Source organism: Haplochromis burtoni, unplaced genomic scaffold (genome assembly GCF_018398535.1).
Source record: "Haplochromis burtoni strain Fernald_Lab_line unplaced genomic scaffold, NCSU_Asbu1 Contig_21, whole genome shotgun sequence".
Taxonomy (NCBI): Eukaryota; Metazoa; Chordata; class Actinopteri; order Cichliformes; family Cichlidae; genus Haplochromis; species Haplochromis burtoni.
The window spans coordinates 21,449-79,620 of record NW_024582382.1 but is presented as its reverse complement, the minus strand read 5'-3'; the positions used below and the strand labels follow the sequence as shown (position 1 = coordinate 79,620).

General features: G+C 39.5%; 2 protein-coding genes and 1 non-coding gene across 7 annotated transcripts in view; 2 read left to right on the top strand and 1 right to left on the bottom strand.

Moving 5' to 3' along the window:
• The window catches only part of eftud2 (elongation factor Tu GTP binding domain containing 2), a 16,967-nt gene extending 10,558 nt beyond the window's left edge, over window positions 1–6,409 (top strand). The window contains exons 22-28 of the mRNA XM_005920406.3: window positions 1,396–1,522; window positions 2,718–2,805; window positions 2,991–3,109; window positions 3,419–3,513; window positions 3,628–3,781; window positions 5,825–5,932; window positions 6,037–6,409. Of these exons, the coding sequence (XP_005920468.1) occupies window positions 1,396–1,522; window positions 2,718–2,805; window positions 2,991–3,109; window positions 3,419–3,513; window positions 3,628–3,781; window positions 5,825–5,932; window positions 6,037–6,132 (787 nt within the window). The 3' untranslated portion in view covers window positions 6,133–6,409. The remainder of the gene's footprint in view (window positions 1–1,395; window positions 1,523–2,717; window positions 2,806–2,990; window positions 3,110–3,418; window positions 3,514–3,627; window positions 3,782–5,824; window positions 5,933–6,036) is intronic.
• A 5,134-nt stretch (window positions 6,410–11,543) lies between these two features.
• Window positions 11,544–56,260, top strand: gjc1 (gap junction protein gamma 1). Of its 5 annotated transcripts, none has more exons than XM_005920409.3 (3): window positions 11,544–12,432; window positions 38,232–38,329; window positions 53,354–56,260. In XM_005920409.3, the coding sequence occupies exon 3, from the start codon at window positions 53,408–53,410 to the stop codon at window positions 54,863–54,865; it is 1,458 nt and encodes a 485-aa protein (XP_005920471.1). In that variant the 5' UTR covers window positions 11,544–12,432; window positions 38,232–38,329; window positions 53,354–53,407; the 3' UTR covers window positions 54,866–56,260. The 5 variants fall into 5 exon arrangements, with proteins under 5 accessions (XP_005920471.1, XP_005920472.1, XP_005920470.1 ...); XM_005920408.3 differs by lacking the exon at window positions 11,544–12,432 and adding an exon at window positions 34,046–35,665; XM_005920410.3 differs by lacking the exon at window positions 38,232–38,329 and having other exon boundaries at window positions 11,545–12,432.
• Window positions 41,474–41,545, bottom strand: trnac-gca. The gene has a single exon. It is a non-coding gene; the product is annotated as a tRNA-Cys (tRNA).
• Window positions 56,261–58,172: the final 1,912 nt, after the last annotated feature.

Here is a 58,172-nt window from a genome sequence, read left to right as displayed (position 1 = left end):
CCTTTTGTTTTACATTCAGATAGTGACGAAATGAACTCGGTGGCTTGACAGTGTATATATCATGCAGCATGTTTAACTTATTTACAAAGAATACATTAGGTACATATTATGAAGTTGAGGGTCAACCTGACATTGTACGATACATGGGAGATACACCAATTCAGGGCTGGTCTTACCTAAATTGAGGGCGGATGGGGGACACAAAGCTAATCCATTTATTCCATATTTTGTAGAATTTGTCTTTTCGAATTTTTAAAAAGAATGTCAATTTTTCCATTTCAAATATTTCAAAATACACATTAAACCAATCCTCAAGTGTTGGCGGAGTTGGATTTAACCACTTTCTGGTTATTGGTTTTTTGCTGGCCACTAATAGCGCTTGTAAGAGCTTTGTGTCCCCTCCCCGGACCGAGCCAGCAACCGAGCCCAAGTACAAATTTACAAATTTATCTTAAAAACCTCACACAGAGTTTTATGAATTCCCAGCCAGTAATTTTTTAAGTTAGGGCAGTCCCAAAAGATATAATAATGATGTGCCTCTTCTGATCCACATCTTCTCCAGCATTCCGCTGTCCCATTTTTATATTTAGAGAGTATGATTTTTCATTTATTTATCTATCTATTTATTTAGATTACTGAAGCCAAAACTAAAAGCACAAGGCCAGGAAAAGCATCTCAAGAGAGAGAACTATTTTTTTGTGCCAGACTTTATACAATCAATGCTGGTATTTTACATTAAGGTATTAAAAATAATCCATGCATTTAAAATTTGGACAAACATTTTACAGTTGGTTCTATTGGTTTGTCGATTTTTCTAGCGCTTGCACAAATGAAGGGACACTGTATTAACAAAAAAAACCTTCAATGGTCAATGAAAGTCTATATTTTAGTCACATCTTAATTGCCTCTTATGTTTCTTTTTCTTTAAAATGTATTACTGGTATTCAAGACTATTGGGTGAAGGAAATGTGAAATACAAAAGCAGCTACTGTCACCAATATATCTATTTAAAGTGTATATAAACAACTTTCTGTATTTTAACATTACATTAAGAACAAACGTCTGTGTATTATGAATGTATGTCTTCATTTTTTTTAAAAATCCTCCATGCTATATTGATCAAGTCACTTACAGTAATTGAATCATTCACTAAAAGCATGGATGAATTTCTTCCTCTCTCTGACATGATTACATGCATGAGTGTGTATGGTGCTCGAGAGAGGCTTCCAGTCAGTACATGTCTGAGCTCATTGGTACCCAGCAGAGCCAGCATGGGATACTCTTCCTCTTCCATTAACCCCTTTACCCCCCAGCGAGCCAATATCTTTAATGTTACACAGTGGCACAGTGGTGCAGCCCTCTTTTCAACTGGGCTCTGTTCTTTTCTCATGACAGGAAGAAGCTGGGAGAGTTTTTCCAGACCAAGTACGACTGGGATTTGCTGGCTGCCAGATCTATTTGGGCTTTCGGACCAGACACTACAGGACCAAACATTCTTGTAGACGACACACTGCCTTCTGAGGTGAGGTTTTAATTCAGCCATGCAGCTCAGTCACAACAGTGTGTGCGCCTGTTTGTCTATGCAAAGATTTAATGCTAGACGCTTTTTCCTACTTGAGCACAGACTCTTCAAAACAAAATAAAACTCTTTGACAGTTTAAAAAAGCATCCAAAAACATAACAGAAAATGGGGCTTTTAAAAGCACAAAATTCAAATTGTTTTTATGCAAAAGAATTTGTCATTTGAAAAGCTGAAACCCTGTGAGTATTTGGCAGTTTGACTTTTTTCAGTCTTGCCGAAATTCATGCATTAACAATAGAAACCCAGAGGAGCATACTTGCACCAAATCTCAAAATCCCCCATATTCATATGAACATCTGGATCTGAATTAGTTTGTGATACTTCAAGGTGATGACACTATTTCTTCACTTTTCAAATTAACATTTGTGTATATGAGACATATGGTCTCGTTTTTGCTCGATTCCAATCGGGAATTTCAATCACTTCTAAACTGGTCCAAGGTCCACATCTGGTTTAAAAAAAAATCATGCAAATGAGCAGTTTTTTGAGTAGCTTAGAGACCGACAAACTGAACCAATCAGAACTTGTTGGCAGTGCTCTTAAACCAGGGGTCTCAAACTCCAGTTCTCGAGGGCCGCTGTCCTGAAAACTTTTCCATGTGTCCCTGTTGCAACTCACCTGAATACAGTTAGCAGGTTATTAGCAAGACTCTATAGAACTTGACTGCATGCTGAGGTGGCAATTCAGCCATTTGATTCATGTTACAGCAGCTCATGAGTGAATGAACACGGTGCAATAAAAGAACTTTTGGAAGTACATTTTTCCAAACACTTACATTTACTTAAATTGACTTGAGTAGGGTTTGGGGTTGCCAGTTCAGCATGCAGTCAAGTTTTGTTCTCTCTATTCAGGTGTGTTGCAACAGGGACACATGGAAAACTTTCAGGACACTGGCCCTCGGGGACTGGAGTTTGAGATCCCTGCCTTAAACTATGCCGTTATATGAAATTTGTGACAGTAGTTTAGTTATCGATGATTCATTTTAATTTTTATTATATAAGATCAAAAAAATACATTTCAAAGAAACAAACGTTTAGAACATAGCTGTGCTTAGTTTCTACCCGTCAAATCATACAAGGATATTGAACTGTCAAGGTTTTAGCCAATCCTCCATCAACTTTTGTTTCACCTACAGGTGGACAAAGCACTGCTTGGTTCAGTCAAAGACAGCATTGTGCAGGGCTTCCAGTGGGGCACCAGGGAAGGACCTCTGTGTGATGAACGTAAGTTCTCTCTTTGATCCCCGCACCACTGAAACACGCTGCTTCTATGGAGAAAATCTTTGTTTTGTTTGGATTGCATCTGGTGCTGGAATTTCCTCCTAACCTTGTAGAAACTGTACTCTGTCAAAATGTGCCTTTCCTCATCAGTGTTATTTAACCATAACCGTGTGTTTTGCTGCCTTCAGCCATCAGAAATGTCAAGTTCAAGATCCTGGACGCGGTCATAGCTCAGGAGCCTCTCCACAGAGGAGGAGGTCAGGTCATCCCAACAGCAAGGAGAGTGGTGTACTCTGCTTTCCTCATGGTGAGCTCATTCTTCCCCCGATCCCCATTCTTCTCATCTGCCATTAGCTTCTCCAGTTTTTCCTTTCACCTGCACTTTCTTTAATGTTCCATTACCTTGATTAGAGTATGGATCTTTGCTGATGTGCGGTCTTTTTAATTGCAGTGTGATAACATTTCTCTTTCATGATGTTGGCTTCTTTCCTCATCTTCTTTGGCTTGTATGCTGCTGTTTTCATAAATCTGTCAGTCAGCTGTACATGCCATTGCCGTATTTTTTTTCTCCAGGCTTTTGTCCTTGCTTTAATGTGTACTGTCCCTTATGTCTCAGGCCACTCCGAGGTTGATGGAGCCATATTACTTTGTAGAGGTTCAGGCTCCAGCTGATTGTGTGTCTGCAGTTTACACAGTGCTGGCTCGAAGGAGGTTTGTCTGTTTTCTTTATATCGATGTAGGGTTTAGTGCAAAGCAGTGCAAATATTAGTAAATACAAATTCCTTCTGCTTTTTAATTATTGGTGTCGTGTTTGTCATTAATCAGGGGTCACGTCACCCAGGATGCACCAATTCCAGGCTCTCCTCTCTACACAATTAAGGCTTTCATCCCAGCCATCGACTCGTTCGGCTTTGAGACAGACCTTCGCACGCACACACAGGGTCAGGCCTTTGCTCTGTCTGTGTTCCACCACTGGCAGGTAAGATTTAAAGACATTAACTTGCTTTCCAGCTCATGTTTGTTCAGTAAAGTCAGTAACAACGTCAGTGAAAATCCAGGTGGAAATGCTAAGAAAACGCAGACATTCAAGGAGCTTTGGAGACGTCCAGAGGTGTCAGACTTACACATGGAGTTTGGTATGCGCTGTACTTTAATACAAGTAAAGAAAAAGCTTAGATTCATTGAGAATGAAATAATGGCCAACCCTCACCTGCTTGCACCTGAGGAGCGGAATAAGATTTTATCAAAACAGACAAAAAAAACACCCCAAAGATACGGTTAATTTGTGAATTTCATAGTGAATATTCACTAAACGACAGCGTGATTTTTGGTTCGTCTGCTGAAACCCATGCACTTACTTGCACTGACAAACTCTGACACCACATAAAATTATGGCAGCTTGTGCAGCAGAGTGACCCACGTCGTGCACATGTCTGCCACTCTGGTTAAAACGCTTTTGATGTGGAGTAGAGGGGAGTGTTGAGTCATTACGTTTTAAGTATAACGTGGCTGTCCGGGTATCTTTCTGCACATGTCTGACATGTGTTTGTGTCTGCACTCTGCAGAGCTGTGTCAGGGAAAATTAACTCTACTTAGTGTAGATTAATACTTTGCTGCTCTGAAATTAATCTGAAAGAAAAAAGGATTATCCTGGATGGAAATATTAAGTATTTTTATACTCCTAAGTTTTGTTTTATCCTCTTGAGGTGAAAATGAAAGTGTGACAAGAAGCTAGGCATGAATTATTTATTCATAAGCTTGTTGAAATACTGTAAAAAGATGTATTATAGGTACACTGATCCTTTGGGACATGAAAAATAAATGAAACCCACTGATGACAAATGCACACAGGGTTTTTTTTCCTCCCTCGTAACTTATTTCAGTCAACTTGTTAGGTTCCAAAGTATTGTGTGTAGTTTTTTTTTTTCCCTGAGAATATAAATTACCCTTCATGTTTTAGGGAAGTTACCAACTCAGATTTCCCCTGGGAAGATTCCTGATTTTATTTTCATTTTTAAAACTGCAGCAGAAATATTTTGATATTTTGCAATTATGTGAACCAGTGTGATGAATTATTTCCACCTAGCTCAGTTGTAGAGTGTTTGGAGAAAGCCTCCCTCAAAAAACAAGGATTTTCCCCCCCAGCAGACTTCCAAGATGAAGTACCAATCACCATGACCACCTATCCTTAAATGACTCTTCAAAAGGCAGCCTCTCTTTCTGTAACCGATACAATCAACAGTATGAATGTTCACTGCTGACTAGTCCTGCCAGCACATATAGATTCAGCTGTCCCAGATAATAAGAATATAGCACGTTGAGCTATGCTGTTTGCCACATTTAACTCAAGAGGCTATATTGTGCCTCCCTCATTAGTTTGATCATGTAGTGCCAGTATTGGCATGCTATCAGTGCGCTGCTGACTTATTCTTGTTCGAGGCTCCCATCCATCTGTTGATTAGGCTTCAGCCATGCTATTGATGATATTTTTTCCCCTTTTCCTCTACTTTTAATCTCTCCTCGAGGCTGAGAAAGTCTTAGTTACTTGCCTCACACTACTTACTTCAGTTTCAAGCTTTCCTCTTCCTCCTGGATTTAAGAACTTTATCACATCTCACTAAAAACTTTCAAAGGTTATCCAATGAGTTAGTGGATTTAATAAATTGTTTAAAAACCTTCAAACTAATTTCTTCTGACTCAACTTGTTAACAAGACGCTGATGCCATGTCGGTCACAGACGAAAAGAGTGACAGCACTTTCACGTTGCGCTTTCCATCATGTTGATGGACGCACCCCTGACTCAGTAACAAAAGGACAGACTTGCAACTGAATCAGATATTTAATGAAATGCCCACTCAGCTTGTTAATGCTCTGAGTTTGATGTGCTTTGTGTTGTCAGATTATTTCACAGATTGTGCACAGTTGAGTAAAAAGGGGAAGAATTGCCATGTTGACCAGTCACAGCTGCCATTTGCTCTTTCTCTCTTTATTTTTCACCATCACGATCGTGTTTGTCTTTCAGATTGTGCCCGGTGACCCTCTAGATAAGAGCATTGTGATCAGGCCCCTCGAGCCTCAGCCTGCCCCCCATCTAGCCAGAGAGTTCATGATCAAGACCCGAAGACGCAAAGTGAGCCTTTTGACCACTTGTTCATCGATACTTCTATAAAATGTGCTTGTAAATTGTCTTATTTTCTTTATGATATCTAAAAAAAAATTTTGGGTTCTCCGAAGGGCCTGAGCGAGGATGTGAGCATCAGCAAGTTCTTCGACGACCCTATGTTGTTGGAGCTGGCCAAACAAGACGTGGTGCTCAACTATCCCATGTGAGATCGCAGCATTCACTGCAAACTCCAGCAACACCACCAAGACCTCTGCTGCTCAATGAACAGAAAATCCTGCTTGTTTTAGAAGTTATGGGGTATAATGTTGCTACACCTTACCCATTGCAGAGCAGCTGTAGTTGTCAAACATCGCAGAAGTTTGTTGCTTCATCAATCTCTGTATTTTTATTTTTTATATGTACAAACTGTCATTGTTTTTGTAGAGGAAAAAGAGACATTTGGTGTTCGATCTAGCATATGTCTGAATAAAAGTTTGTAAGTCAGAGGTTGAGATGTCTGGTTCTTTCTAGTGCTGCAATCTTTTAACATAATTTTACATTTCAAAGGCGACGTATGGGTGTATTGGATTTGAAACACCTGGATGGGAATCTTCAGTGTTTGTGTCTGTGGGTGAAAATGTTGCTTAGTTGGACTTTTTGCTGATGGCTTGAGTGAGCGGTGCGTGTCTGTCTGGAACACAGTGTGGGCAGTGACTGATAGGTTGTGGGATGATTTGAGGCAGCCAGGAAGGAAGCAAAGGTTAGGGTCACGTGACCAAATAAAAGGGGGAACAAAGGAATGATGGAGCATATCAAAGGAGACAGATGTCATTGGATTAAATGTTTGGTCTTCCTTCATCTTGAGTGTGTGCTGTAAACTTAAAAGGCCTGGAAGTGACACAACCCAACAAATGACTTCTTCCTATGGATGTAGTTTCAATGGTGTGTAGAGAATGTGGAGTGGCTCAGGTAATTTCAGGTAATTAGACGAAGGGGTGGGGTTATCCAAATTGGTGTCAGGCTAATCAGCAGTACATTTTCAGTAAAATAAAATTGGCCCGCTGTGTAACTTTTCTGTAGCTGTGAAGTTGTGTGAATTCAAATTTAACAGGAAGGAGCTAAGAATGTAAAATGAACAATGCCAGGATTTTTTTTAAAGGTGTCAATAACTTATATAATGCTGTTATATAAAATCCACTTTAATGATGTGATTGGGTTTTTAAGGATGCTTCATAAATCCATATATAATAGTTTCTAAAGGCCTTGGTTATGAGTTTTCAGTTGCCCAAGTATATTAGGAGCTCATCTATAGGCAGGATAAATTTTGGCAAACAATACAAACTGCCTTCTCAACTGATGAGATCACCAGAAGTCAGTTTATGGGGGTTGTATGGGAATTGTTTTCAGAGTTCCAAAAGTTTGGTGGTGCAGTATCCCAAATAACTCCTGAAAAATCCAATAAAAGCATGAAGAACTGCCTGCAACTCAGCATTTAGGAGACCGTCTTTTTGAGCAGTTTAAAGTTACACAATGAGTGATCCTCCAGCCAAATCAGCAGCAGAGAAGTGGATAATGCTGCAGGAGCAGTTTGAGAGGCACCATCTGCTGTGAAACTTGATTTCAAACTGACCACAGCCACTGCTCTTGGTGAAAGATGAAACTTTCAAGCCTGTAGGGTGTAAGCATTTGAACATAAAACCTATATACTGAGTACATTATCACTCTAAAGAGCAGCTTTTAACTTCACTTCAGGACACACTGGTTTGCGTATCTTGTCACACCTTCGGAGCACAGCAGTGTCTGAACAGCTCGGCCCTTCATCACTCACCACTGACAATCCCTCAAACAGTCCCGGAGGTGATGGAGATTGGGAAGGTTAGCCCTGGAATAGGAAGAGTTGAAAATGGCAAGCTACTTTTGACATTTGGACTGAATGTCAATCCTGTTCAGGGTGACAAGTGATTTTTGTGTATTTATTTATTTTTGGCAAATGTGGGTAGATAGCAGGGGTGGGGTGGGGGTTTCTCTGCCCTTTACAAATGCTTCAGGGAAGGAGAATTGAAAGGAATTGGATATTTGTGAACAAGAACTCACTAATATGAGCAGCGAAGCTTCCTTTCTCATTGATGTATTTAGATGCAGGTTCTGTCAGAGGTTTACATCCAGTTACCTCTGTTCTAAAAGAATATGATCAACTCTGCGCATTTGTTAAGTAAGCGTGCACTCAGGCACGGTCCCATCACTCCTCCCTTATGTGCTGGCGTGAGATCGTGCCTGGCCCCGGGCGCAGAGACGGATGGCAGCAGTTCTTGCCGGTCTGAACACAAGGCCCCGGAGCAGTCATTACAATCTGTGGTCCCTGTGCTAAATATAGACAGGAGCAAGGTTCTGCCGTGGTATAGGGCCAACTAGGGGCACTCTCCTCCTCCTCAGTCAGGCCTTTTCCTTTGCATCTTCATCTGATTTCAACATCTCATCAGTCACCCTTTCCCACAGTTTGTCCGTCCTCTGCTCTTACTTTTTTATTCGTGCTGTCCTTTCTCACTGCAACTACACACCTCTCAGGCTCTGCCATGTGTCTATGACTCAATCACACTTGTCTCTTCCTGCTAACATCATGAGCGAATCTCTCCCTCTGGATTATCCGGCACAACGTGGACAGCTATAGGCACTGAGAGTCCAGGCAGACAGTTTCATAATAAGAATCTGTTTATAGCGAAGATGTAGCCACAATTATCTACTCGCTGAAGGAAGATGATGAAGGTTGAGTCAGCCTCCAAACAATGTCATGACTACAGCAACTACAAAGAAGCCAAAAAAGAAAAAAAACTATACAAAGTGAAGCAAAACAAACAACGAGTACTTTCAGACTGGATGTCTTGCTGCTTTGTTGAGGCCTTTCATACGTCTGCACCAGGGGGCTGCTTTCTCATAAGCAAAAAAGGCCATCGATCTGAACGGTGTTTCCAAACCTTCCCAGAATATATCCTATTGCTCCTCCTTTCATATCTACCTTCCAGCAGATCCATGAAAATCTGAGGTAGGGGATTTGATCTGGCACACAAAGAAACACATGACTGTGTGACTCCTGCACCCGCGGGCACCCAAAGAACCAACAGTACTGATTCATTTCCTATCAGGGGATCCAGAGGTTAGTTCATGCCAGAGTTTAGCTCACATACTCATTGAGGCTGCACATGCATGGGTGCCTGCAGAATCAGAGAGGGTGGATGGACTCGTGAGCCACCCCGCCTTTAGAACAATGAAGCTGCAACCTCAAAGCTGCTAGCTGTCTCAATTTGCCAAATGAACCATATGTGTTCCCATGCTTGAGGGCTTCTAAACAAGCAGATTGAGACCAGACATGGGCCCTCACTCAGTGGTGCGATTGAGATGGTAATGAATGGTAGAACACCTTGAAGTGATCCAAATCATTTCACGAATTACTCATCTGTAAGCCCCTTTTCACTGTAAGGAATCGAAGAACCCTGATCCCACTTCCTTGGATATCGTTTTTGTTTTTTGCCCTTCTCCCCCGTCCCTCTTCTCAGCTGTTTTCCTTTCCCTCTTTCTTTCTCCCCTTCTTTCCCCCAGTCAAGTCTGTCCCGTATTCAGCAAGTGAAAATAAAATAAACAATAAAAGGTGAATCAAATGGACCATTACGGCAAGGCTGGGATGGTCAGTTAGGTAAAGTAAATCCGTTGGGCATCTTTCTTCGGCTTTAGACAATAATTCTGATGGCAAAAGAGCCAAACGGGACAGGCCAAAAAAAAAAAAAAGGATATCATTTGCAACCCAATAATTATTCATTGTTTTTTGTCAATGGTTAAATTAATTAACCTATTTTTTTTCCCATATAAAAAGCCAAGTACGTCAAATTGACACTTTATTTGTTCTTTATGGATTTGGACCACAAACGAAACTACACCACACTAGACCAAGACTAATCTTGCTAAATAAAGACAGTTTTAACTTTGCATTTCTTTCTTTATTTTTTAGGGTTTTTTTGTATTTCTCCAGTTTGCTTTTATGGGAAGAGAAGTGTCCCCCATTTGCTCTGAATTAAATTTCCTCTTGACTGCTGTAAATATTTTTATAATGTAAACAAAACATTTTTTTAGCAAAACATTACAAACATTCTGAGCATGTTTTGAAATTTTTTGATTTTATTTTTAGATTTATTTCATAAAATGTCTTCTTTCAGACTAGCTGAAAGAAAATTCACATCTACACTCACCGGCCTCTTTATTAGTAACGCCTTGCTACTACTTGCTCTGTTGGACCCTCCTTTGCCTTCAGAACCGCCGTTATTCTTTGTGGTATAGATTCACCGAGGTGCTGGAAACATCTAGAGATTCTGGTTCATTTTGACATCATAGCATCACAGTTCTGCTTTAGGTTTGTTGATTGCACATCCATGATGGGAATCCTCCTTCCTGTCACATCCCTAAAGTAGCTTATTTGGATTGATATCTGGTGACTGTGGAGGCCATTTGAGTACAGTGATCTAATTTTCATGTTCAAGAAACCAGACTAAGATGATTTCAGCTTTGTGACATGACCACCATAATTTACATGGTGGTCATAAAGGAGTGGTCATGGCAGATCCATGTTTTCATGCTGTTTAGTATAAATTCTGATGCTATTTAAATGTTGGAGCAGAAACTCAAACTTAGACCAGGCCACATTTTGAAGTTTTCTGTTGTCCAGGTCTTGTGAGCTCAGCTGCTGTAGCCCACTGGCTTCAAGGTTCAGTGTGTTGTACATTCAGAGATGCTCTGCATTCTCTGTAAATCCTCGAGATGGCTGTTTGGGAAAATCCCAGCAGATCAGCAGTTTCTGAAATACTCAGACCAGCCAGACTGACACCAACAGCCATGCCATGTTCAAAATAACATATGACATTGTCTCCTCATTCCGATGCTCAGTTAGAACTTAAGCAGGCCTTGTTGACCATGCCTGATTGCTTCCATGTGATTGGCTGATAGATTAGATTTGCATTGATGAGGAGAAAACATATTATTTTTATTGCACTATGACAGGCTTGCAAAACAGAAAGAAGTATAATTACTATAAGTCATTAATGGAGCAAAATCAACTGTGAGGACTATTTGTTGTTTGTGAAAAATGGATAGAATTTTCCCCAAAGCCCATATTTTCCCAAATCACGGTCAAAATACATATATTTTTTTTACCCTTCTATTAAATGTAATAGGTAATAAAAATATATTTCCAAAACCGAATCTGTAAATCTTCCACCCCAGTGTGCCAACAAAAATGAAACGATGCCTTTGAAACTGGGTTTATCTAATATTGCCCATATAAGTGTTCCAGAGTGACACACATTTTATTTATAATGCCTCATTGCCATACTAAGGAAATACACTTGCAGTACAATAGCACATTCCACCCCCCACCCCCCGTCCCCGCCCCCAATATATCTGAGACCCCACCAGCGTCTTCCGTTAATTGTGGATAAGCAGAGAACATAAACTCATGGCAATACTAATTTGAATAAATAAATAAGTATTACCTCTAACATTCCCAGTGCTTTTTTATAAAAATATATTAAATGTTGTATTCAAATGATACCATAGCAGATAATTATCCTATTGATTATTCCATTATAAAACAGCAGAAATACGCCGAGCCTCTAACTGTGATATCTGAACGGCTGCACCACAAACAAAGACTACAAGTACAAACTGCCCTTTCCTTAGGCAGATGTTTATGGACCCGAGATGTGTGACCTGTCGGGTACGCGCACTACCAAAGACACGTACGCGCAACATCGCTGCTCCCCTCCTGCAAAGATGGGTCTCCAAGCTTACAGTCAGAGACTCCAGCTGTCACTCATCGATATCCGCGTTCAGCTAATGTCAGACTGCATGTGGAAAACGGCGAAGGCTCCGTTCCCGATAAATACGAGACAAGGACACCGCTGGATGGAGGTGGACCTCCAGTGATCAACAGATCAGCAACTCCGCTGTTCACTCCCCCTATGAGGACAAGACGAGGGACCCGAAAGACAACGCTGGAGCCAAATGGCACATGTGAGCCGCTGACGTATTTATTAGCAAATTCTCGAGCCGGTCATAGTGATATGGACAAACTAGCGCTGAAGATTTGGTTTTAAAAAGCCGATACAGCTGTTATCAGAGCTGGTGTGGGTTTGGTTCTTGTCAAGATGACCAGACTATTGTTTAGCATCGCTGTAATGGAATGGGCCCGCAGGAATTTTGGCACCGGTTTTACGCAACAGACCACATAGTTGAATCGACGTAGCTCGACCGAAGACAGAATAGCGTGGCTGGCATGGACAAAGACTGCTTACACATCTCGTAGTGATGCTCTGAGACTAAATTGAAACCCAATAGTGAAACATCCTCCTGGTTCCTCCCGAGAAGTGGAGCTGATAATCAACGGCGGGATTCAAGTTTGGACCTCACCAAGTCCAAAACGACCTTTCCCTCCCAAAAAACGGATCATCTTATATCTTAAAGCATCCTCACAGACTCGCATAGCGGTAAGAATACGCCTGTTAATTGCTGTAATAGTGTTACAGTGTCCCTCCTTTGTTCCTAAAGGGGCTAATTTAACCCAGCGGGCACCCTGCTACGGTTGCTTGGGGGGTCATAGACGCACCATTTGGCACCATAACGCACAGAAGACGGTTTCAGCTTTGCGTTTCATTCCTGTTGGACCGAATCTCCTCTGTTGTTTGGCATGTGTAACAGAGTGGTCAAGGCCAAGCTGTGAGCAACAAGAAATCAACTTCTTTGTACAAGTGTGCTTTGGGGAAGGAGCTGCAAACGACACGTCTAATTAATATAAACTGTCAATTCAGAGACACATATCCGCACAACAGAAAACAAATATAGGTTAAAAATCCACGCATCCATTTATTCTCAAATCATATCAGCATGTAGATGATGTAGAGGGCGGTGCAGGGATTCTCCTCAGGGTTTCGTTAAATCCCGCAGGAGCTTTTGAGATTAGTTGAATCGCATGCAGATTCTATAATGGCATTATTGGTAAAATCTTTGTTTTGTATAATTAATGAATTGATTTCACAAGTATTGGACGTATATGTATAGCTTTTAGGAGGTTTGCATTGATTTAAATTTATGAATAGAATTTTGGCAACATTTGAATTATTTAAATTAGACCAAAAATGTTATCTGCATCAGTAAAGCTCATTATAATTCAGGTTTATTTCTTATGAAATGTGCTTAAACTAAAAGAATATAACAATAAGGTTGTTCATACCATTCCAGATGTAAATAACTGTGTATTTAAAAAATATATATTTTAATATAAAAAAATCAATTCAAATCAGAATATAAAGACAGCAAATTAAAAAATAAATAAATAACTAAAAGCACTCCCCAGGTTTTTGTGAGTGTCTTTATCCGTGGTGCTCCATACCTACATATATTCGCTGATTCAGGGATTATTTCATAAATCCAGAAGTCAATTAATCAAAAGTAACATTCCCACCACTTAAAGCTGAGAAGCAGCCAGCACCCAGCATTATTCACCATGATGAGAAACCCTTTCATTGTGCTGGACGTCTTTGAATTATGCCACATTGGCTTCTCTGTCGAGCATTTGTCAATGCCATACGAGCAGTGTCTCACATATGAGCCTCCATAATGAGTTTCTCCCCCTGTGCTTCAGAAAATCCTCGCTATATGTGCAGCTATTGTGATGGATTTGGGATATTGCCAGTGAAAGAGCTTAGGGCTAGTGAGTGATGCTTACTTTGCACATAACATATGGATGCTATGTATTTATTTTGAATTTATTCCTTGGTAGGATTCTAAGAGCAACATGTCAACCTCCATTTGCCCTCCATTCTTTGTTCTATATTTCCATCAAGTAAATGCAGTTTTGGCATTTCACAGCCTTGCATACTATAGATTTAATTAACATTTTCCGCATGTGAAACTACTCTACAAGGCAGTCCATCTGTGCTGTTGGATTCTCCCCCCACCTTTTTACCCTTGTACCCCACTGGAGACCATTATTTAACTCTCACTGTGCATTGGGGGTGGAACCTACGCCAGTATGGGAGGAAGGGAAGGGAAGTCCACCCCTGTGTACTCCAGCACTGCGAGAAAGATGAGGAGCACATTCTCTTTGGCAGCAAGAAAATGCCCCATCAGTTAGTATCATGATGAATGCGTTACTGTCCTCTTTTTATATTCAATACAATGCTTTTTTGCATTATTTCACCCCTGGGGACACTAAAGAAACTCATGACCTGGATGATATAAGTGATAAATTGTGCATGGATGTTTACTAAATGACCAGAAGATGTCCCAGAAAAGTTGGAGATATGTTACATTAGGTGTCTGGTAAGTTGATTTATCCAATCGATCAAAGCAAAAAAAAGAGAAAAAAGCAAAGAAAAAAAAAAGGAATGAAAAATGAAGTAAGAAAGAAGAAAAGTGCTGAGCCTTTACAGTAATCCCCCCAAAAATGTAACTTTAAGTCAAGTCCAGAAGAGACAAACAAAAGAAAAGAAAAAGACCAAGCAGGCTATCCGCTCTGCTGAAAAAGCATGTGATGATTTCCAAATCGCAAGATCAAAGCTTGAAATTTAGAGTGTACACTGCAGAATGTCACGTACCTGAAATGAAAGAAATGCACTAGTTATTGAGGACGTGTTAAGCTTAAGCTTTGATTATATATGCATTAAAATATGTATATTTGAATGTACCTGTACAAATATGTACATATGTAAGAAACATTTTACCTTTGTAGCTGGTGGATGTGGGGCTATATTCCTAAATACTTTAAAGCTGCACATTTTAAAAGCTCCATGTGTAAAAAATGAAAAAGTTAATACATGTTATTAGTCGGATTGTTTCAGTTGAATGAGTCTATTCCTGTTGCTTGGCTCAGGACCAAGCCACAGGATACAGTGTATTAAATGTTCATGTATAGATCTCATTATGGCTTACTATGAATGGTCAGTACTGCAGTATAATGTAGAATGCATTAGCATTGTCTTCTTTCAATTTACAGTTAAAATTTAGTATGATGCTCCTTAATTAAAATGAAGATGCATTCAAGTTTCTTGAGCCTTTGTAGGACTTTTGAAGAAAACAATATTTTGCATAGTTTGAGGATCAAAGTATAAGCACAGCTCAATGGCGGAGAAGTCAATAATAATTTTTTTCGGATTCAAAATAAAATCTTCGATGCCAATATTACTACACAAGAGTGGAAATGTAAGAAAAGTTTATAGATGTCAGTTGGATGTTTGAATCATAAAGAAGTGAAATATGTTTGCTTCCGAAAGTCTACATACATACATCTTATGTTCAGTGCCCTCAATTAATTGTAATTGTATGATTCATTATCTGTTTTGTAAAATTTCACAATGTATTTTTATTCTATGAAACAGGTTAAAAATTAGCAAAACATGTTTTCTTGTATTAAGTTATTTTGCATTAGTTTGATGCTCCTGCCCATTTTAGGTTTGACACCACAGTATTACATACTACAGTATTACATGTCTGTGAAGGTTCTCAGTCATCCAGGTCATCGTAGTCAAAGGGGCTTGGAAAGAAAAGCATCTGGACTTCTTTAAGTTACTTGAAGACGTTTCACTTCTCATCCGAGAAGCTTCTTCAGTTCTAAGGTCACTCCTCCAGATGGTTTGAAAGAGGAGTGAAAGAAGCCATCTATGTCCACTGTGAGCGACCATCTTTGAACAGAGGTGGTGGTTTACGACACCAACTGTCTGCCATCTATAATCCAGTTTTGAGATCCCTGCCCAGACGCCTTAATGCCCACTCACATCCTGGGCCATCTGACCTCAGGAATTCACATGATAAGGTGGGGCCAGGTTTCACAATGAGCTCACCTGAAACCCTGGCAGATTGGGACCCACACCCAGATCATCAGGGGGTCCTTTTGTCCCTCTGTGGGGGGATACTCCCACTAGGCTTATATCTGGGACTCTCCACCATTTGACCTCAGAACTGAAGAAGATTCTCGGATGAGAGGTGAAACGTCTTCAAGCAACTTAAAGAAGTCCAGACGCTTTTCTTTGCAAGCTCCTTTGACTACAGTATTACAGTGTATTTTGTTAGGCACTCAAGATAACAGCAACAATGAAGCCCTGCAACTCTTCAAATGTAAATAATAGCAGTAAAGAATCATTCATACAAAGTAGTTTTAAAACCATGAAATTCCTCTTTTAGTTTCCACCACTGAAAACTGCCTTAATCTCTAAAATATATTATGTGTATCAAATTATCTACCTTTGTGCTGTTATTCGAACGTTATTTTACGATAATCACTTGCAACTAAATCAGCCGTCTGCAATTACCATAATTGTCAGCTGAAATATCTGCGGGATGTGTTTAAGTCAATTACATGCTTTATGGCAGCTATCTTGAATAAATGAAGTAATTCACTTCCTGCTTTTCCCAGTTCTTTCCTTCAGAATGTGTGATGTGGAGCCAGTACAGTAAGAGCTAAATTTTATGCTTTCAGCCACTACTTCAAAAAAACCTATCCCTACTTGCATATTAGAAGCAGGTGTTGTGCAGCACAAAACCGTCAGTCATCAAAACATGCAATGTTACTGGAACCTCAAAGAAAACTGTTTGAGTGACGAGGGAGTGCAGTGTTGTAGATAAAGTGGGAAAAATGTAGAGATGTTGGGAGATTCTTCGCCACTGCAGCGTCTCCTAACTGGCTTTGCCCAACATGAAACATCAAGGTATTATGTCTATATCTTGTTTAGCAGACGTGAGCACACAGGCAGGCTTAATCCTCAGAGTGCAGCACACTGAGGGAAAAGTGTCTTTATGCCTGCCAACTAGTCTGGATTCCCTCTGCTTGACACTGTGTACTCTGCTCTGCAATTTCTGGTTGCCAGTTCCTGTAAATGACTTTAAAGTAAGAGCAGAAGGAAGGTGGCTTGCTCTCTTTGTAATTACCGAGCGTTTAGAATTTTAAGAAGTCACCAAATGCAAATGATAGTTAGAGCAGAATGTGCGTTTTGCTGCATTACTTCCATGTTTGCTCTATAAATGCACATTTGTACTTTGTTTATAATTTGGCTGTCTTTGGTAGTACAGTTGGGATCTAATTTACGGATTTGCATGATGTGGTGGAAATGTTTCTGCAATGAGCAAATGATTCTGGGAGAATAGTTTCATTTAGAAGATTTAGTGAAAATATTGAAATTTGTTTCACAACACTGATATAAAAATAACTGGTAACTAACTGCGTCTGGTCTCTTAAGATAACTTTGAAGATTTTAATATGTTTTGCAAATACTTTTCGTTAAGCTAAACTAAACAGATTTTGACCTTCACGTGCTTCCCAAATTAAGTAAGTTCAGTGGTGAGATTATTGTAGTTTGATGTGTGCATGTGAGTGCAGTTGAGCATGCTCTGTGTCCTGCGTGCCTGATATTTAAGGGGAGACCTTAAATATTGGGCATCAAAGAGTAGGGGAGGGTTGTGCATGCTCTCTGTGACTCAGGATGACTCCTCTGGAAAACGAGCCCTGGAGTCGGCCCTGACCCCTCGCAGTTGTGTCGGTGCACGTGTCGCCGTGATGCCACAGCAGATCTCCAAATCTTTAGCTAAAAACAGGCGATGGGGAGTGTCTGATTTTGTCTAACAAAGGGAATCCTGAACACCAGGATTTTTGTGTCATCCTAGTTGTATTGCTGCAGCATGTCGTAGTCGTGCAATACACGTGTCCAGATCGCAAAGTCCCTGCAATGCAGTAGTGCTGTGTACTTTGATTTAAAACTGCGATATAATTCTATGACACACTCTTTCCCTGTAGAGTTTGATTAATATGTTGATTAGTAAACAGGAAATTAAGTAGCAACAATTTTCATAAGTGGGCATTAATTCTAACTGTAGAATAACAAACTTAATTTATAAAGCAATTTCCCAATAAAGCTGCAAAGTGCTTCACAGAAAGAAAGTAAACACTTACAAAAACAACAAATAGGAGCAAAAAATAATATTAAAATATATATGCCATAAATCAAACATCTATAAAGCCCTTTCAGTAAAAGAATTTTTAAAGTAGAATCTTTCAGGGAAATAAAGTTGCCATTCTGCTCTTAATTGGCAGATTGAAAACCTGCAGAATACTTTTAAAGATCAAGATAAATGCCCAGGTGGATAAGAGGTTAGTAGGTCTATGATGTATTCGGGAGCAAGGCCATTCAATATTTAATGATTCTTTTCAAATTAATGCTTTAAAATAATGAGTAGGATTTTATGAAGCAAAAAGCCAGTTCCGGGATCTCCATTGTGAGGACTTTTGACTTTTTCCCATTAACCCTCTCAAGGCAGGCATTGCAGATTTGCAACAGTTAAAAACTAACAACCTGATTACCCCACATACATATTTTATGAGTTTTTTTTACTCAGAAGTACCACTGCAGGACTTGGTTGTGCATTAGCAACAAAAAGTTTAATTTGAGCCTGAGAGGGTTAAAATATAACTTCCATTTTTTTTGAGTGGAATAACTAATAATTAGTCACAGCACTAACTAGGTATGTCAACAGCTTTATCTTGTTGGATTTTATAGTTTTTGAAAGTGAATTTTTCTGCCATTCAATGTGATGTAAATGCTAAGAAGGAAGTACATTTATTCAGCTTTAATTGAAATAAATGGCACAGTTACATCCTTAATTACTAGCACCCATTCCGGTATGACATATTCAAAACAGACCACAGGTAAAAATCATTTATACTGATGTGAAACAGAGAAAACTAGTAAATGCCTCCTTGCAGAAGGCACAATAGGGGACATTTATTGTAAGAGAAGAAGATATAGACAGACAGAGAGAACCCCCCGTGAGTGTGGATGAAATTGGATGTCACTTTCACCTACCCAGCACTCATGAAGACATACGGGCAGTCCAGCAAATGAAAACAGTCGTGAGGGACCTTCCCACTGGGAATGTCACTATGACATACTGGGATCAGCTTAGACATACATACCATGAGCCTGGAAACATACATGCAGATGTACCGAGACCTGCATGTACAGAGATGTTTGCGCTTCAGTCAGTGTTGCACATGCATATTCAAACTGATATGTCCTGCTCACGAATCTGTGTATGCTGACACATTTACATATGAGCATAGCTGTCATAGCCCAGGCTGTGATTCGGGGTGACAGGTCTTATGCCACTTCCCTCGGGTCATCGGAGGGGCGGAGTCACAACGTGACAGGGATGGGGGCAGAGAGATGTCTTTCATTCACTGTCACTCACCAATGACACAACCTTTCCTGTGGTTTACTCACATTCCCGGGTTCAGCAGTGATGAGGTAACGTTTGAGCTTCTGCACTGTGTGCTCATGTGACTCATACCTGTTGTTTTGGTTTTGTCTGCAGTTGCTCATCTTAATCTCCTCTTGTTGGTAAACTTGTATTAATGTAAAGTGTCAGTCTGACAATTATGCACCAGTCATCAGAAGTTCTTTAGTATCTCAAATTATATATATGTGAAGGCATCTTTAATATATCTGACCAAACTCTCTTGGGTTTCTTTGCTTCCGATTATTAGAAATCTAACAATTACTGTGCCTGTGTATACTCTTAGTTGATTCATTTTATTTTTCTTTCAAAATTTTGGAAAATACCCATTATAACATTTTAAAGGCTGAGGGAATGTACCCAAAACAAAGAATTTAAATTAATCATCATATGTTTAAATATACTTGAAAAAAATATTGAAAAGCTCGACATTCTTCTTCTTCTTTGGAAAAAAGACTGAAATAAGTTTTTTGCAATTACCATAGAAAAGTGTTATATTGAGTGTGTTTTAAACATGTTTTCGTTTGATAGAATGCAGGTTAATTTTAAGGAACATTTCTTTATGAGAATGAAAAGCTTGTAATGTTTTATCTTAAATTTTGTTTCAAAAATTGCCATGGTTCCCCCTAAGAGTAGTCAGTAAAGAGTACAGGAAGTATTGTGGCCTGGGGGACCTCTGACATCCCTCACATTACTCTCCTGTCTGTTCTTTTTAACCTTTTTACTCCCCATTTGAAATATCATTGTCTTGGGTGTAATATTTTTAAGGACAGATGTCATCCATGATAAGAAGAAATGAACATTAAATTCAAATAAACTTAAAATAATGTTATTTTGAAAAATGTATTAAATACACTTCAATCCATTAATTAAAGTAAGTGGGATCGATATTGAAAGAGTAAATGAAAACAAATTTCTGTGGGTAATGGCAGATGAGAGACTTAGTTGAAAAGCACAAATTAAATATGTCAATTTTGAAGATTAAAGAAGCACTGTAATAATAAAAGGACATTGCATCTACTTTTTCTTCTTCTTCTTAAAAACGCACAGTTTGGATTTTTTACTATGAGGGTTGTTGGGATTATACAAATTGACTGTTTTTACAGCTTGAGACATTTAAATATGCAGATCTCGTGAAATTCTGAACAACATAAATTTGTTCAGAGGAAAAAATAATGAACTACAGGGAAACATTCAAGGCATGCTTTCTACAAGAATAAGAATCTCTTATGTAAATGTATAAGGATAGGATTAAAATGAATGTAGATAATAACAGGTAATGTAAAGGCTAAATTTAAGGACTATTGATGTGACTTTTCTTCAGTAAAATTCTTTGCATGGCGTTTATACTGTTTCCTCTGCATGAAGTGATCTAATTTTTTTCCAAGACCAACATGAAAAACAGTCATTGATATGATAAACCATCACTGCACTCAGATGAACCCTAAATACTACCTCAGTGAATGAGTTTTTGCTATATCTAAAAATAGCCATGTACTATTTCAGTGTATAACTCATCTTCTTCATGTGCTTTGTTAAACTAAAATCTAAAAATCACACAAATGCATTTAATGTCCCTTATTTTATAAATAATACAAAATTATTTTGTGTACAATAGACAGTTTCCCATTCAATGAAAAAATACAAAATACCACAATGATTAAAATCATGTTTTTTTAATTAAATTTGGCAGAGCTGCATTTGAGGTTTCACAGAATGGATTCAATGATGTCATCGTTATCAACTCTAATACATCAGCTCTAATCTACAGATTTGAATAAGTTCAAATTTATTCTAGTTTTCAGATGTCACTCTGACCTGGTGATGGAATTGTGGCCTCACAATGTTACAGCTGGATCTGACTAAATCTGGATGTGTTTCAGGTCAAAAGAAAAAAAAAAAAACGAGCCCTGGACAGTCACACAGGCCCAGAGACCGGTTGACAAAAACGGTGTATTTCAAACAGTTGCAATTGGTTGCTTGCAGTAACTGTAAAAAGTGATTGCTAAAGCTCCGTTCACACAGGTAAGCGATTCCCTGGTCACAAGGAAAAAGTGCTTATTCCACGAACAGTCGGCAAGTGGCTGCTGTACTGTTTATTGCTGGCAGTCACCAGTATGAAATTCCTATAAAGAGAAATATATCTCGCTGCATCCAAAATGTGCTTATGATTACTTTGGTTGCCAGCATACTCCCGCAAACTCCCATAGTTTTGTAGAAGGTTCTGACTTATGTGTAAACAGTCGCAAACTGCTCGACATGTGTTTGTGAAACTTAAAGAAGTGCAATGCAAAAAAGAAACTGAGAATGTTGACCTTCAAAATAAAAGTTGTGTCTTAATTCAAAAGAGACAGCTTTTCCTTTAAAGGCAAACATTCTCTGTCTCCAGTTTACATTTAACGGTGAATTTACATTGAAATTGTTTCACTACAGCTGAAAAATAGGTGAGGCACCCTTTGTTATTTTGGATAATTTGGGAAATCCTAAAAAAACCCTCATTTTTGACCCAAAAGGTCACTGGTATCAGATTTTTGAGGGCCATAATAATCAAAATCAAAGTTTTCATAGCAAACGCACATACGGTTACACTAGAAGCCTGTTTTTCAGCCATGTGATCACATAATGCTGTTAAACATTATCAGCACAGGTGCAGTGAAGGAGGGCACATATATTTTTAATGAAACACAGAGTTACCTTTATTATCTGAGCAAACACATGCAAGTCATCAGCAGAATGCCACTACAACTGTGGAGAGCATGTTAGGGGATCTGTGCCACAGAGCTGCACATGGCAGAAGGCATGCGCTGATGTGACCGTAAGCGCTCACGCCCGATTGGCTCAGCTGGGGCAGCCACGGCTGGGTGATGTCCCCCTCGCTCTCTGTCACAGGCGGAGCTAAACAGAGCAGCCAGGTTCACAGACCGCGGCCGAAACCCTGTCACTGCCTTGCCTGGCAGACTCTGCCACACTCTGAGAGGCACACACACACACACACACACACACACACACACACACACACACACACACACACACACACACACACACACAGAAACAGGCTAAAATGAGATGAAAGCTAGATGCAGGGCAGACTGCATGAAGTGCGATATGTAAGACGTTTTTTTTATTTTTTTTGTTGCCTGCATGCGTAGTCTTAATGATTTATCCACAATAACCCTGTGAACATATTACTTCAATTTCATCCCATGCCTTCTTTTCACAATACCCCTGAAGGTCACCACCTCCATTACTGGGTCACAAAGCTCATAATCATTAGCTGCTGATAGACTCACTGAGGTGTCTCCAATCATCATTCATGAAATGCCTTTATTGATGCATTCTTACATTATAAAAACCTCCAGCTCAGTCTTTTTCTTTAACGTGTTTGAAACATAAACCAGAATAGTGTCCCTTTGATTTACTTTTAAAGGAATTTTGTTGAATTGAACAACTGCAGGGGTTACACTAATAAAAAGATAGAAAGAGACAAGCTAACACTGGGTTATTTTTAGCCACTGTTCCATATACAACATGTTCCTCCTGACACAAAGATGCTCTGGGGTCATGTTCAGTGTTTATACAGCCTCCAATGGAGATGTCATACCTAAGACTAACTGGATTATTGGTTAAAACTCAGACAGAGGAAAGTAGGTTTTGAAAATATGCTCCAACCTGACTCCTGGCTTCCTCTAATACCTGTGAATATATATTCATAATGACTGGTGTTTTCTGCTAATCTTTTACAGACCATGTGGATCAGGTAAGTAATGATAGAAACTTTCTGTCCTGTCTTCTGTCCCATTTCGTTAACCAGTTAAATCATGAGAAACTCTGCTAGATTTTTGCAGTATGTTTTATTGCTAGACTGTGATAGGACCACAGAACTTCTACTTACGTTCAGGTACTTTACAGTTGTGTGAGGAAAGCCCCACACACAACCTCTCAGCTTCTTCTTGTCTGCATCATTTTTGGGCACCAAAACACCGAGTCTTTTTTTCCTCCACTTTCTTGTTACATCACCCACACGTGACGTGTCTTCCAGGACATTCCTGTCCCGTCCTTTCCTCTCTGTGTCTTCTCCTGGAGTCATGTTTAAACAAAGTAACATTCATACATGAGTGGGTTTCTATGACTACGAGGCCCCAGGATTTTTTGAGCCGTAGACCACCATGGTGCGATGGGTATAGGAAAAAGCCCAAAGGCGAGCACAGATGCTCTCGTGCTACTAGTGTTGCCTTGATAATACCTTATGGGCTAAAATTTGAGACTCCACATCTAAAATGAAAGAAAAAAAAAGGAAAAAGCTGATTCACTTGACAGAAGTGCTTAAGGCCTAACTTTAAATAGCTCATTGCAATTTCTGTTTCCTCTTCTTCTGTTTTTTTTTTTTTTTTTGTCCTTCTGTTGGACGTAGGACTGTCTTTAACTCTTATGAAGCCTTAGGGCGGCCTGTTTAAATAAAGGGTAACTCAGGTGAAGATCATGTTTGTTCGAAATGATAATGATTTAGTAAATGCATGCGCAGACGGCAGGGAGAGCAACATCAGTTTCCTCGACTGGAACAGTGCAGTACTTTCTGGATTTTATCACAGCTCCTGTCTCCAGCTTGGTGTGGGAAAAGATGAGCAGTCTAGAACCAGCTGTCTGCTCAAACCTCCAGAAGTAGTTCCCCTTAAGGTTTGAAAAAACATAATCCTTTATGTATGTACACATTCTTATTTGTGTTGTCTTTAGACTTGTAATCCCCACAGTTTCAGATTTGGCACATTTTGCATTACCACGATAGCAGCAGACAGCATAGTTTAGGACTGCTGCAGACAAAACAAGCCATTTCCACCCTGAAGGGGTCCCTGCACTGAAGCCAGTTTGTATCTGTTATTAAAGATACACATTGTGACCTTCTACAAATGGCATTTCTAGAGGGGTGCAGAGTGTGGCACGTTCAGTTAAGAGGCTGAATAGTACTAATATGATTCAAGTAGATACAGTTTTGTTATGCTTTAATTATGTTGGATCAATTTTGATGGAAATACAGATGAGAATTTTTAGAAGTCGGGGAAGAATTGAGTTTTAATGAGTCATTTTTGTCAGATCATTTTTCACTCTCTGATTAACAGTTTTCATGGAGTAGTTTTATTTTCCTTTACTTCGGTCTGGCCTTGGCAACCTATTTTAATTCTCAGACTCTACTAGAGTAGCCTTACAAGAAGCACACATCAAAATAATCCTTCTTTATATTATTCAAGGCCTTAGCACAGCCCCTCAGTTGCACAGCCTGCCTTAATTTGATTGGATGCTTCTTGCAAACAAACTATTTTTATCTGGCTCTTCTGTGTTCACAGCCTACTACTGTGTTATTGAGACGATTGCATCAGGACTATATGATTTTAGTGATAATATAACATCATTCAAAACAGAGATTACCCTAAGCTACTTGTGCAAATGCTGACATTGCTATACAAAGCTTTGATGGTGTTTAAAGTAAGTTTCCATGACTATAACAGCTTATATAAAAACAGGCAATAATAGGTCACCTCTAAGTGACATTGGTGAGTTGGCATGATAGTGTTTTCCTATGGCTCCTTTAATGAGAAGCAGATTGAGCCAGATGTTGCATTAGCATTAACAATCATAATTAGCAGGTGGACATCTGAATGCACACAATCACACACACTCATATAAAGAGAAAAATCAGAAAATACACTGTGTTGTTACTGCCCATAATAAACAGCTATAAAAACTTATCTAGAGAGTATTGTCTATGTATGAGTAGAAATCAAAACAACTTTGGTCTGTAACCCTTCTTACGCTTTGCACTCATCTTTACTTTATCGCTTATTATACCAGGAGCCGTTCATAGCACTAACAAGAAGAGACTTGATTCTGTTTACTTTATTCTTGATGTAGATACAAACATTGGGCTGTGTGGTCTTCAGAGTGATGAAGGAGATTTCATTAGGCCTTTGGTGGTTGTATAAGCAGGGTGCCTAGTCTGTGAGGTAACCTGAAGGATTTGCCTTAGGCAATAATGTATTTATGGAGTTAATATTTTTGGCTTAAAAAATATATTTTTCTTGAGCCACTCCTTAATAAGACACTTCTTTTTATAGGTTTACATACACATGTAATCTCAAAAGACCAATTTCTGAGGGTATAAAAAACTGTTACTTTATTATTTTCTCTGTCCTTTCCCCCCTTTTCCTCTTGTTGGGTAATTTTCGTTCAATAATATCCACACTGTAGCTGTGAATGCAGGCTTTTCTTCTTTTACTCCTGGGTTTTAGATCCAATATCAGTGAGAGCACGATCAATTATTTTGCACAACCAGACCTGTCAGTTAACATGGCAAGCCCGATTGCATCATTAAACTTGTATTGGAACAAGTGTAACTGCAGGCAAGAACATATTGCTGGAATAGGGCTCGTTTTGTTCCCCTTTCCTTTCAGTATGTTTCCTTCTCAGCTCTCCAATCCTCTTATGCCTTTTCAGTCTTTTCTCTTCTCCCCCCTTCTGCATCCATAAAGTGTTTTGTAGGAAATTTGATTGCCAAGTTCCGTTTACATTCACCCACCATCTGCTGAAATTGGCTGCAACTGTGAATCATTTCTTAATATTGGCAGCTTTGCATTGACTTGCCTCCTTATTTTTCCTCCATTTCATCTTTTCCCACTGTCTGGCATGCTTTGACCTATTAGTAGTGAGCAAAAACAACTGTCCGATCCGTAACTCTCAATAAAAGACAGCTCACAGGAAGAACACTTGAACCACAAGTGGTTGGACTGTAGAGATAAAAGTTTTTTACTGGGAGTATATGCTAGCAGATCCCACATGAAGTATGAAACTGTCTGCTTTTGAAGTGGTGCAGTCAATATTTTTCCAGCGAGTGATTCAAAGAACCCATTGATATTCATATAACACATTAAAACTACAGTTTGTTTGTTTTTTTACAACAAATCCATACTTAACTTTATGTCTTAAAGAGATATTTATGCTTAACATTTATATCATCGGTAGAGGATAGAGGATACAATTTGTGCTACTCTGTTACTATGTCACATGTAATATTACTTCCCTGAAAATACTATAAACCGCTGGGACGCTTCATTTATCAAAAACATCACCTTTGAAACTCTTGATCTCATTTGTTTACATTTTTTAACAAAGCTAAAGTTGTACAATCAAGTACAACATTACAAGTACAACTATTATAAGATGCAGTTGAGTAGAAGTGGAAAGTAGAATCAAAAATGTAACTAAAGTTAACTCAAGGAAAGTAAAGAAAGCAATTACCAGAAGTACAGCCCTTCGGTAAATACTTTGGTATGCTTAAGTGCCACATCAGCCTGCTAATATCCTTACACAATATTAATATGTGCCTGTTTAATGGCTTCTGCGTGCTATATGCCCACTATCTTAGATCACCAAATGTGCTAATGCTAAACAAACTAATCACAAAGTAGTGCCCTGTTATAAACCTTTGGTTAGAGTCATGTAATTAAAACTCAATGTACTGAGTGAAATTGTAATCGGTTGTATATGGATGCATGTCATTAATTTTGTCCGCTCCCTCCTATAGATTGCGCTCCTCTTTCCAGCTTCTTTCCCCCCTTTATCCTCAACCCAAGGTTTCAACTGCTCACGGTCTCTTTGTTTTAAAAGAGGTTTTCCTTCCCCACAGTCATAAAGTGCTCGCTCACACCTGACCGTTTTCTCTGGAGGTTCTTTGGTTTACATTATGAAGTGCTTTGAAATGACTATTATGAACTGGTACTGTATAAATAAAATGGAGTGTTACTTAATGTAACGCCATCAGTAAGTCTTGAATGTGAAGGAATGTCTGACAAATTTAGAGTTCTCGATCCTGTAGAGATTGAGATGCTTCAGACTGGATCATAGTGGCTTATTAAAAACCGACCAAGAGGCCAACATTGCCATAGCTACATCTGCACTGGTATCTTGGGAACAATTAAGGTCATTGCCACTCACCGTTACACATTTACCTCTTGGGTCTCACCTGTTAATTTGGTATTTACAGTGACCCGAGTGTCACTGTGTGGTGGCAGTTTGTGAAGGATTTTTTAGTTTGAACTCTATTTCAACTCTGTCTCTGAGTGTTATCCTTTGATAAACCTTGGCCCTTCCTTTACTCCTCAAGGAAAATACAGTGACAGTGGAGTGATCGCATCCATGGTGCAGTCAGATGAAAGTGAATGAAGGCTGATGAATGCTGTGACACTGACAGAGACTTGTTATCTAGATATTAAAGTATAATAACTTGAAAAATCCGTGTCCTCTGCCAGTCAGTTTCCCAGTGCTGGCCTGTTATATTTATGACTGATGTCTTCTGGATTTGTCAGATGAAACAGGAACAGGGTCAGAGTTTTGTGTTCAAATGTTTTGGCTGGCTGGTGCATCCTTGAGCAAGACACTTGACCTCTAACAGCTCCTAGCACAGGGTGAAGTATTGCCTCGAAGCAAACAAGTCATGAAGAGAGAAGATGCAGGGGGAAAGCAAGAGATCAGTATTCAGGGCTTACGAAAGTAATTCTAAGATTTATTATCAAATTTAATTATTAGAAAATTAAGATGAATTAAGGATTTCTGTTCAAAAGCTATTTTAAAACACTGAAGATGTTGGTAGTCATTCAGTCTTCTGGCTGCACACCACAGGTGGCAAGATTATCGGTGTTAACTAAATAATTTATTCCAACAGAAGATTCAGTTGCAGATTATCAAGGGTCCGTGTCATTAACTTAACCCAAATAAAATCTTAATGAGAGCACTGGGAGCTCCTCTATGCATCGTGTGTGCACATGCTCCCATGCATGTTTGTGAATGCACTCACATTTATGCCACCGTGAACCCTGAATGCAGCGGGATCCCTCCTCCTTTCTCCACACAAACTGAGCCAAAATCATCATCTCGGCGTTCAGTCACTGTGATGGCAAGGATGTCTCTACTTATCTGCAGTAAACAAATTCAACCGTGGCTGGCAGTGGCATTTGGCCTCTGTGTGCTCTCCTTCCTGGCAGCATGTGTGAGTGGAGCTGCTGCAACTGGAGCAACAGAGGATCCTGAAGCCGACGGTTTCTCCTCTAACGTGTCTGATTTAAACAGTGCGGCGCCGCAGGCTGAAAGTCACATTTCATTAAACAATGCTAATTAATTTTTGCGGGAAGTCATGCGTGTTTCAAACTGATTGACTCATTGTCACACCCTAAATAGATGAAGCATTAACGGTCCACCACATGTGATGCTTTGAGTGTCAATTTCACGCCAGCTGTAGGGGTGGAAGTTATGGTCTTAATGTTTGTAAAGTCAAATTTTGGGTATTAAGAAAAGGGTAGCTTCATAGGGCCGCTGCTAATCAGTCACTCATTAGTGTTGTTGCATTGTAATAATCCTCTGGGACCTGTTTGTGCTTTATGTTCCATTAACAGCGAGTCTGTCATCTGTATGGAGAGCGCTGACAGAGTTAGCTCTGACAGCAGGGGGGCGGATGAGCGCTGTTGGCAGGTATCAGGTCTGCTTTGGCTCGAGACAATGAGCTTCATGGTGAATCTGGGCTTCTGCACAGGAGCAGCCTAATGCTCTTAAGACTCCCTTCATCTCATTCCCTCTTTCCCGCTTTACCTTGCTTAACCCATATGTCTTTTCCCCATGCATTCCCACTATCATTCCTCTAAGGTCAGTGTAGCTGAGCTCAGGGACCCATTATTCATGGTCAGTCATAAGTCAGCTCTTTAATCATCTGACAGAGTGCAAGAAATCAGTTTCATCAGTAAGTGGAGAATTTGTGCTTTCTGTGTGTGTGCATGTTTGTGTGTGGTAATTGACCCTTGTGTTGCAGTTGGCATATCTTTTTGCACTGTGGTGGATTATTCCTGTCTCCCTGGGCTTGTTAGTGGTTTGTTTCACATCGGTTCCATGTCACACTGAAAGCACACAAAGCCCCGTGTGGATAAGAGCGCGATAGTGTGTCTGCTCTGGGTTCCAGCGACACAAAAAAAAGAAGTTAAGAAAAAAAAGAAAAAGCCATAGCTAATTGACATTAAAACGGCATCATTTCAGCCTCATTTGTTCCTGAAAAACCTCAAGGCAATTTGTCTCCAGCAAAAAAAGTTAAGTTAATTGCTGCTTCTTTTATGCTTTTTGTGTGCATAGCTAAAGGCTTTGTTATCCCTCAACGATGCAACTTGTGGCTGACTTAAAAATGAAACATTTTACAAAACAAGAAAAAGCTAGTGTGCCTCCATTTTCCTACTGCAGTGTCTGCTTTAAACTGCGCAGCCATTACTATTAAAATGTTGCCTTGAATCACGGTCCTCTGTGATGGTACAGCACAGAAAAGAACGATGGAAGAATCCCCTCATGAAAACAACATTTGATTTTGACAACTTTACATTCCCCACTAATATACAATGACAAATGTGTACTCACCAGCCACTTTATTAGGTATGCTGTTCAGTGGCTCGTTAATGCAAATATCTAATCAGCCAAGTAGACATGGCTAACAAGACCAGCTGAAGTTCAACTGAGCTTCAGAATGCCGCTTTCAGAGTCACTTACTTTGGAAGAAAATGGAGAAGGCATGGGTTTTGGTGCCTGATGGGCTTGTAAGAGTATTTTAGAAACTGCTGATCTAATAGGATTTTCCCACACAACCAGAGAATTACAGCGATTTGGCCAAGTGGGTGAAAACACCTTGTTGAGGCCAGAGATGAGAGGAGAATGGACAGTCTGCTTCGAGCTAATAGGAAAACAGTAGTAACTCAAATAAACACGTCTTACAACGAAAGAATAAGAAAGCATTTCTGACCTTGAAGTAAATGCACTATGGCAGCAGAAGACCACACCTAGTGCCACTTCTGCTAGCTAAGAACAGCAAACTGAGGTTACAATTCGCAAACACTCGCCAGAAGTGGTCAGCATATTTCTCGCGCCTTGTTGAATCTATGCCACTGAGAATCAAGGCAGTTCTAAAGGTAAAAGAGGGTCCAGCCCACTGCTAGCAAAATGTAGTTAGCAAAGTTTCCAGTGAGTGTACATTAGAGAGATAGAAACAAATGAACACACTGTTTCATACCACTCTCCACTTTTATTTGAAATCTTAATTTACCAACGCAGCAGAGAAAAAGGAAATATTGCCCTTGTGAAGCAGGTGGCATTTAAGGAGTCCCCTACATAGTTATCATCTGGAAAAAACAACAGCTCTATAGTCTTTTCTAAACTTCAATCACATTTGATTGAGTGAATGGTTTATAAGGATTAGGAGGTGGGCTGAATATTGGAATAAATAAGGATCCATAATGGGTCCAGAGGGAAAGTGTCTCAGTGAGCTTCAGCCACACCGTCCCTCTGTGCTAGCTGAAAGAGAAGGAGGAACAGTGTTTAGAGGGAGGGCTTTGAGAATTACCAAGCAGGTAAGTGAAGGAGAATTAATATGACATGTGGTGTTGTTCCAAAATTTAAGTTGTAATAACCTGATTTAATACTTTCTATATCTGTAACACGTTTGGCTGTCAGATTAATAAAAATCTCTAGCATGATGTATTTTGTCTTCTTAGCCAATCAGCTTGTGAAACCAATAAAAAAATAGAAAGAAACCTTATTACTAGCATAGAGTGGGCTTGAAAAGAGAAGACTTGCTGGCTAATTCTCAACTTTGGAGTTGGAATCCCCTAAAGGAAAACAGGAGGTGACAGGAGGTGAACTTAGATTTGTGATTGCTGTTGTTAAGTTGCGCAGAGCAAATGCAAGTGCAGCACAGATACCCAATAAATGTTGAAGAAGTCCAAATCATTTAAAATTGCACCTGGATTCTTGTCCTCTAATATTAAAGCTGATTCACCAAATTGAGTGATTTGTTTTTATCTTATGGGATTACACACTACACTAAATGTCTTTTGCAAACATTCTTCAGACATAGTGAAACAAGCAAACTGGATATTTTTGGGGCTTTAGGAAACTGTGACATGTTTTTTTTCTAATAATATATGATTTAAGGAAAATGTGTTTTTTTTTTTAAAGGAATTAATTTAAATAATTCCTAGTTGAAGAGGCACATCACATGTAAAGTCAAATTTGGACTCTAGTGTGAATGCAGCTTTTTTCTAAACTTGTAAAATTGTCTATATAAGGGGCTGTTGGCTTCACGTGGCCTCAGACTAATGGAATAAGCCATTATGCAAATCAAGCAGTGTATCTGATATGTAGGAAGCGAGAGTCAGTCCTTATGGTTCTTGATGGATGATGAAGAGAAGGAAGTGGAGGAGGGGGGGATGGAGATGGCAAACAGCAGGAAGAGTGACTGTATTGGGATTTGTGGGGGTGGGCAGTGAGATAGGGGGGATTGTGGGGGAAGGAAACACTAGTCAGCCAAGTCCTTGCATTTCATTTATTATAATACCTCTATACTGTGAGCCAGCCTTTGAGTAAGCTTCATTTTTTTGCTGTCTGTGCATTGGCACTGACTGGGATGTTGCATGAGAGCGTTGTCTCTGCTCAGCTCTCAGTGCCATGAGCTGAAACAGGGGACTCCATTCATGCGCTCTGATTTTGTCTCATTAGCCTGTGGTTACCATAGTGGCTCCATAGTGTAGTAGCTTACAACGAGTGAAAGAGTCTCAGTTTGGATCTAGGAGGAGACATAAATCCCTTTGAGTTGCATCATCTCGCAAATCTGGCAAATCCAACATGCAGAGTTACCCACTGTGGCGGCCCCTTGTGAACACAGGTGGAACCTAAAGTATCTTAGACTGTGGGTGCCATATGTGCTGAGCTGCCTTTATGCATTTGTATGTTGTTTCTATAGATTAAGAGAATTTACATTGCTGGAAGTGTTTTCCAATTTATCATATTTGTAAACTGGACATTTGTCAGCAACCATTATTTTTTAAGATGGCAGACAGATGATAGCAACGAATCAGGGAAGGCGGGAGGGGCTGGTGTACTCGTTTTAATTTCTGTCAAGATTTTGCCGCCCTCTGGTCAAGAGTTTTGAAATTGACCCTTGTGTTCCCCTTGTCCAAAAAGCCTACTTTAGCTCTTGATCCGGAAGAGTGGTTTTTGTTTTTCCTTTCACACTGATGTCAAATTACAAGCAGCAGAGAGGGAACAAGTGTGTTTGAAACACACCATCAGAGCTCTCCTCTGGTTCATCTCCATCACCATTCTGCTCTTTGTTCCTATCAGTCTTTCAGACAGCAGAATGGCCCCTACAGTATAGACCGAGGCTGAAAGCTGCAGCTGCTGCACACACTGAGCAGAGGCGAGGGACAGCACTCCCCCAGTTACTACACACACACACACACACACACACGGATGGAGGAGAGAGCTGCTCCTCCCTGTTTGTCTGATGTTTTGCTTTGCTTTAATAGCAAGACTGATGCCATTTAAAACTTTCGCTTCATTTCACTCAATGCAAATCCAGCTGCATTAGTGGGTTGCCAGAGTCCTTCACTGACATGGGACAGTACATGCAGTGGCTCTACACAGCCAGCTCAACCTAATTAGTCCTAATGTTAGTTTAAAAAAAAGTACAGCTATGCAGAGACTTTTTTTTGCATATGACTAAAATCTATATTTAAAAATACCTTTCTTGCCCCCAGAATTATATTACATAATTTTAAATACATCACATCTACCACGTCCTGAATAAAGAATCATTAGTGTGTGAAATTAGCAGGTTTTTTTTTTCTTGCTGTTTGTTTTTCAACCAGACAAACAAAACTGAACATAAAAAACAAACAAAAAAACGCTGTCTTCTAAGACCTTTTCCCCTATGTGCACATTTTGACAGTTGTTCAAGGTGACAAGTAATATTTATAATAGTTACTTTTAATAGAAATGATATCAACACTTAAATAAAAAAGAAAAAAACACCGACACTTAAAATGTTTGAGCAACTTTGCTGATTTTGTTAAAAGTTTAAAATGTTCTTATCATTGTCACACAACTTTGGATTTGAGGACCCAAATACAGACTACAGGGGGGGAAAGCCCCAAAAGTCAAAGTCTAAACATGAGGAGCCAAGGAAGAAATGGAATACAAACTTGGGCCCAGCTCCAGAAGACAGGTTCAACAAAGCCTGAGTCTAATCCTTGGTGGAAAACTCTTAGTTTTCAGTTGCAGAAAAGCTGGAAAAATGAAGCCATCATCACTGGATTTCTGATAGCATTCACCATGACAATGAGTAAATGAAGAACAGCGGCTTCAGTTTTTATGAAGCTATGTGAAGGATGACATTCATCATAAACACGAGGGGAGAAAAATGGAATTGTCATCTATGCAGTCGTCCAAATTTACCTTTACAGGTAAAGGTGAAACCCGACCAAATTTTACTTTTGATCTTTAAGTTAAAACTATCCAGCTTCACCCTGACAAGGACAAAATGCAGGTCCTAAAGGACAAATATGAAATAATGAGATAAAAAAATTGATTACTTTGACATGCGATATTATTTAGATTCATTAAAATTCATTTAGTTTATTTTCAATAAAAACAATGGTTCAGACTTTGCACAACATAATTTGATGACTATATTTGAATATATGAAAATATTTCAGCATAAAATCCAGTGACACAGACTGCCTGTATTCAAAAACCTCACTTTGAACTACATTTAGTCTCACATTACAACTTTCAACTAAAATATTCACAAAATCTCCAACTGATAAACAATGACAGGTATTTATTCACCATTGTGACTGAAACTTCTTCTTCTTCTTCTTCTTCTTCTTCTTCTTCTTCTTCTTCTTCTTATTATTATTATTATTATTATTATTATTATTATTATTATTATTATTATTATTATTATTATTATTATTATTAAAACGCTGATGAATACACTAATCCATGCTAAATGTTTTAACGTAGAGAAACTAGCAGACAACCTGACAACTGCCTTACTGACCATGTAAGGAAGTCATGGAGATACAGACTTCATATTTTATTTTGCTATATTTTATTCAGCAATCATCATTTGTGCCCTTGCATAGATGACCAATTATTTTAAAAAAAATGCTAATTATTAAACACAACCAATATCTAACCAGGGTTTCAGTGCTTGGACATCAGTTACACAAATGAAAAAGCAGGAGTGAAGGAGTCAAAGAGAAACTTTGTTGACCCTGGCACCTGACACAGTTTAAGTTTAAAGTCTCTTTCTAGAACAAAAAAGCCAGAAATTCCTCTCATGTGTCAACAAACTCAGAGCTTTCACTAAACTTGCTTTCTGGAACAAAGCCTTGGGAAACACACTGAGACAAAAAGTTGGACTGGACTATATATACAGAGATCACCGATTAGGGATTAGACAAAGGAGGGGAATGAGATGCAGAGGAATGCAAATAACAACAGTTAATCAGAAAACAAAATAATCAGAGAATCAAGGCAGGCTGTCACAAAGCATCTTTAACTCAGGACATAGAAGAAAATGAACCTTCAAGCATTTAAAATCTGGAGAAAAAAACCCGGACAAAACAAAAGAGAGTACCATAGACTTGAATATTAACACTTAATAAGGGAACACAAAGGGACGAACACAGGAACAAAAAGAAAGGAAGGCAGACAGAAACAGAAACACTCGGGCAACTGCTGCTACTGACAGTAACAGACATGAACCAAAACACAAGATAACACAAAAATGAAGAAACAAAGCTCAAGAAAGGGATAAGATATAAGGCAAGTTTAACATAGACAAATTTCTTAGTTTCTTAGTTGTCTTCACTAAACATAAAACCTCAGAGATAATGAACATTTCCACACGGGTAATCGGTTTTCTTTGTTTTCACTAGCCCAGCCTTTCTTCTTCAGGCTCTGCTTGCGATCACATAGAAGGGACGTTTGATGTATTATTTGACTCTTCTTCTGCACAATGTTGACCAGTTGAATCCCCTCCCCCCAACTCCAAGGCAGATGCATTATTGGAGGAATGTGTGACAGAGCTCTCTAAAAGAAAAGAAAAATATAGCAGTAAAAAGGAAGATTGCCATTGCAGATAGGACAAGAGAGTAATGCTGCAGATCAAAAGAAGCATGCAGAGCAGTTAGAAAAAATGTATATGTTAACTCAAGATAATATGCAATATTTATTTTATTGTGTGTGTGTTCTTACTTAATTCTGACATGACAGCAGTACATGAATTCTCACTGTGTCATATACTAATAAACAGGAGGTTGAAATCACTTACGTTTGTTGTCAGATTCTTCTCAAATTAATCTTACTGATTGGTGATAAGCAGTCTACATGTTATGTGTTCAGCATGTGTTACCATGGTAACACCGTGAAAAGACAGCCATATTTGTTGTTCTGGCTGTTAGCTTCATAGTATGCCTCTCCAGGCCCGGTAATACAGAGCAACTCCAACACACCCAGGATATCTTTCCACCGTCTGGTTTCACTTACCCTGACAGCAGCAGTTGGGTTCAGGATCATAAGCAGGTTATTATCACCTTGATAAATCTATCATGGGACTCCAAATCTAGCAATCAGTACACTTAGGGGCGATCGTGGCTCAAGAGTTGGGAGTTCGCCTTGTAATCGGAAGGTTGCCGGTTCGAGCCCCGGCTTGGACAGTCTCGGTCGTTGTGTCCTTGGGCAAGACACTTCACCCGTTGCCTACTGGTGGTGGTCAGAGGGCCTGGTGGCGCCAGTGTTCGGCAGCCTCGCCTCTGTCAGTGCGCCCCAGGGTGGCTGTGGCTACAATGTAGCTTGCCATCACCAGTGTGTGAATGTGTGTGTGAATGGGTGGATGACTGGATATGTAAAGTGCTTTGGGGTCCTTAGGGACTAGTAAAGCGCTATATAAATACAGGCCATTTACTTAAAAAAGTGGTGCTGACTTTACAAAGAAACTATAGTACTGTGGAAAAGTCTTGATCCACCCTTCACTTCTTTACATTTTGTTTAAAAAATGAGATTCTAACATTTCTAACAAAGTCAGCATTTGGTATGACCACTTTTATTCTTCAGCTCAGCCTGAATTCTCTTAGTAAGTCATTCTTGTCATTTCGTTAAGTAGTCCTCAGGAACAGTTCTCAAGGCTTCTTGAATGACATTCGAAGCTCTTCTTTGTTGGGTGTCTTTTTTTCCATTCTCTGTTAAGACGATCCCACACTACTTCCATATTGTTGAGGTCTGGGTCTGTCCAGGTGTGCTTTTACCACACTGGCAGTATGTTTGGGATAACTGTCACTTTGAAAAAATAAGCCGTTTCCAATCAACTGATTTCTGGATCTGGCATCATGAATCAAAAGCTGATGGTACGTTGGAACATTTTTGTATTCATAATATCATTAATTTTGACAGGATTCCCAACACCACTGGCAGCAAACCATTCCAGAGCCATTGTGTTTTACAGGTAGACACTCACTGTTATACCTTTTCTCCTGACCTCTGTAGATATTGATGATGGTTTAAACCAGATATTTGAAATTTGGATTCATCACTCCGTAATTCCTCTTGGCACTGATTTCCAGTCAACATCAGCCTTTTCTCCCTGTTTCCCTTCATTAATAATAGCTATTTGACAGCCACTTTCCCACTGAGACCATTTTGGGGGACATTTTTCTCTGTTATTGGGTAGTGCAGCAGTGATAAATAAACAAGAAGGAAGGGGAGACATGCAGTGAAGTGCCACTGGTCAGACTTGAACATTTGCCTTATGGAATATGGTTGCCTGCTCACCCAGTGAGCTAAACTGGCTTTTTTCTTTCTTTCTTTCTTTTTTTTTTTGTCTGGTCATAGCTGAATTTTTTCCTTTCTTAAGGGCATCACTCTCATACATGGTTTTTCGACAGTTTATTTTTTTTAGGCTTGCCACTTCTTCTTTTGTCATCCACTGTACAGTTTCTTCCTATCTTTTAGACCCACACTACATGCCATTCTGTGTATATACTGTATGGGGTAGGTACAAAATTGGCTAGGTACGAGGAGTGGACTGTGAACAAGACATCAATCAGCCAATGTCCAGAAAACAACTTTGAAAGACCTTCAGAAAGATTGGAGAACTATTGCTCACACCACTTACAAAAAAAGAAAGTCTGGCTTCTTGGATGCAAAATAAAGATATAATAAGGAAAAGATGGCTGGTTCAAGGCTTTTCTACAGTACTGCATACTACGGGGAAAGTATGAAGAAGTTAAACAGGAATTTTAAGAATTTTCACCAGTGGGCCTGAAAAAGAGGGACCATATTAATAAAGTTTAACTTATTAAAACCGGAAAGGAAAGTCAACAAAAATTCTGCATGGTTATCTTTGAGATTTTGCATATTAGTCTATTTATATTGCCGTAATATATTATGCTTATTATGTGAACACAACTATGTTTAGAACTCCTTGTCAAAGACCAGTTTCCCCATGGGACAAAAAAGTTTATTTTTAGCTTATCTTAAAGTTCCCCCACTGTATCTGTATATTTACTACTAAGATATGTTCCAGGCAGGACCTTTTTCTTTTTTAAAGTAGCCTGTTGGGTAATATATTAAGCAAAAAGCCTGGCATACTTGACTCCAGACAATTCACCAGTCTAATGGGAGCTGAACCATTAAATTGCCTGTTAATTGGAATTTCAGCACTAACAACTAAGTATATATAATGTATTTAATATACCATGGCACAAAGAAAAAAACTGCCCGTGGCTTTCCTCAGTGTATCTGAAGTGTCAGATTGCTGTGTAGGTTCTGGCTTTCAGAAGGCTTTACGGTCACAGTATACCTATATTGCGTATTTAATGCAGAAGTACAAATCTCTTGTTAGCATTTATTAGAGGTAGTCCTACTCCACTTGGAAGCTGTGACTCTTTTGTGTCACATAAAGCCATAAAAATACATGCACACATATTACCATTTGCATTAATGTGCAGCATGTTTTTGCCGTCCCGCTAATTAAATTCCTACTTTGCAGCAATAGTTTGGGAACCAGTGGTGTGGTATTTATAATGCACTTCTATGTTTTATCATATTTAAAGAAATGTTCTCTTCCTTTATCTATCTTCCCTCTGCCCAGCTTTTCAGCTCCTGCGGTATTAAAGATACGCTGCTGTAAAAGAAGTCATCTGTAATCCTACATGTGCTGTATGGCCCCTCTAAAGAAGGCTCATCAAGGTGAAACTCTTGTATGATTTTTTTAGACACTAAAAGCATGATAGCAGGTTTTTTGGAATGAGAGGGAAAAGCACACACTGTGCATCCAGGTGTGTGATATTTAGCAGCAGCAATCGCCTCAGGAGCAGAACCGTCAAACAAGTGAGCGCACTGTAATGAAAGACTAGCCACTTCCCTGGAGAATGTGAATAATGTGAATAGGAATAAATGACATACAGTACTTTGCAGGAAAATACACACACACACACACGCACACACACTTTTTCTGCCCTTAGAACCTGTCACCAGTGGGTAAGGTGCTCCGCATGCGCACACACAGGCAAGCACGCACACTGAATACATCCATGCCTGAAGACACAACAAGAAATAATAATTGTGAGTCAGCCTCACATATGCATACAGACACGCACATACAGTATATACACAGACACCGCCAATAGCCAATCTGCTTTTTCCATAGGAACACATTTTGTTGTTACGGGAGACATTATTTCAGATTAACCACACATTTTATTCTCATTGAGTGGATATTTTACACACCTTTGATTCAATAATACAGACCCACAGATTCTTCCTCAGCTCCATCTGCCCTGCTCCTCTTCCTCAGTCCTTCTCTGACAGGTCTCTATATTTGCAGGTGAGCCTGAGGAGATGATAGCAGTGTGTTTTTGTGTGCGTGGGTGTTTTGGGGACTTGCTCTGCATGATTATGTATGATAACATACGCATGCTGAAGTATCCATTCACCTCAGGTTAACTCGTCTCCTCAACACTAATTACAGATGTTAATCTAATCTGCGGCCGATGAGTTAAATGAGGCTTTTTATGGCGAGGCATGAGATGAAGTGTGGCTCAGTGATGTACGTGTGATAGGAACACACAACCTAAACCTTTTAAGAATTTACTATCTCAAAAAAAAGCAGTTGTCTGTTTTACTCCAACTAATGGCTGCAGCTATATGAGAGTCAAACAGCAAATATGAATTTCTGCACTTTTTGTCTCTTTTCTACCCCATTTGCAGCATAGATTATCTCTTCTAAAATTAAAAAAATGCTGTCACTAGTTTGCAAAATCTTGTTCACTGTCACTGGCATTAGCTTGCTTTATAACTAATGCATTTAGAGTAGATAAATGCATGCCCATCTAAAGCCTTATTATCCACACAGCTATAACTGTGTGATGATAGCATTATAAGATAAAATACGTTTATTTTAAGATGTTTAAATGCAGGGTTTTTATGGTTGAATTCTGCTAAAAGAAAATATATGAAAAGAAACGAGTAGCAACAAAATGCAGATCTAAGGAGCACATTCAGAGAATATGTGGTATTAGCCTGTCTCCCCTAAAGCCTTTCCACAGAGCGGAAAGCTTTTCTATTGTCTGCCACCGTGTTGCCTCTGACATGCAGCAGAGCTTTATCACATGTGCAAAGATTCCTGTTTACATACAGCAATTGAAGAGGCAAAATGGGAACCTGTTGATCTACAGATAAATGTTCCACCACTGAGCTGTACTCCCTCATGATTTGTACGTGCTTTATCTGTGAATTCAGCTCTGTTTGATAATGAATTGTATCCACAAAGCCCGAGTCAAGGAGGCAGCCTCTCTCTGAACTGCAAATATTTAACAGCCCAAATGTGTTTGTTCACTCGTGAGTCTCTGCATGTTTGTGTATGATAATGAACCTGCGCTTGTAGCATCCATCCTCCCTCTATTAATTAATTTGCTCCATGGCACAGATAAAAATCAACAATAGTTTATTATTTCCCGGGATTTTTGCTTTTTATCGTGGAGGAAAAAAGGCTTTTAAACATTTCCACACATAAGATGAAGATACATGAACCTTACAGAGAACTCATATACAACATGCTCTATAATAGCCAATAAAAGGATCAGAAGTCACCTGAATATGAATGTAATTTATATAATGATCTTTAAAAGAATACCTGACACTATTATTTTTTTTAGCTTGAGAGATACAGTATGAACAATAATTAATTTATTTCTTTTTTTGGACATGGGCATTCTGTACTCTGGATTATATAGCAGGCTGGTCAGTTCATTAGTGTTTAATGCTATTTAGAGTGTGCATTCATTTATGGCATGCTTTCTTAGGCTCCAGTAGTTGCCTGGAAAAAATACATACAAAGACAAATCTGAGTGCCCCCTGTGTTTACTTTATATGCCCATAAGTCCATGAGCGCTGCTTACGGTAGACTGAGGTTCATTTAATATTACCTCCTGTAGAGAGGCTGGAATGCCCTGAATGCAACAAGCAGGGGAAATTATTGTCGCAGAGCGAGAACTACTGGCATTGTTATACAGGACAGGAGATTGTATAACAACTCAGCCACAGGTGCCAAACTGGATCCTATCAACTTCTTAAAATCTGCAGTTTTCTGTTCTAATTTCATTTATTCACTGGAAGGGTTTTTCACAGAGGAAATAGATTTTGCAGATGATCGAATTAAACAGATGACTATAATGATCAAGCATTTTCAGACAAAACTGATGAAGCCCAGCTGAGTGACCCCACCCCCTTTTTTAAACTTGTGTTTAAACATTCATGCGTGATAATGTCACATTATGTGTGATAATGTCATAGTTAGAAAAGGGCATTTTGATCCATAGTCTGACGCTTTATCTTTGTGCTGTTCCTCCTTGTTCTTCTAATTTAGGGTTCACTTATAGTTCAATCCATGAATAATGTAGAAAATTTAATTTCCCTTTGCTCTCTCTGATGTATTTAATGTTTCTATAGTGGTGGCTGCCTATGTATCCAGCTCATTTCCTACAAATCTAAAAAAAAAAAGAGTACTTCCTATGATAAGGGTGATTTCAGAAAGGCATGAAATGATTTTTCGCTACAAAGGCAGCATTGATTGACTGGTGATAAAGATTCTTAAAGGAACACTGCAGCCTCTATAAGCACCCATGATTTTAATTAATATAGGATTTTTTTTTTAAATACAAATGATCTGTTCTGCTAGTCATAACTCTAACCCTTTGCACTGCAGATGTGCCATACAGTATAGGCATTGCCAAACTTCATTACAATCACATATGCTACGTCATCATTTACTTTGCAGCTTTCGGATCGTGTGATGTTGTTACCATTTTTTCATACTACCACTGTAGTGCAAAAAGGGGGCACCCAGATTTGAACTGGGGACCTCTTGATCTGCAGTCAATTGCTCTACCACTGAGCTATACCCCCTTGGTGTTAGCCCAGGAAATGACCTGTATATAAAGGCAAATGTAGATCAAACAAATGACGGGTTTTTACATGTTCTTCATTTGTAAACAAATAAAAGTTGTTTACATCCATGTAATGAACCCACTGACCTGCTGTACTTCCTGATTGGTTCAGTGGGATGGTTGCATCCACTTAAACTTTGGTTGTGAATATAAAACCTATTAATCCCTGTGAAGGGAGACGAAAGTGGTAGCTAAAGTTAAACTGGAGCAGTATAAACTACTCAGACCACAAGAATGTCTCTTGCTCCCTGATTAATGTTAATCAGGTGAAGAAACTCTGCAATAGCACTAGAATGGACACAGAAGGCAGCAAGTAACCCAATAAGAAGAGGGGCTTATCGTAGAAATAGATTGCAGCTGAAGTGAAGTGTAGAGTCACTGGAGATGCCGAGATTTGAACAGCAAACCATTAAATTTAAAGGGAAATATTTTGTTTAATACCACCTTCTGCACAAGACATGCAAACATGCTTTCTGATACAAACTGCTAAGCCAACCCAAACATTAAAAAATGATACTTGCTTCTGAGTTTCTTTCTACATGCTGGCCCCATTAGATACATGGCCTTTAAGAGTAAAATGAAATATATATAAGATATCAAAGATTAAATATCTTTAAGTATCCCTATCTTTTCACAATTTTCCTTACCTACACGTGAGACTAATGTAGTAAAACAGAGAAAATAAGATCCCGCCACATTTATTGACAATGCATAAGATTAGAATTTAGGGAATTTTAAGGTTCCTCGTTTGCATTTTATTCTAAAAATCTAAACATGAATTAGAAACTCAAAGAAACTCGATCACTGAAGCACACACAAGCAGTCAGACCAGCCTCTCCTCTTTTTATTAGAACGTCAGAAAAATATATATAATTTATTCCTTGTTTGGTATTTTTTGTTTGTTTGTTTACATAAATAAAGACATTTCGACTACTAATTGATGTGGAAACGGCATTAACGTGGAAAAAAATAACTAAAATGAAATGTCAAACTTTCAAAATTTCTTTGAGGATGATCTCCTTAAATGTTTCCCTCTTGTTTAAACATCTGTGTGTCAGTGTGTCATCTCAAATTTCTGTTTGTTGATTCATATGTTTACAGCAACAGCCTGCCTCCACTCTGTGAGGTGTTCAACCCACCATTGAAGAGCTTAATTTGACGGCTGGCATTTGAAAAATTGTGGTACTTTAATTTGGTAAAATTACGACAGTCTTGAGAAAGTTTACCATCAGGAAGTCATCGATCAAATTTAACTTTCTTGTTTAAACTTGGAAATTCCACACTGCATATGCAAATGGGTCCAAAACACTCCACACATCTTGTACAATTTTTTCATAAAGCTAAACTTTTTGATGAAACCCATATTTTAAGATGACTCGGCTGTCTTGGGCTTCATGCATATTAATAGCTACTCATCATTCTACGGCTCTGAAAGAGAGTTCTTTAATGGCCCGGGTGGAAGTATGTTGCGAAAATACCGACAAGAAGCCAAATGACAACTTTGTCACTTAAGCCTCTTCTTTAAGTGCTTCACTGTTTACATGGACGATACACAGTAAAATGAGCCAAATTAGTTTGGTTTATGCAAGCCGAGTGAGGGATTATGGGTGCTAAGCGGTCCCAATCTCCTCAATCCATCTATGAGCAGCCTGTGTTATGACGTGCTCATATATACACATTTTCTGAAGGCTGCTCATATGCGCTCAGAATATAAAATGCACACAGAAGACTTAGAAGAACCCAGTGTTGATGACTTGCCTCAAATGCTAAGCAGTGAAACTGTTGATTGTTTGCTTTGGTGCTGTATGGAAAATGAAAGGCTTTTCCTTTGCAGTATGACAAGATCTGCATGTTATCTAGCAGCACGCATGACTACTGCATATATATGCAAGCATATGCATGTGTGACACAGATGTTTGCAGTTCAAAAAAAAGGCATGTTATTATGGATGGTTTTTGCACATGCTATTGGTGTTAACAAATTCTGGTTTCTAGTTTACTCTTATTTGAGTAATTGTATAGTGTGCTTCACATAGGGTGCAAATGGAATTGCATTAAGGATCTCTTGATTTGATTTGTGTACTCACCTTACAGTATAATGTGTCATGCTGAGAGACGTTGTTGTCAATGTGGTGCTATTTAAGTAAACACTGAAATTAAAACGAAAAACTGTGGACAAGGGAAGCAGTTAAAGACAGTCAAAGTTTGTGGCCTTCACAGAGGGCAACCAGAGTTGAACTGGGGACATGTTGAGCTGCAGTCATATGCTGTAACCCACAGCTAAACCCCTCTGCGTGGCAAACTAGCACTGACAGTAACATGGAGTATGTCCATTTCATGTCAGCAGGGAAAAGAATAAAACCATCTCTCCCCCTCAATGTCTGTGTAATCACACAAACACAGATGGTCTTTCACAGAATGACTTACTGTGTATTACTTGAATGCTAAAGTTTGTCACATAGTCTGATTAGAAGTAGCTGTAAATCACGATAAGCGTGCTTAAAAAACTATCACAAATTTGACTTAGCTCCAGTTAAGGATTTGGGTGTTCATTCCCATCATTATTCTGAACTTCAGCATCATCATTAAAAACAACTCAAATGAATTGACATCAAAGGAAAGAATGTTCCCAGAGTTACTGCCAACATTAAAAAAGACTCACACATAGGAAGGAAACTTGGCAAAAAAACATTTTTAACCAAAGCTGTGGATTTTGAGCGACATGATATGAATTTAAAGAAGAATTATACTCTGTGCTTTCTCAGCGTATGATCTGTGAAATTCGACGATAGGAATTGGTCCGCTCAAAGGAGAGCGATAAGAAAAGAGGCTGCGATAGCGTGCAGTCCTAATTTGAGCAACCACCACTGGTGAGTGGATTTGGACAATATCAGACGAACATCTTTTATTGTTCGTAGCGTGCATGATTATGACTCATGAGGAAGCGAGGGGAGGGGGAAGAGGGAAGGAGTGAGGAGGGCATGTGGACGCTGGAAGAGATGGAGGATTATGATTGAGTCTTCATGCTTCTGAAAGCACCAACTAAAGTCCATAAACGTTGGCAATGAATGTTCGTGTTTTATGTTTCCCAACCTTCAATCGAGAGTACACTGTGTTCTTTCATTGTTGCCCATATGATGTTGGGAAGGGATGGTGTGAGTGTGTGTGTAGTTATCCACTGACAATAACTGACTAAACCTTTGGGTCTGAAAAGTGAACACAAGTGAAGTGAAAAGCCTGTATGTGGGAACACTGGGAACTTCATTTAGTGTACCCACTTCATTAGATACTCTTTATCTTCTTGTTAATGCAAATATCCAATCAGCTGATCATATGTTGTAGACATAGTCAAAACCTGCTGAAGTTCAAACCAAGCATCAGAATTAGGAGGAGATGTGATTTAAGTGTCTTACTAGGAAGGCAACAGTAACTCAAATAAACACTACTGACAAGCAAAGTATTGAGGATTGTATAGTATACATACTAAATTGAGTATTGTTTAAATAGCACAGCCTACCTGAATGTTATTGCTGATTATGTCCATCCTGTGAACATAACAATGAGTTTATTGTGATCAAATGACCCACACAGTAACAAGATCTCCATCCAGCACTGTGGAATATCATGGAATAAGAGATTTGCATCGTGGATGTGCAGCCGACATATCGGAAGGATCTGCATCGTGTTTTATTTCAATATTAGGCCAGTTTTGAAGACAAAAGGGGGTCCTAACTGGTGCTAGCAACATATAGTGAATATAAAGAATAGTTTAGTGTGCGTCTACATTAGTTGTCCATGTCTATGGGTTAGTTTATGCTGGGGGGAAAAAATCGAACAAACAAAAACCCCACAAAGAAACAAAAAACAAGTTCATGTAAAATTATTGTTTTGATTGTTGCCTTTATTTTTTTTATTTTTTATTGATTATATTCATAGTTTAGTAAGTGTTATGTTTTCTTCTCTTTTCTTCTGTCCTGGTGAAATCTGCAGCATTTAACATTCAGTTTTTATGGTGCTTTATAAACAGAGCGTTACTTCTGTTTTCGTCTTTTTCGTCCTCTCCTTCTTCTTCTAAATATAGAGCAAATGAAGCATGTTATAAGTCTGTAGAAGAGGGAATTAGTGTAAGTGTGAGACATGCTTACCTCTTTTGCCTCTCCTTTGCCTTTGTTCTGAAAGGTCACATAGAATAAACATGTAAAGCCTGTTTTAGTAGCTGTAGCAGCAAGTAGTACTTATGGCTTAAGGGTATAGTCAGTACTGTCACAGTTACTAATTATATGAGATTGGACATCCAAACCTCCCATGTCATGAACAGCTGACAGTGAACTGGCTAAACAACAACAGCTGGTTAAGCTGTTTTGCATTATTGTACTAACCAAAATAAAAATTTCCCCCTGATAAAGAGTTTAATTACATCCTCACAACGTATGAGACTTTATTTACCATGTGTCCGAGTGCAACAATGTTAGACCCACTTCAAAGAAAGTTTGAATAACAACAACTAACAGCAGCTAACTCCAGCAGCTAACAGCAGTGGCAAAAGCAGTAGCGCTTATTGACATCGACAAGTTCAGGATATCTTCCACAGCTCATCTCAGTATCGCTGTCATCACATAGAAGTAAGCTTCACTAACTCTTCCACTTGTATTAGTGTCCTTTTACAAAGTTTTACTGCCTCTTCCTGATTAAATAGACATGGATTCATATTGACAGCTGAATTAAACGGTGGATTGACATCCGCTGTAGCTTGGATTATGCACTTGAATTGGGAGGGTTAAGAAAAAAGAATTCAGTTGACAGCAGTGAGGTTTCACATACTGTAACCTTCAATATAGAGATTAAATATCCTGTAGATATACAAACACATTAGTCATTTCAACATTCAGCTTTGTTTTTCTCAGTTCAGTTAAAGCAGACAGCACAACTTGTGGCCCTTAAACAATGCTGCAAAAGCACAAAGAGCTCTAATTACAAACCTACCTTTAGATTTGCTGAAATCCTCCCCATGTCCTGCTTCTCTCCAGTGGCTAGAGGTCTCACAAAATCAGTGAGTTGAGAATTATTTACCTCCAAAAGCCCTCCTATGTTTTGACTGTCTGTCAGTCCTAGACCTCCCCCCCTCCTTTACCCCTCCAAGGGGTATTAACCCCCCCCCACCACCACCACCACCTCTTCCTCATCATCACCACACATACAAACACACCCCCACCCCCAACCATGACCCAGTTTGGAGGGGATGAGGGGGGTAAGTGAGGACCATTGTGTGAGTACCACAGGGAGAGAGGCAAGATGCTCTGCCTCTCTCATTCCTCTCCCTTTCAGGAAGGACTCACACTTGGTTAAGCACACACACTGAGACTCTTCATAAGAGAACGTCCAGAAAGCCGAGTGTTTTGTTGTGAGGTTTTTGTTGTCGAAATGCCGCTTTTGATTTTAGGTTAGGTTTGTTTGATGTCAGGCGAGGTTAAGAGCCTGTAAAGGACACTATAAGTGAGACGAGGAGATAGAGATGAGCGGGCCTCATGTTGAGAGACAAAGGACACAGTACCTGGCATCCGGGAGAGAAGGAGTAGAGTGAGTATGCTGCTTCATCACTTTACTTTGCTCCTTGTGTTGTTTTTTATAAAATTTCCAAGTATTTTTTTAATCTGAAACGATGTCAGGTTGCCTGACCAAAGATCCAGTATTTCCAAAACGAGACAGCAGATGAATGACTTCCTGAACTTGTTTGTAATCTTCTGGAGAACTTACATTACTATTTCTAACAGCGTAAGGCACAGATGCACGTGGAGAGGCTGCTCCTGCCTCAGAGATTCTTCCTGTAACATATGGAACTAGTTTTCCGTTGTGTTCCTTCCCTTCGGAAACTATTAATGAGGGATTTTTTCTTTTTTTGCCACAAACGCAGAGAGGCATGCTTCTTGAAAACCCGCCTCTCTTATGTAAAATGAAAAGGACTTAATTTAAGCAATGAGCTCCTCATTTTGAGATCTCCTTATAGGCCGGGGTCCATGACCATTTTTCTTTTTTTAAAAAACTGTCAGCAGTTTGTTTTTATCTCTCACTACTGAGATTGATTTGAATTCCTTTATCTTTTCTGCTGCACGTTTTATGAACCAGAGGCCCAAATCGGGGTGCAGTGCCTACTTAACTCTTTGGAATTCATAGTTTATTTGTGTTTCATGGCCGCCCACATTGATCACTCTGCAAGTAAGTTTGATGTCTGTTTGTATGTGTGTGTCTGTGTAGAAACATGAACCACAGAATCTGAAAATAGATGTTAATCATAGTGTTCAAAACCATTTGTCATTGAACCTAATGCTAAGTCACTCTTGACGTGCATGATTTTAATCACTTGAGAGAATTTTTTAAACAGAGTTACTGCTCAGGAAAAACAGAAGATAGTCAGAAAATGTTGGTAAGAATTTCCTTTTTAGCTATGCTGGATTTTTGGATGATTTGAAACACAGTACAGAAAATCCCTTTTCTACTTAATCCACACATTTGCCAGCTGTCAGTCCTCTACTGAAGCTGTAGACATTAAGATTTATTGTGATTATTATATCATGATATAGTTGTTATCTTTTAGTCAAACTGCAGATTCACAAAGCAGAAGCAGAAGCTAATGACCTTGTTGTGACTTAAATTTGGTGGTTTTATGTTCGGGTCTTATTGCTACAAAACAGCCATGATTAAACCCAAATATGACGATCCAGGGGGTTATCATGGACAGATGTCTGGCCAGCTACTGCGTGAGCAGATTAGTTTGATCTGTGCCGTCTGCGTAGGACAAGTTGGGACTGTGAAGGGCAACGGTGAAGCCTGAAGATGCCACTGGCAGAACAGAGGGAGAGGGCACTACGGTGCTGACCCCCACACAAGGACAGGCAGAGGAGTTCTGACTCTAGAAGATGCTCTTGGTTTTTCCTCTGATAACTCTGAGGCTTCCTTTTTAGTGTTAACAGAACAATCAGCATTTCTGGTGAATTGTGGAATAAGACATGTCACTCTCTTGGTATGATATTAAATGCAATAGCAGAAAAGACTAATGACAGGCTACAACACATACACAACTGACTTCACTGTGCCTGAATTCCCATTGCAACGCAAATTAATTATTAGCTGCAGTGTTCATTCTTTGGAAAGAAATATGTCTTTTTTGTGATTAAGCTTTCCAAGGACAGCATATTACATTTCTGAACACACTACAGCATTTAGAGCACGGGCAGCTTGGAACTCAAGCACTGGAACTCCGCTGATTAAATTCCTGTTAATATAAAAATTGAAAATGTGACTTTATGACAAGCAAGCAGCGCAATTAACTCTTCTCCCAGTGGAATAGTTCTTTTTCTCTAGCTGGTTTGCCTGCCTGTCAGCCACTATATTCTGCTTTAGCAATAATTGCTGAATGTTTATTTTCACTATATGATTTTGTAGATGTGATTTTTATTTGGTGAAAGAAGATAACCCGTCAGCTCAACTCTATAAGTACTAAATACTAGTATTGTACTTGTCTTGTTGGATTTAGTAAGTACTAAATGCAACAAAACCTTGACACGGGGCATTGTTGAAGACAAGTAATATAAATAAAATATAAATAAAATACAGAGGACAAAAAGGGAAGCAGACATAAAGTTTAGGTAGCATTGTTTTCACAACACGTTGCTCACCTAAAACTGCTGCAAAAACAAAATATAATACAGGTTGAAATTATTTAACCTTTTACATTAACATGCTGTGATTGTCAATGTGATAACGTTTCTGGTTAGATACTGAAAAGAAAGAGAAACTTTGTCTGCCACTAACATCTGCAGATAGGTCCCAGAAGGCAGTAAAAGTTCAAATGAGGAGTGTTTTAAAGGCAGCAGTCCAACAGCAGATCAGCAGGATCAGGAGCCAAATCAGCGTCGACTGAATAAAACGCTGACAGTGATATTTTTTTTCTTTACAATCACTTTAAAAACACTAAGAGAGATCTAATTGATGATTAGCAGACTAAGAAAATTAATTCCCTGTGGGAAAACAGTCTGTACTTTAATGGCTGTGGACTGACTGATCAATGACCACTACTGTAATTGTACAGGTTTGCTGGTCTGTGAATGAGTACAGTCGGAGTAAAGTGCAATATGTTAATTATGGAAAATGTTCCCAAAAAAATCAATGCAATCGCAATATGCATTTCTAAATATGGTGACCAGAAATAGAGTCATGCATTTATACAAACAGAAACAAATGTATAAATATACGCATTAGTGTGCTTCGCTTGATTAAAGTTCAACCAAACGCTAATAAATCTATTAGCTTTACATGCGCTCATTAGAGGTTTTTCTTTTCTCTGTTTTACAGTACATTTATTATTCAAACTGCCCTGAAACGTAGCAAAAAACCATTAGACATTCAGTCCTTCTTATCAGGGTAGTACATAAAGTATAAAATAAACCTATGCAAAACATGATATATATGTAATTTAAGTACAGCGTTCAATATTTAAATGCACAACTTGCTCCAAAAATACTCCAAGTTAGTGTGTGCCAAGTCACAGGCAGGAAACTGAGGGGGCCTTTGAACTTGTAAGTGTGTCTGCTTGTCTGTCGGTCTACATACTATATCTGGATATGAGTCTCTGTGGATCCTGCAGGAGAAGAGTTAGTGACTGAGGGGATCCCTGCGGTGACGCTCACTGTAACTGTCTGTTTGATTCAGTACGTAAGGGCTGTGATGTGGAGTTTTCAACCCCCGAGAAGTGATCGTGTTAACTTCTGACCTTGTACTTCAGCGTGGCTCCGATATATCAAAGAGAGACTGATATATCTGTGTTTGTTGACCTGTGATTACACAGTCATGACCTTTTCGCAGATGGCTGTGGAGCCATTGATCCTGACTGTGATTCACTTTCAAAGCTCATTAGTTGAAAATTGCTGTGTTTACACTGGAGGGGATTTCCTTGTGACTCTTACCATTTTTAACTTTTGAACTAGAGTCTGCTGTGCTTTTTGACGTTTTCTTGTGTGACATGATTTCCACCAATTTGCTGTTCATTCTTCATATCAAAATTTTTGACAGAAAGTCTGCCTGTTGTGTCTGCACGGTGCTATTCGGGAGGCTGACTCACCTCGGTAACTTAATGCACAGAGTCAGCTTCTTACCCCTAACTGCCCCACTAGCTCCTGAAGACGTAAATTGGATGAGAAAGCAAAATGCCAGGTTATATGCAACTAAGGTAGCAGGAGGATTTAAAACAGGCAGCTATGTGCCTGGATCAGAGCATCTCTCCTGGTCAGGGTGAAGCTTTTCAATTCCTGGTGCAAAAATTACCTAAGGACTTAACACGGGTGAACAAGGGCCCATCAAAGGACATAGTGAAATTCCTCTATTACTTGTGGAGTTTCAATGATTGTTTTAATCTAAGCCTCAAGCTAAATGCATAAAAGGGTTGTCATGGATGTTTTACAAACCTACAGAACATTTTTTAATCTTTTTTTTTGTATCTATAATTGAAAACTATGGTGGGTTAACTATATTATCAGTATGTTTGGATAAAAGGGTGCAGTATTGCTTTATCAGCTATAATGCTTAACCAGTAACACAATTTTTAACAGATGAATAAAATAGCGAAGTAGAAAAACAGCTGCAGAAACCAAAATTGTTTTATATATCAGTCTGTGCTCTGATATAGATGTACTCACCTCTGCTCTGGAATTTGGGTATTTCACCACCTGAGTCAGTAGGAGTTAACTCTGTTTTAGAGCCAATTGAGGAAGTGCAGTTTTGGGCTTCATTCGCTAAATTTCTTTAACCACATGATTAGAATAGACCAAATAGAGCTTATATCAGATATCGGGGAAAAAAGATTTGCAAATACAAGCCAGTAAATTAAATAATAAATAAAGCAAGCTTGCAGTTCAAGTGTCTGGGATCTGTAAAATTCAAAATAAATCAGCTCCATGACTGAACAAGTCAAAGTAGTGCTGGACCATAATGCATATTACTCCCAGGAGCTGTAAAGTGACCGCATATCAAAAAATACTGTGTGAATAACACCCCAAATCAGCAGTACCTGTTAGGTGAAGAGGTCACGGGAGAAAAGGTAAAAAAATATAGCAAAAGGTCCAATGTGAAAATACCAGTACCATAAAATAAGAAGTAGAAAAGTACAGAAAGTAGACAGAGAGAAAAGATAGAGTAAGATAGATAGAATAGCCTTATTTAATCAAACTTTCATCTCTGTGGTTGCTTTTTTGTCTGTGGAACTGGATATTATTAGCTAAAGGACAACTGTGCAGAAGAATTATGTAAAGAAATGCTGTGATGTAATGCAGGAACAGTCAGACAGAGCTCCACGATGAAAGGACACTGTTATGACTCTTTGTGCTTATGGCAACCTCTTGCTCCGCTCCGGCCATGTGCTGCTTACTCATATTTGTTGCTCACAGACTCTTAGAGTTGGCGCTCTTTCAAGGACTTCAATGCTTACTCTAACTGCAAAAACACTCTCAGAAGGAGCTGTTGTGCACTCACGTGTTGGTAATACGCACACCGGAGCGTACTCACACAGAGGATTCCTGACATTTACCTCCTGTGTCTCAGGCATGCCCTTATATGGTCAGAATGATCAATACTTACGACATGTTTTATCACAAGCCTTCTTCCAAACATTCCCGCCCTCTTGACTCCTACTGGAGACACAAAGCAGAGGGCTGGGAGCTCATGCGTCTCTGCTATAGCTACATTTTCTCTCTTAATGTAGCTCATTTGAACTAAGCTCTCAACCTGCTTGGTAAGGATATTGTCCCTGGAAGCCCTTTAAAGCCCAAACTAAGCTCGTATTCATGCCTGGATTTTCCTCTCAGTCAAGCTGACAATAAGCCATGCGCTACTGTGGCTTCATAAGGGGGAAAGTTCTGTGGAGGTGCCACACTCATCCCCCAAAGCCACCCTCAGGGACAGCAGTGTTTGGGTTCAGCTCCACTGCCTGAGATAATGTGGGTCTGCTGTCTGAAATCCCGCTCCAGTGGCTTGTGCCTGGCCACCTGCTGGTTCTGCTGGTGAGGATGGACAGCCTGGAGCCCAGACCTAACCTACATAGGCAACATGTCTCTATCCCTGAGCTGCACATGCACACATGCAGCAGAGTAGGGTTCAATTCCATTTACCTCCCAACCAGAACAAACCAGTGAAGTTAATACAATCCTGAAAACTGCACCTCATACAGAAGAAGGCTCACTAAGAGGATTTATTTCTTCTGAAAGAGATAGGCTGTTAAATAAAGTGTGTGTGTATTTGGTGATAGCAAATTCCCTATTTGGATTATTTCAGCTCCTTCTCAGTGCTGTTTGATGGTATTTTTTTTAATACTGAGATCCTCTTTCCACCCTGTTTGGTCTGCTAATTCTCTAAAAAGCCCAAAGTTGACAGCAACCTCACTGTGGCACTGAGCTAAAATCAGTGGGCTTGCATTTGAAATGTATAGAGCAACAGATCAAATTAAGGATTTGGTGACTCCGTGAGATCAGAGGGGAACATTCATTTTAATTAAGGCAATTATTATGTCACACCCTTAACCATCTTGCTGCTAAACTTGCAGGGCTAATGCTATTTCTGCATGAATTAAAGTCTTATTAATATTTGGACAAAAGTGACTAAATGCTTTGATCATGTTTTGAAATGTTGGTGATACTCGTGTGGAGGCATTTACTGTCAGCTTACTGTACCTTCCTTGTTTCACTCTTGTCTTGACACTTTTTCTCTTTCTTTACTTTCTCCAGAGTCTGTGAACAGGTGAGAGAGGGACACTGTCTGCCCCACTGTCCAGCGACACCATGAGCTGGAGCTTCCTCACGCGGCTGCTGGAGGAGATCCACAACCACTCCACCTTCGTGGGGAAGCTGTGGCTCACCGTGCTCATCATCTTCCGCATTGTTCTTACTGCCGTTGGGGGAGAGTCCATCTACTACGACGAACAGAGCAAGTTTGTTTGCAACTCAGGCCAGCCAGGCTGTGAGAATGTCTGCTATGATGCCTTCGCCCCTCTGTCTCACGTCCGCTTTTGGGTCTTCCAGATTATCTTGGTGGCAATGCCTTCTCTCATGTACATGGGCTATGCTGTCAACAGAATTGCACGATTAGATGAAGCCAAAGGAGGAGCTGGATCTGTTGCTGTTAGGACAGGAGGAGGGGGCTACACGCACAGAAAACCTAGGAAAATGTGCTTTGGAGCAAGACAGCACCGAGGCATTGAGGAGACCGAGGAAGACCAGGAGGATGATCCAATGATCTATGAGGTGCCGGAGATCGAGCCCCCAAAAAGGCCACGGGACCCACTGCAGCCCACACCCAGACCCAAAATCCGACATGATGGGCGTAAGCGAATCCGAGATGAAGGGCTAATGCGGGTCTATGTTTTGCAGCTGGTGACTCGTACGGTGTTGGAGGCTGGTTTCCTTACAGGCCAGTATTTGCTGTATGGTTTCCGTGTGATGCCCATATTTGTGTGCTCAGGGAAACCTTGTCCACACAGTGTTGATTGCTTTGTGTCGAGGCCTACAGAGAAGACCATTTTCCTGCGCATCATGTATGGTGTCACTGTCCTTTGCCTCACACTCAATGTTTGGGAAATGCTCCATTTGGGCATTGGTTCCATTTGTGACATTCTTCGCCGTCGCCGCTGCCCACCTCAGGAGGATGAGTACCAGCTGGGCCTGTTGGGTACCAGTGGGGGTGTGGAGGGCTCAGTAGGGGCAGCAGGTCCTGAGGCAGGTTCTGAGGGAGGCGTAGGAGGAGATGGTGCTGCCGATTATGTTGGCTACCCCTTCTCGTGGAACACCCCGTCAGCTCCACCTGGTTACAACATTGTTGTGAAGCCAGAACAGATGCCCTACACAGATCTTAGCAACGCTAAGATGGCATGCAAACAGAACAGGGCTAACATTGCCCAGGAGGAGCAGCAGCAGTTTGGTAGCAATGAGGACAATTTCCCCACTGGAGGAGAGGCCCGTGTAGCCCTGAACAAAGACATGATCCAGCAGGCTCATGAGCAACTGGAGGCAGCTATCCAGGCCTACAGTCAGCAGCACCGGGCAGAGGAGCAGCTTGGGGACAACCAGGATGACAAGCCCCAAAGTAACATTATCCAGGCCCAACCTCAGCCACAACCCCAGCCTCAGAAAGAGCGCAAGCATAGATTTAAGCATGGGAAAGGCGGGAGCAGTGGAGGTGGAAGCAGCAGCAACAGTAGCAGCAGCAAATCAGGAGAGGGCAAGCCCTCTGTATGGATTTAACCCCAGAAACAGTGACCCGTATTGAAAACATGTAAATATTGGAGACTGGATGATGAGCTGTTGCAATGTTACTTGGATATTTAAACACCATTATGCCTTACAGAATCCTGCAAGCTGGAGAAGATGCGTGTTTGCGTATAATGGTGTGTAAAGAAAAAAAGAGAGAGAAAAAAACATGTGATATTGCAGCTGACAAATTGTTTTGTCTGGGTAATCACTGTTTAACTTGAAACATCACACCAACACAAACTATGTTAGGCTACAGTCTGTCGTTTACATGTGTCGTTCTTCTCAAGCCCCAAAGCAGATTATTGACCTCTGTTTTCTTCCCGTTCACCCTTTCAGGAGATTCCCAGGATCATTATGTGTTCTCTTGCAAAATTAGACTGATTCCAAATTTCGATGATCACAATGTAAATGCAATAAAATGATGCATGATTCCATGGTGCCGCCCAAAGGATTGGCTTTATAGTGCAGTGAGAAGATCACCTTCCTGAAGGTTGTGTCCTGTCACTCATGTTCCATGTCTGCTTCATTAATAGTGTTATATTGCTGTGACTTTGCATTTGACCGTGTGTTTGTAAATGTTTGTTGTGTATTTTTTGATAACAGTAGTACACCAGCTGCTACAGAAACCTATGAGTACAGCTGGTGGATTTTTATCCAGTCTACATCTGAAATTATCTGTGAAAAAATAAATAATAAGGTGCAGAAGCAATCCAGATTTTATAGTTTATTCTTAAATATCTCATTTTCTCCTTATGGCTTTTCATGGCTCAGTACCATTGTTCCTCTATCTGCCTTGTGTTTGGCTGCCCCCTGGTGGTGTCTTCAACGGGGCTTGATACTGGGGAGAAGATACCAGTTGCCAATGCTACCTGCATCCAGCAACACCTTAACCAGCTGTAATGTTCCTTTTCTATTGACAATACTTGTGTCACTTATGTCTTCCCAGTGCTACAAGTCCAGTGTTAGATGCACAAGGCTGCAATATTACAACATTGTAATGGAAAAGGTTTAAAGCCATTACTATAACACAGTGAGACCAAACACTGTCTGTGTGATGCAAGTTGTCAGTGCCAAGATTTTATGCTAGGCTGCCACGAAGCCTGGTTGTTTGTAGCTTTGGAATACTGTGGCCATGCTACTCCACTTGTGGAAATATGCCTATGTGAGACCAACCCTTTTGTAAAAGTCATTTTTCTTTTTTTTTTCCTTCTTTTTTTGTACAACAGTATGTCTTGCATTTTTCATATGGGATTTAAAATGATAAAACTTCAAAATGGAGTCAAATTTTATGTTCCAGACAGTGTTTTATATGAAAACACTCTGTTTTTCAATAAAGTTTTGTTTTGTTTTGTAAAATAAATAAACAAAAAACAAGATCTTTTGAAAATGAATTAGCTGTATGAATATTTATGTTTATTGTGATTTAAATTGCCTTCTAATTGTAAAAAAAAATGTTAAATAGGACATAGTATATTTTTATAATATGTTAACTAGAGTGACTTAAAGAAGTAAAGAAAAAAAAAGTCTTTTCCTTGTATGTTGCCGTATCAGTATTTAATGTATGTAAAAAACCTCTGGGCTGTATTTTAATAAACAGTGTCACTCCTTTTTCAACACTGGTCTGAGATCTGCTGAACACCGTTGTGGGTCATTGAATCCCTTGTCAAAATATTTTAAAGTGCCAAGTAATTCAAATAATTCGAGCTCCACAGTAGCTTCCCAAACAAGCTGTATGAAGGCAGGAGGAAAAACAATTAAAAAAGAAAGTAAATAAAGCTGATTTAATACATTTCATATTAAAAGTCTACAATTCTCTCAGTAAACATTAAATGAGTTAAACAAAGCATCACTCGTGAAGCAGTGGCTGAACACATAGCTTTCTAAATATGGAATACAGTGCAGCAGAGTGCTTGAAAAACCTTTTTGGATTGTTCACCACTGGGCTCCACATGTCTGTTCATCAAGCCCAGCCATCATTAGACAGACATAAGTCACCCGAAGCAATCCAACCAGCCTTACCCAAAGCAGTGATTGGCTTGTCTGAAGCGACCCTAATCCCAAAGAGCCATAGGTGATTTACTGAGAATTTGCCGGTCCCTGTCAGTCTTTTCCCTACAAGGCATATCAACCCTCATTACATTCTTCTCCAGTAAGCAAAGTTTCTCCACTGCTGCTGTTTTTTTGAGAGAAGGCAATAAGATCCAGCAGGGACCACAAGAGGGCGACATCCTGTTAAATAAATGACATCTTCAGGAGTGAATGAGAGCGAGTAAAGGCCATTCTGTTAGAGTGCCACGAGGGTACTCAGCGACCCCATCTGCTTAGATCTTGATGACTGCCAGCTTGTGTTTATATATTCAAAACATCTCCAAGTTGTATTGTTGAGAAACTGAGAAATTTGGCCAGCTATCCAGGTCAAAAGAACTACCCTGTGGCACATTTGTGTGTTTGGCATGACCTGTTTTCTATTCTGTGCTGAGTGACTGGAGAAAAAAATAGAATACTAAAACAGAAAGTGTTCACAAATGGAGTTTATGCCCCTCTGTATTCTGTTCTTGTTATCTACAGTAACATCCACTATTAACCAAATATCTCCAAAATCTTAGAACAAGGGCTTTTTTTCTTAGAAAAATACAAGAAAAAAAAGTTAAGGTAAACTAAGATGCCCTATCTGATACACAATAGTGTGAATATGTGTTTTAGCTTTGTGGCAGTGGATTTACAAGACAATAGAAAAAATTCTCAATACAAAAGTGTTTAATCCTCCAGCTCTCGCTGCATGTCTGTGTAGATTTCTTACATAAAAGATTATGTTTGTACAAGTACTTCAGAAGCTACTTATCACAATTTTTGCACAACTATTTATAAGCATAGTGAGGTCAATAATTGTATCTGACTTTTTAACCCCTGAGCTACCAAGCCGCTTAAATAACTACATTATATTCCTCATACTGTTTCTATATCTGTGATAGATATTCTATTATATGTTAAATTAAATAATTATGGTCTTCCATTATTTTTTATATCACTGAAGATTGATAAAAATCAATCTTGATAGTCATGATAAAAATCTCTGACTTTTATCATGACTTTGGTCACTTTTAGTCATTATTCTGCTGCAGTAAATCTTGCTACTTTACTTTCTACTTTATGTATGTATAAAAAAACACCCAGCACGCCCCTGCGGGCGGTTTATCCTTCAAGCTCGGGTCCTCTACCAGAGGCCTGGGAGCTTGAGGGTCCTGCGCAGTATCTTAGCTGTTCCCAGGACTGCGCTCTTCTGGACAGAGATCTCCGA

What these genes read in the sequence shown, in the direction of transcription:
- gjc1 (XM_005920409.3), top strand. Translation starts at nt 53,408, where the DNA reads ATGAGCTGGAGCTTCCTCACGCGGCTGCTGGAGGAGATCCACAACCAC.